Below are 71551 nucleotides of genomic sequence, written 5' to 3'. Positions count from 1 at the left end.
CAGCAACTCTGTAAATCTTTGGCTTCTGTGATGCCCTTTTAGAATGTGAGCCTTTGTGTATACTCACTTATAAAAGAGGTAAAAAATAGTGAGCCTCAATGCAGACACTGAACTGAACATGAATTTGGATACAGCATCAGTTTTGAAACTCTAGATTGCAGGTACATCACTGATAACACCAAGTTATCACCACAATTCTGGGGTGGGTTATTCCTGGGGGTGAACCCTGAATGAACACACGAGGTTTCCAATTGCCCTTTGCAACTGCCTCACATGTAAGGCTCACTTTCTAAAATGACAAATATAAAGACATAAAAATCAATTCAAGGGAAAACTAATTTTAAAATGTCAACAAGACCTTCTCTTAGCATTTACTCAGATCTCATATCAAGCTGTACAACTCCACAGTGGCTGTCTCTACCAGGGTGTTTTCCCTAAAAAGCCCCACATTTTAGCTGTAAAGGAAATCAAACACCTTTTTCTTCTTTTTCTTGTGACTGTCCCACGGAAAAGGACTTTTAGTTATTAACTCAAAATTTAGCCTTTAATCATATCTGCTGAGAGCAGGGCTGAAGCTGTGATGCAATGCGCAGCTTTCCTGCACAGCATATGGTATTTGAAAAGAGAGTAGAAGGGAAAAACGACAGACAGGAAAAGGTTCAGACTTCTGTAGCCTTGGTTTTGCACTGCGTGGTAATTATACTGAAGAATTCATGACTCACTTTGGTGCACTACTGTGTGCTGCTAAATTAGAAGTTTGGCAAGGACACCAGACAAATGATGAAATATATAATATTGGTTTCTCTAGCATAGCTCATCACTATAGTCTCATGGGGTTTCAAAGGGCTTTTTTTAGCACTCTGGGAAAACAAGGTCTTTTTTAAACATGAAAAACATATTGAATCAAAAATGCGCTGTATGGAAGTCAGCAGAAATAGATAAAATTCCTCTTTTAAAAAATCAGTCTTTCAGGTAGTTTGAGTAATTGCTCTCTAAGACTTCTTTCTGAGTCTTCACAGAGCATCTGACATGGAGACTACTAAAAGCTGTTGTGCATTAAAGCATAAGTGTGATATGGAGATGAAGCTCCTCCACTCTATAACATTCATAAGAAAATGTTTTCTTTACACCAGCTTACAAATGTGTATTATCAAAATGATTTACATAAAGGCTCTCCAGTCTTTTGACAACTGCAATGAGGCCAAGCACACTGGAAGATGTACATATTGGGACAGCACTTAGGCTAACTCTTAAAGGCAAATCCTTTTCTCCCAAGGACTGCAGTCAGTCTGGAGTTATGCAGCATGTTGGAATTAATCCAGTTTTGCCAGGTGCAGCCAATCCCCCATGTAATGCTGTTCTAGTTATTCTGATTTGTAATGAGAAAGAAGTGGCACCAGCCATAAGAAGGAGGCACCAGCATTAAAAATATTTTGCTGTGTGACCCAGAATTAACATCTCAATTTATCCAGATAGAAACCAAATAAAAATACCCAGCTCCCCAATAGGGCAGGGATGGGAACCAACTATTACTGGGCTTTCCCTATCTTTTCACAAATTTACTGCAACATACAAGTGACCATAAAGAGTTTCACAGGAGCCAGAGGGTTTGACCATGGAGAGAGTTAAGATGTTAGCAGAAATCCTGTCTGTGAAACTTGCCATTAACTTCAAGACCTCCCTGCACAAACCTGGCAAACTCTCAGACATATCGGATGTTAGAGCCTCCATATGCTAAACCACCACTGCTCTGTACCATGTACTTTGTTTAAAGGCAAGCACAGAGATTGCAAACAGCTATTTTTAACTCTTTTCAGTGTACAGTACATCTGTTGTGTTTCTGATTTCCATTAAAAATGAGAGTCATTTACTGATCTGGCCATCATCCAGATTTCAACATGAAACACATGGACTAAGCACAAAACAACACTGTTTTATGTGCATGGGTGCATGTATTGTATTTATTATCTGCTACAGTGATCAGAAGTACAGTTAAAAATGCTGTGGGGACTTTGAAGGAACAGACATCGCACTTATCTTATTTCCTCAAAGTCTCTGGACTCAAAACCAGCAAGAACAAGGCTGTGAAACCTTTCTTTATGTTTACATGCTGCTGCTGGGACAAAAAAAAAATCCCACTGGCTTTGGAGAGAGGATCCTGGGGCTGGGCACACAGCTCAGGGTGCAGCAGATACCCTCAGCACAGCTGCAGAGAACACCCAGCAAGAAAAGCCTCCAACAATAACGAGCTGCTGAAGGCTCTGCCAACGTGGACCCCAGCCAGTAAGTCAAGCAAATTAAAAGCTGCAATCACTTCTCTGACAATTCTCCAGCAAAACTTGTCCCAAGCTTTGCTTCCCTGGCGAAAAACAGAGGATGGTCAGCGTGCACCAGAGGTCAGTGGGTTCACACTATCTGAGACCAGTAAAGAGAGGGAATTAAACCACTGTGAGGGCATCACTGGCAGCAGCCTTTTAGGAGCTCACTCCAAAGGCTGCTGAAGTCAACTGGACTCTCTTTGTAGATGCCACCAGCTTTAGGTCGCATCTCATTGCAGGGCTCCACTGCCCTTCTCTCTGCTGATTTCAAAGGCAGCAATGCAGCATTAGAGAAAAGAGGGACTTTCAAAGAAACACCCAGTTAGGGCTAGAGAGGTCACACACCACAGCACTGCTCTTATTGAAACTTTCAGAGGAGAAAATGTAAAGAAATTCACTCAAATTTGAGAATTAATTCCAAGGTCACTGTCTGGGCAACCTTTCAGCATTTGTTTTCCATTCTTGCATGCACAGAAAACCTTCTTCTAACCAGGATCCCTATGAAATCAGCAGGCCCAAAACGTGAACAGCCAGATGTTCAGAAAAAGGTGAAATCCAAATTGTGTATTTGATTTCTGATGCGATTACATAACCTGTCCTGGAGGAGAGGAGCTGATACCCCGAGCTTACACAAGTGACCCAGATGGAGCTTTGCTCGTAGGGCAATTCCTGTTATTATTAGCAGAGGCACATCTGGCTGGCCAGGCCAGCCCAGCACAGGCAGCCCCCAGCACTCACAGGTCCCAGACCATCACCACCATGGAGCTGTCAGCAACTGGGGCAGCTGCAGGGCTCATCCACCTCCTGTGATCATCACCACAGAGATGCCACTGCCTCCCCTCACCTCAAGCAGGGCAAACATTCACCACGTGCCCACCAGGTCAAGTCACTTCAGAATTGCACATTCCCAAATCTCTCCTCTTTAAGGACAAAGCTTAGGATCTTCTCTCACTGTGATTTATTCCCCTAACCCTTATATGCTGGCTACATATGGTAATAATTTCACAGCCATTTTCAGATGATGCAATGAGATTAAATGACATGGCCATAGTAACAAAGAGATGGCAACATTAATGCAGACTCTGGGAAAAGCTCCTTGTTTTTTAGCTCTAAATACGGGTGTACCATTTCTTTCATATTGTGTTACTCCTCCATGGCTGCCAGACTTGCCAGACTGACAATAGCATCTTATGTTACAAAACCTACAGTTTAATTTAACTTCAGTGTCCTTCAGAGGTTAAATTTCCATGGGAAATTACTTCTAGAGAAATATGGCTTGCATATGGTTGTGCCAAAAAGCCACTTCTGCTGCTTTTCTTCACAACTGTGATCCGTGCATATTTTATTTTTTGAATCATGACTCAGACTAAATAAAAGTTCAGCTTGGGTTTCAAGAATGCAAATGTGAATATTCAGCATCCAGGGTATTTTCCCACTATTGGCATTAGCCTGCCCTAGCTGAAAGAATGGCACCTCTGGAGGATCCAGCTGGCAGCAGTCAGAGTTGCCCCTGCCCTCTGAACACTGGGGTCTGGAGAGCAAAGAAAAGGGGAAAATGATTTTCTATTAAAGGACTTCAGCAGTGACTGCCTCTCCTGTGTCTCTCACCTCTTTAAGGCTCAGTCCTTTTTTCTCTCCTCACTCCCCTGTACTGCAGTTTGGGGGGCTTTCCTCAGCCCTTCCTGGCTGTCAGGTGCCAGAAGTGAAGAACAGAATTCCTTCAGATGGCACGTCCTGTGGGGTACAGCCAGGAGCACATTTGCTGTCTCCCCCCATTTCCTGCTGCCACGGCAGGAACAGACAAGCAGCTGCACCAGAGCATGGCCTCAATAAATTTAATGGTGGAAAAAGAGGCTCCAGGGCATAGAAACTGCCAATATTTCCCTCTGGGGTAGGGTTATATATTCATTTTGCATGGCAAGGTTTGGGTAGACAGGGGTGGCTTCAGTGGGAAGCTGCCAGAAGCTTCCCCTGTGCCCAGTGGAACCAATGCCAGCTCCAAGAGTGACCTGCCACAGAGCCCATCAGCATCTCTGGGATCCCTGCTTAAGAACAGGAATAACCCCACAAAACCTGAGAACTGCAGCTAGGAGAGGAGAGGCCACACAAGAGCAACAGCCCTGCAGACACCCAGGTCAGTGAGGGAGGGGAAAGGGGTGCTCCAAATGTCAGAGCAGAGAGTTGCCTGCAGTCTGAGGGGAAGGACCATTCCCTGACCCCCTGTGCCCCTTTGGGGGCAGCAAGTAGAGACCACACAAATGAAGCTGATCCTGGGAAGAAAGGAACCAAAAGAAAACATTTTTAAGATTTTGTTTAATTTCTCATTATCCTCCTCTGATTTGACAGGCAAAAAATTAAATTTTTTACCCAAGTTGAGACTCCTTTGCCTGTAACAGTAATTGTTGATTAATCTATCCTTGCCTTTATCTCAGCCCTCAAGCCTTTTGTTATATTTTGCCTCCCCTGTCCAGCTGATAGAGCAGTTTTGGTGGGTACCTGGTGTCCATCTAGGGTCAATTCACCAGACTATTTGTATTTTAGTACAAATAAAACTGAACTCTGAACTGTTTTGCAGCAATGTCAACCTCTCCCTTCTGTGGATAAACCAAAATGCCAGATCAAGTGTGGAGGGGAAGGTTCTTTACAAGGGAAATGGTTTAGGTCTAGCTGGACCCATGAGATACAACAACCACTTCACCCCCATTTTGCCACAGTTTTGTAACACCAAACAGGTGGAAAATAGGGTGATTAAGGGATTTTTGTGCTGCCTCTGTAATGGGATCACCCTGGAGTGTGCTTGGGCATCTGCTACACCCCCAGAGCAGCCTCAGCCCTCACTGGGGCTGCTGTGCCATGAGCACCAGTGCAGGGGGGCACATGGGGACCTTCTGACCCTAATTCATGTGCTGACCTCCACATCGAGTTTCCAGCTAACAGCAACGTGACCAGATCTGGAAAATGGCATTTTCCTTGGTGCAGAAAGGACCCTGTGGACTGCAGAAGTGCTTCATGTTCCTCTGCACCACTCCACAGGCAGCAGATGGGACCAGTCACACATTGTCAGACCTCCATCAAAGACTCCTCCCCATCCATCACCCGACTGTCAGGAACACCCCCAAGTCCTGCCCAAACTCCAGCACTTTCCAGAGCTCTGCCCTTTGCCATCTGCAACCTCCACCCACCCACTTGTGCCAGGGGCACACAGCAAAGCCTCCCAGCAGGTCTGGGCTACCCACAGCGCTGCTTCTGAGAGATCCTAGAGGCAGGAAGCACAGCCTACCTGTAATTATTATTAGAAGGAACTTATAATTATCTTTTCTGGGTTGAGAAACAATAAAAGAAAAGAAAATGAAAATTATAAAGGAAGTGCTCGTATTGCACTACCAACACCTACGCAAATGATTCTCAAAGCTGCTCTCACCGTTCGTTATTCCCTTGTTTCATTATTTTTCTTTGTCCTTCATTTTCAGTCCTCCTGTATAAGACATTTTGCTCTCTTGCTTCATAATTTTGTTCTTTAATTTATTTGTCCTTATTTCCTTTTGCTCTTCCTTTGATCTTTATCCTTTTAACTTTTGGTTTTTTTCAAAAGCTTTTTTGTAAACTCTGCCAGTTTCAATGTGCTGTCTTTGATGCATTTTTGAATTTGCTGCTCCTTTGCTCTTCATGCCACTTTTATTTTTTCTTGCTGGTTTATTTGTTATCTGTAGGACAGAAGCAATCAGATGCCAGGAACCTTATTGCATCACTGCACACTGTACCTACTAAATTTAATTTTCACTTTTTTACCCCTAGAACTTGACTTTCCCACCCCAACTATATTTGTAGACTGGAATTCTAAAGTGGGCCCTTTGGATAACAAGAAAAACACATTTGCGGCCTTACATGGAGGTCTCCAATATCATTGATTTGAGTCTTGCAGAACTTATTCCAGCAAAGGGGTGATCATTAGTGAGTTGGGAAGGAAGTCTGCTCACATTTATGGTGTTATTTGCTATGAGCTGAGCAAGACCTCTGCTCCTGGTGATGGAATTATGTGCAAGGGCTTCACCAGCCTCTCACTTCATTCTGTTCAGTTTGAATATCAAATTTCTGTTGATTTCAGTGAACTAGCAAGGAGGTTTTGCTGGTTCACCTCAAGCTGAGGGAATCAGATCCAATTGAAAAAGGCTCTTCCCATCACATCGAGTCAAAAATCTTTGAGCCATGGCACTACCCCTTCAGGGATCTCAGGCATGAACCCTTTCTCAGAGCTACACCAGTGCTGAATGGAGTAACACCTATGAAAAATGCACAGAAAAGTCCCATCCCTGTGCCCTGGCTCACCTGCCAGAAGGACACAACCTATATTTGAAAGGAGCAAGGGAGCTGCACAACTTGGAACCACAAAATATGAGCACAGCAGAGCTTTGCAGCCACTGTCACTACAAAGCCCATTTGCCCTTGGAATTATCATCTCCAGTATCAATAGCAGATATGACTCCTGAAGGAGGATTCACAAATATGAGTCAACAAATTAGCATTTGTGTGTATGGCAGTCATGTCTGAAGGGTTCAGATGAGATCTGGGCCATCCTAGCCCTGCTCTAGCTGGCTGTGCTAGTGTCTTGTAAAATATTTCAGAAAACAGCCATTGCATTGGCTTTTACCTCTTCTGCTCGTTTTCCTATGAGAAAGGACAGAAATCAGAGCGGACAGCCATGTACAGAGCACTAATCCAAAAGATAATGGGAAGAAACTTTGCAAGGAGAGAATTCAATTCACTTTATAACAAGCAAATGTTCATTTCTCACAGTGACATCCAGAATGAGCAATGCTGGGTTCCTGCAGGCTCAGCTCTTTGTATAAAGGTTGTGATATTTTGTCAGCAAGGAAAACAAAGGTGCTGAGATGGGCTGGTCAATAATTGACTGAGCCTTGTTACTCACTGCAATCACTATCTTGTCACCATGTCTCTGTCTCAAAGTTTCAGTTAAAACTAGTGAATCACCACACTGAAAAAGACTTCTTACCTTGGAAAAAAAAAAGGAAATTACAATCACTGACAACAACAACAAAGACTTCCTATCTGGCTTTGTCAAAGGTCACTCAGCAGTTAAGTCCATTTACACTGTGACTTCTATCAGCTGTGAAGAACACAGAACAAAGGGAACACCAATATTCACTCCTCTGGCTTCAAAAAATTTCCATGGAAACCTTTTTTATCCCCCCCTTCTTTTTAAGTCACCTCAATCTTCAAAGAACCCAACAAGGACAAAGCCTGCACTGGAAGCCACTTTCACTTTGCATGTCTGACATTCGTGTTTCCAGCCCACCTGAGAGCCACAACCTTGACACATTTCTTGGCAACTGCCTGGAGTTTTATCTTCCAGCAGTGAAGGTAAGTGAGCAACTCCTTCTGCCCCTGGATTACGGGTGCTGGGTATGGATTTTATCCCCACCCTCCTTCCAGCCTGGATTTCACCTGGGGACACAGCTCTCTTGCTGTAGGCTCTGTGCAAACTCAGAACAGAGAAGACACCCTGCCCCAAAGCACCCCTCTCTGAAGAGACAGAGCAGATAAATCAAATCTTATTACTCCAACCTATATGTGGAAAACCATGTTGGTCTCTCAACTAAATGAAAGACCCAAAGGCAATTAGGTCTGATTTACAAGGGAGTCTATGGCAGCTATACCTCCAGCTCAGGCACCTAAATTGTCTCAATTGTCTCTGGTTTTTGGACCCACGCCTTGGAGAAGCCCAAGGCCTGACAAGAAAAAATGGGTACAGAAAACAAACTTGCCCCCAGCACCTTGACACATTCCCAAGCTCATAGATCATCCTTCCCCCATAACAGCCCAACAAGGGCTACACACCTCCAACCTCCAACAGCAAATGCAAAATAGCCACATCTAATTGCTAAAATTTACTGTTGCAACATATCAAAAATAACAATCCAGAAAGTGAGACAGTATTAAAAAAAGCCCTTAGGGAAACAAAAACAGATTAGCACAAGAAGAGCAGAAATCACTGACAGCAAAACAGTTCCAAGAAAACCCATCCTGCTGAAGGGAAGGGAGGGAGAGAGACCCCCAAGAAACACCAACTCCCTTGGCAAAATAACAGCAGACTCCCCACATCTCCAGCGAGGCTGAGCCAGCCCTGGGCCCACCCTAATTCGGGCTAGAATGGGTTAATTCTGAGCTCAGGGCTGTGCAGCAGGAGCTGCACACCTGGCACTGGAGCAGCTGCCTCAGCAGGGCTGCAGCAGCAGGGGGGTGCCCTGGCAGAGGGGGGCAAGGAGAGGCCAAACCACAGGGCAAGGAGCAATTCATCAGGAAGGATGCTCCCACCAAGCCAAGAAATAACAGCACTGCCAAGTTTAAGGGGTTTCATGACTCAAGGACTCACCCAAGTCCCAGTGTTTCAGACCTTCCTATAAAGGATATTTTTAGGATTCCGAATTTCTCGTGGGGTTAAAGTCAGGAGTATGAATTATTCTCCAAAGAAGCAAGACCTAAAACACCACCATTTCCCTGTTTTAGTGGCTTTTATTAATAGATCTCAGAGTGCTCCAGGGTATCCTTCCCATCAGAGAAGGAGACAGAACTGAAGCAACTTCTCAGAATCACATTGGCAAGGAGCACCCAAGCTGGGGAGAATCCTGGTGTCTCCCAGGGGCACAGTAATTCACAGCCTATCAGGATACACTGCCTAGTTGTAAGGTTCTCCCAAGAGGGTTTCTATTAGTATTTTAATTTCTATTTCAGGCTGTCACATGTTTAAAATGTCTTGTGGTTTGCTCTCAACTTCTCAGGTGGCTTTTTTTTAAATGATCTGATTGAAAAATTAGCCATCCAAGAGGAAAAAAAGCTCATGTTGAGGTGTCAAAACATCCATAACAAAACAAAATTAGACTAAAAAAATAAAAAAGAATTCCCAGAAGAGATTCTTCACTATACAATGAAGCTGTTCATAGTTCTGTATGCACTCAAATGGGTCTATGTGTGACTGCAGTAGGCAGAAGCATTCTGTGTGCCTGGGTAGCTTGTTTTAGCAGCAGGATGCATTTTTTCCTGGCATAAATCAGGTAGCTTCCTCAATTTCACTGAAACTGCAAAATTATTTTATGTGTAATTTAGCAAGCCATGTTTTCCATGCTTTACAAAGATTCATGCACTAACTCAGAAAGTCCACAAGGAGCACAGGCTATTTGATCACAATTATTTTTAGAGGAATTAGTTGCTGCAAGAAGATGAAATTATGATAACTCAAGCAGTGCATGCTCTTATGTCATGCACATCAAGATAATTTGTTTTGACTTGGTCTCAGGGATAATTTTTAGATAAGAACACAACCTCCTAGTAACTAATTTTCTTTATACCATCCTACCACTCAGGAAGGTAATTTCTCAGCCCCTCTGTAATGTAGATATATGCAGGATCATTACTCCACTTGAATGCCTGCAGCAAATGTGATCCCTCCACAGGCCCAACCCCATCACTCCAGCAACAACAAGAATTTTGTTCTTGCATGGCCAGGAAGCTCTTTGTTCCAAACAGTAGAAGAATTAAGCATTGTGGCCCAGATCCTCAGCTGATATAATTAGATGGCATTTCATTGAAACCAGGGCCAGCTGATACCAGCTGAGGAGCCAGCCCTTGATCTGCAGCAGCAACAGCTGAGGAGTAACAAACAGGCAGGGGAAAAAAACCCTCCTGTTCCACTGCCTTGATGGAATAACCAGCTCAGTGCTTCCAGCAGGTTGATCAAGAAATCCCTGGGGGTTTAGATCATCCAGAATATTGTATCCCAATTTAAAGAATGGGAACACTCAAAAGGAAAAGGCTGGAGCTGGAAGCTTTGACTTTCTGAAATCAGTTGAGGCTGGTGATGCATTTCCACACAGAGCCCCCCTTTGCCCCGAGGATCTGACAGGACCAGTTCCTCCTTTCAGCTCTTGGAGCTCCAGCTTGCAGCTCAGTGCCCCTTCAGGCAACCTCAGCAAAGCCACCATGGTGATCACACTGCCTCTATGATTTGGGAGTGGAGATTTATTCCAAAAAAATACCAAATACCTAACAAAACCCTGGGCCAGAAGGCAGCCAAAAGAACATTAGTATGCATTATTGAAAAAATACCAGCACACCACTTGAAACGTGTGCTGCTGATTCTTCATACACAGAAAAAGCTGACAGTGAAATCAAGCCTATGGAACCACCTCCTGTTCAGCACCAAGTGTATTCCTCAGCAATAAAAGTGATTTTGGCAGTGTGGGAGGTTAATATGCAGTACCCATCAGAGTGCCAGTGTAATCTGTGTTTATAAGGCAAAGCACCAATAAATTAGGTCAGCACATGAATCTTCAGAGGGAGGAAGGAGAGGGAGAGCAGGAAGAGCACCCTGGGCAGCAAGGCCACAGGGGCCAGGCAAGGCTTGTGATGCCCTCAGGACTTCCAGCATCACAGACAGAGGCTCTCAGGAAGGAAAATCCATTTTGCCATTACAAGTAACAATAAAAATATTACACTGATTCAAAATGTGCAATCAGGCCTGACTTACAGCTTGCCCTGCTGCATTCAGGCTTTACATCAGAAGGCTGTAAACCGTTATAGCAGAAAATAATAGCTGGGGATGTTTGCCCACCCCAAACCATGCTTCATTTATTCACCTGAACACACTGTCACGTACACTGACCATTGTCACTGCTCAGCCAGGCAGGCAGGCAAAAATGGGGAAAATAAACATCTACCCAGATTTCAGCAGCAGATAAGGTATTAATTCATGCGCAGAACAATGAAGAAATGCCAGGACGTACGACAGTAACGCCTCCTGAATTCTTGATTGTATTATCAAATAAAAGCAAGGGTAGAACATGCAAAGAAGTGCTGAATGCCAATCTGTAATACCAAATTAAGGAGCCTGTTAGATCCAAAGCAATCCTGGCTTGTGATTGTAGCAATTCAATGTGAAATTCCCAATAACATTCAAGTACTTCAATAAAAGAAAGATTTTAATTCAATGACCAAAAATAAAATAAAGAGCTGATGTGAATGACTTGATTTCATTTATATTATGGAAATGAGCTGTATGCAATGACTTATTGATGTCATAATATTCCATTAGGAACTTATTATTTTCTTGTTTACATAATGCCAGAAATTACAGGGGTAATGCTGGTCCAACACACAGCACAGCAGAAATAGAAAGCTCTTTGCCATATACTGGAATTCCATATGAAGGTGTAGAGTTTAGTGAAGGAGAAATATTTAAATATTCTTTACTAAGACCAAATCAACTTGGAAAACTAAATGATAAACAACTATCTTCTAACAGCTGTCCAAATCAGTCATGATTACAAAAACCCTGTGGCTCTATGCACACAAGTTTGGTACTTATAAGCTTGTTTGAACAATAATCAGCAGTTACCAAAAATTTTGGGTCTTGAAGGCAAGTCTTGAAGGCAAGTCTTGAAGGCAAATATTTGAAGCCAGAGGTGGTAACTTGCATGCAAATATTGCACTTGCACTGGAAGCGAAGGGGCCAGGGTCTCACAGTACCTGGGCAGGAATGTAGGGACACAAATCCCCATTTCTTCCTTGCAGCAGAAAAAGAGAAATCTTCCCTAGCAGGGGTGAATCACTGAAACCCCAGATCCCAGCACAAGCACAAAATCTTGTACCAAGCCCACATTTGCCCATGAGGTTGTCCTGGGAGGCTGCACCAGCCTTGGAAAACCTCAGACCTGGTCCCTGAGCCTGCCTGCTGCCCAATTTCCAGGCTATCCTGCCCTGCAGCCCACTCCTGACTTCTCCCAGTGGTTTCACACACCAACAATCCGTGGCTTCCTGACCACAGCCACCTCAGCCCTCCCAAGCCAGCAGATCCTTCTGTTCCCATCCCCCTGGCCAGAACCCCAGGCTCTCTGCCAGCCCCATGGAATGCAAATGTGACCTTGGCACTAATTCTGTGTCCCCAGACTGATGATTTAGAGAGGTGAGAGGGCACAGTGACTGCAGGACAGGAGCAGGGCTGTGCTCTTCACATAAGAAAACAGGTGTGTTGGCATCCTCCTTGTGAGATGGGATACAGGGGAGCCCACAGGGTTTGGGAAGAGCCAGCTGAGCTCTGGCTGCATCCCCTGGGCTGCACCAATCAGCACAGCTGAGAGGCACAGAGGGGCTGGAACACACTGCTGGTGCTAAGCATTACCAGCCTTCAGGACAGGGGAAGAAAGGCTCAGGGAACAAGGAAATATGCATTTCCCATTGTCCAAAGCAAAGCTACAGGCTCACTCTCTGCCAGAGTTCACCAACCTGCCAGTACATCTCATTTCACAGATGACCCATCAGTGGCTGAAGGCATTTGTAGATACTGAAGTCAAGAAAAAAATACAGAGACATAAGACAGCCCTTTCACTCTTTTATTCACATCTCTGAGGCACTTTGGTCCAAGCAAAACTTGTCCACAAAGGCCAGTTACAGAACAGAATACAGTACATCTATCAATCTCACATCCTGAGATAAAACTCAAATGTTGAAAAGGCTCAAGGAATAAACAGCTTGTGGGAGACAGGGAGATTCAGTTTACAGGCAGACACAATTTAGATGAAACCATACTTAACTAAATAGCCAATGTGCACTAAAGGTCACACTGATGAAAACAAAAACATGTTGTTTAGAGGAATTAGTTACTTTTTCACAGTATTGTCATTTTCACCTCTTGAAAGTCATGTAATTAACTACATCTAGTTGTTTGCATTATATTTCAAAGCCAGTCTCCCTTTCATTACAAAGCTCTTACACAAGGAGTTACAACATGTTTGACACAATGTTCTTTTACTGTAAAGTAAATTCAAACAACTTTAACTTAAAGAACTCATTTAAGTAATTTGCAACTTTCGCCTCAGAGCTGTTCAGTTTCACCCTCTTCTAACACCACAGGCCTTAGTTTTAGTAGAGCCAACACTAAGAAAATGTAGCCAAAATTTGCAACTTACAAATTCTACTGTGCCTTGCTAAAGGAGATAATGTGTTATTTTATCTATCCTCGCTTGAAGCGCTGCAAACAGCTCCCCCAGAACTCCTTAAAAAACCACAGCAGAGTGTAACTTAAGTGATACACAGGGAACCACTTACCCTGCACTCACCCCTCGCTGCCATCAGCCACGTAGTCAATGTCCAGACAGCCTTTATCCAAGCTGATCTTGGTGAAAAAAGGTGGAAAAAACCAGAAAGCCTTGCTTCTGGCTCTGTAGCAAAATGTGTTTCTGTGACTGAGTACACCCGTACTTGAAGGATCCAGTTGTACCTCTGAACCCTGCGACCACAAGGTCTCTCTAGGACAGCAAGTTTTGTCTCTCCACAAAGGTGCAGAGCAGTCTATAGGATCATAATCCTGTTAGGTGTTTTGGTTTTGGAGGGGTTTTTTTTGGTTTTTTGGGTTGGTTTTTTTTTTTTTTTTTTGGTTCATCAATCTGTTTTTTCCTGCTGGAAAGCCAGCGATTTCCCATGTGCAAAACAGGGTGACACTAACACTGCATGGATGTGCTCCAGAGGAGTGCAAAGCACGGGACTCTGCAGAAGTGCCAGTGAGGGAACAGTGCTGGATGGAGCCTGGTGGGTAAGGAAAGAGTTTTTAAGGAAAGGAAATACTCTGATGTGGTTTAATTCAGGGAAAAATGGACTGCCACATTCAGCATTGAGATGATTCTGTGGAAAGGTGGTGGTGGGTCGGGGTAAGCACTTCATCCTTCTCAGTCCTACAGCCCAACTCAGCAGCTGTTGGAGCCCTGCTATGGATCACAGAATGCAGGACAACGCTGGCCAAAGACAGAAATCCGAGTTCCTGCCTGATTCTGCCAGTTCTGAGCATCCATGCCTGATCACCTGAAGAACCAGGAACAGCTCGTTCCTTCCTCCTGAGTGCCCTCGCTGTCGGAGCGCTGCCAGCAGCGCTCTCGGGGCTGTGCTGGCCCCATGGCCACCCTTCCATCAGCCCGCTGTGCCACCAGGCACGGAGCCAGCAGGAGGGAGGGCAGCTCGCTGCCGGGTTATCACCCCCGCTTGGGGGATCTCGGGGTGGGCAGAGGGGCAGCGGAGCGGCTGCCCGGGCTGCCCTTGCCGGGCGGGGCAGAGCGCAGCGGGCAATGAATGCGCCACTGGCGATGCCAGCCTTGGCACACACACATACACACACACCGCGCTGCTGCTCCGCTGTGCTGCTCCTGCCGATCCCTCTCTCCTCTACCGCTTCTCTCCTTTTCCCCTTTATATATATATATATTTTTTCCCCCCAAACCTTTGTGGAACAGACGCCCTCTCCTTGCCCCAGTTGGAGCTGCAGTAGAATGAAAAGGAGGGGAGGGGGTGGGAAGGAGGGAGGAGAGGAGGGAAAAAAACTCTCTTTTGGTTGAGGTTTTCCTGTTACTATCACTGTAGCGTTTATTTAGCCAATCTCCTAACTATGACGTGAGGAAGGCAGGAATCATGGCTCGCTCATAATATTTAACACACCCACTGAAAGCTGGAGCTGCAGAGCTACTAGTCCAACCAGTCTCCAGAATTCAGTGTAGCTGAAAGAGGTTTTCACTCTGCACCTGCCAAAGATCTCTCCCCCTTTTCCTTCTCTCCCCCCCTTCTCTCTTCCATTCTCTCTCTCTTTAAAAGAAAGATCTGTAAGACCCAGCAGAGATCAAAGACCTCTTCGCTAAAAAGAACCTCTACTGATTTATATTAGTTTCTTTCCTCTAATCCTTCCTTCTCCCCCCTCTTTTTTTTTTTTTTTTCTGTGCCATATTTAACCTTTATGTTGCAGTTGTGCCATCAGACAGTTTTGCAGCCAAAAAAAACCAACCCAAGCCAAAGCACAAGCCCAGCTCGGATACAGCAGCCACCCAGACTCGATCTCAGTTGAACTTACTAATCTCTCCCAAGCACTGGACGCGATGGATGAAGAAACTGGAACCGCTCTAAGAAAATGATTTTCCAGCCAATGTTCTTAAAGAGTCTGAGAGAAGAGAGGGAGCGAGAGCGAGCGGGGAGCGCTTCTGCTGCATCACTGCTCAAATCCAAGGGAAAGGAGTCAGCGTTTCCAGCACAGCCAAATATTATGGATGATTTTTTTTCTTCTGTCGCCTTTCTGCACAGGTTTTCTTAATATTTTTCTTTTCCCCTTCCTCCTCTCCATTTTTTTAAAAATTTTATTTAATCGGCCACTGTGTCTGATGCCGGTTTCTCTCCGAGAGCCAGTTTTCTCTGTTTGTTGTGATCCCTGTAATAAAAAGAGGGAGAAATCGTGAACAGATGGCTTTCTATATTACCATGCCGCTGGCATTGTTTTCCTGTTGATTTTAAAGGCTCGGTCCGGAGCTCCTTTTTTTTTTTTTAATTTTTTTTTTTTCTCTTTTATATTTTTTTTCCCTCCCCCTTCCCAAGTTCTTGATGATACTGAGACATGAGGACCTATCGGGTTTAGCCTGTTTATTTCCCGGCGCCTATGGAGGTAACTTTATTGACTTGATCGCTCGCTTCCCGACCCGGGGGGGCTCTGTCCGCCGCCTCCCCTCCCTCCCCCTCCCCCGGTAATTCATCAGCCGCCCCGGCCATGAAAATGCTCCTGGTCCGCAAGTTCCGGGTGCTCATCCTGATGGTTTTCCTCGTCGCCTGCACCATGCACATCATGATCGACCTGCTGCCGCGCCTGGAGCGCCGCGGCCCCGAGAGCCGCCCGGGCTGCTCCTGCCCGCCGCCCGCCGCCGCGCCGCCCCGCGCCGCCGCGCCGCGCTGGCCCAGCAAGCACACGCTGCGGATCCTGCAGGACTTCAGCGCCGAGCCGGCCTCCAACCTCTCGTCGCAGTCGCGGGAGGCGGCGGCGGAGCGGGCGGCGGGCGGCGCGGGCGGCGGGGGCGCGGCGGCGGCGGCGGCGGCGGCGGGGAGGGCGCGGCGCTTGATCGGCCCCGGGGCGCCGCGCCCGCCGCCCCCCGCCGGCAACGCCGCCCCGCTGGCCGCGCTCTTCGAGCACCCGCTGTACCGCGCCGCCCTGCCCCCGCTGGCCGACGGCGACCTCCTCTTCAATGTCAACAGCGACATCAGGTTCAACCCGCGGGCGGCCGAGCAGCCCGAGTGGTGAGTGGGACCGCGGGTGGCGACGTGGCGCGTCCCCCTTCCGTGGGAATGCGGGATTTAGGGTGTCGTGGCTTTAGGGTGGAAGCGGGCAGAGGGGTTTGGGGGTCACCGGTAAAAAGAGCAACCGTTCACGTGCTCGCCCGGTTGTGTTCCTTCAGAAAATAAATGCCCTGAAATACAGAATAAACACAGAGCGTTTCGGGGTCACCAGGAAAAAGAGAAACCCTTCACATGCTCGCCCGGTTGTGTTCCTTGGGAAAATAAATGCCCCAAAATACAGAATAAGCACGGAGCGTTTCGGGGTCACCGGGAAAAAGAGCAGCCGTTCACAGGCTCGTCCAGTCGTGTTCCTTCGGAAAAGAAATGCCCCAAAATACAGAATAAACACGGGAGCGCGGCAGCGCTGGAGCGCTGAGGCCAAGGGGTCAGTCTGCCCCATCTGCAGCTGCAGCCGGGGAAGGTGCTGCCAGAACGGTGTGAGGAAGAGGGTGAGCTCTCAGCGAGCCTTCCTCTCCAGCACCCTCCCAGTCTCCCACCCAGAGGTGAAGGGGCTGAGCAGTGAGGCCAGACAGTAATACATTAACTTTTGTCCAAAGCAGGCTCGAGTGCCACAAAGGCATTCATCCTGGCAGGTATTTCCGCTTTCAGGATCTGATCTGGGCTACATTTTTCATCCTCAATTAATTCCCAGCGCCCTGCACCTCCACTGCTCTCCAGCCTTCAAAGCAGTCAGTTGCCTCTGTGAATCGTATGCCCTGTTGGCTCTTAAGAAATGCTGAGAAATTCAATGACTGAAAAATCAAAAGGGTTGTCTAATACAACAGCACCCTCTTCCAAACACACTGACATTGTAATGTTTAAACAGCTGCATTGTACCGTGCAAAAGCTCTGTCAAGCTGCAGAGCAGCCAGCATGATCTAAACCTTTAGAAAGAGAGGATAAATAATTCTGATTTCCGCCCTATGAGCATGTGAATTGTCCAGGCCCATTCCATCTAATAATCCTAACTGACTGTGAAGGGAAATAACCTGGAAAGTTTTGGGTTCTCTGAAAGAAAAAGAAAGAAAAAAAAAAAGTCACAAATGCCTGAACATCTGGAGATGACTGTAAACACAGAGAACTCTGGATCAAAATATGGGTTAGTCTGTTCAGTGGGCGAAGAGTGAAATCAACATGATATCCACAATGCAGCTGCCTGTTGTACATATTTTCCTTAGTGGCTGCAGCCAAGGTTCGCAGAACTAAAGTGAATTTCAGAAGGTAGTGAACATTTTAGTTAATTCTTTGCTGTAGTAGGTTCCTACTGCTCAGGGAGGGGCAAGATCAGCCAATTCTTCTTTAGCAGCCAGTTCAGAGTGATGCAGTTTCTCTCATTATCCTTCTTTAAGAAGGAGCAGGGGAGGGGTGCATTGGGTACCACAGCTCAGGTTCTGCTGAAATCTTGGTTTTCTGCCCCATGTCCCCTGTTAAATAAAGGTTCAGGATGATGCCGATATTTGAGTCAGACCTGTAAAAGCTGTGTGCAGCATAATGCAACGTAAACACAAGGTAAAACTTGAGCTCTGTGTTTCTGCTATAGAAGGGCCTCTGCCCTTCTCAGTGATGCCTCTCTGAGTCTTGCTCCTGACTTTCATGGGTATTTAAGTCAGTGAGCATGAGGGGAAGTGGGAATCCATCTCCCCACTGGTCCCAGGTGAGAGAAGGCTCCTGGTGCAGGGAGGAACCCAGGATCTCTCTCCCTTCTGCAGCTCTTTGCCTTTCCAAGTTGTCACATTTTGAAGCCCTGTTTCTTGATGAGTGCTACAAACTGTAATATTATTTCCTTCTCCTCAACTTTGGGTTTTTTTCTTGCTCTTTTTTCTTTTTTTTTTTTTGGTGTTAGGCAAAATGAAGATCATCATGAAGAATTTTTGCCAACTGGAGAGACCTCCATAGACTCCTACCCAAACTGGTTAAAATTCCACATTGGCATTAATCGGTACGAGCTGTATTCCAGACATAATCCTGCAATTGAGGCTTTACTGCAAGACCTTGTCTCCCAAAAGATAACCAGTGTTGGTATGTTTGGATATATGCTATTTTTTTATCATTATTTGCTCTTTGTTCAGGATGTCACTGCTGTTTGAGTATTGATATTTTGCATGGCTTCTCTCCAGCATCCCTGCAACTTTGCTTTCCGACTTCCCTGCTCATTTTCCCTGCTAAACACAAAGAGATAATTCCAGCTCTGTATTACCTGAATAATTGCCAAGTCTGCCAGCGAGGCAAACCCCATTTGTGTCAGAGATCCTTTAGTCACGACCAGGCTGAAAGTGCCCTCTTCAGTTATTTAAAATAAATGCGCTGACAGAAACAAAAAGAAGGGGGGATGGCAGGAAGCAGACAGCAGCTAGATTTGTATTTCTGGCTGATTATTGCTTACAAGGCTGTGCCTGGCAGCCCTGCCTTGCCAGGGGAGGAGAGGCTGCCCTGCAGTGGCTGCGGTGGCACCGCGGGCTCTGCGGCTGCAGGAGCTGCAGCTTCCCCAGGCATGGCAAGCAGCTCCAGGCAGGGCAGCCTCCTCATGAGCAGAGCTCAGATCTGTTTGCTCTGCCTCTAAATCCTCAACAGGGATGTGCCCATGTCAGCCTGTGGCTCTGGTTAAACAAGGTGACACCGTTCGGGGCTTTTCTGCAGGGTTGTTTAATGGCAACGTGTGTCTTCTTGAATTAACTGTGTAGCTGCACAGGGAAAGAAATGTCACAACCTCAGATGAAAGCCCTGGGATACTAAACAAGTGCACACCCCATGGTTTCCAGAGGCAGGGAGTTGCAGCACAGGCAGTGCTTTCCATCCAGCAGGCAGAAAATGGAGTTACTTGTGCTGACCACAAAGTTGTAAAGTCCCTTTCAGAGGGATGAAATAGCAGGAGCTCTGTGAAAGTGCTGATGGTATGCTGGCACCGTGGGATGAGGTCAGCAGGTCTTTAACCCTGCAAGGCAAAAATTCCCCTGGCTTCAGCAGGAAACGGTCTGGGCAAGAATAGCTCAAGCAGCCCGAAGGTTTACAGTTTCCATTGTGTGAATCACAGCAGCTGCTGAGCAGGAATAAAGGAGATCCTTGGTCATCAGCAGTGGGCTGATTTAGCTGGTTGGGATGGAGTAGGTGTAAAGTGCAGGATGCCACAGGAGACCTTCAGCCCAGTGAATCTTGGCTGTGCTCAGTGCACAGCTCTGCTGGAGCAGCACTTTGAATAAAGCATTTGTGGTACCCAGGTGCCATCCCACATGTTGGATTCAAGGGTCCAGTGGACTTGTAGCTCAGGAAAGAGGACAAACATGGGCTTGTTTATTAACCTGTGATGGGTTTTCTGTCCCCAAAAGTCTGGATCAGGTTCATTAGGGGGTCATGTTTGCCCATTAAGCCCATTATGTGTTTTCCCTTCCCCAGCTCAGAGGTGACACTGCGGGTAGCAGCAGACTGCCCATGCTCCTCTGTTCTGCACTGGAGGGTGATGAGGGCACTGTATGGACACAACCTGGGTGATTTTCCCCCAGACACAGCCCTCACCTTTCCTGACCTTACACCTCAATACCCACCAATTTTTGGAATATTGGTGGTACACGCAAATGGGGATTGAGCCAGCCCTTCGTAACATGTGAGTGAACATTGCTCCTTGGGCACATCCACAGATGCAGCCTGTGCCCATCCCTGTCCAGACACAGAGCAGTGCCCAGGCTGTCCCCAGAGGGCAGAGGTGATGCCAACAGAGCCATCCCTTGAGGTTTGCACAAAGAGCACTGTCTGCAGCAGTTTGTACCACATGGCTGCTGAGTATTGATCTTTGCTCACCTCCCCAGCAGTCCAGAGCTCAGCTGCACTGTCTGTGCAGGAGGAGAGGTCTGCAGCAAATCCAGCAGTGCTCGAGCCATGGAATCTGTCCATCCTGCAGAGCAGGGGGTGGCTGAGGTGGATTAGGGACATAAAAGCTGGAAAAAAGGGAGATAAGAGCAAAAATAGTAGTTTAGTGCTCACTCTTCACTTGATCTTCTGGACTCGGTGTTCACTTGTGTTTCTGGGCATGTGGCTTCACCTCTCCCTGCTTCAGCTGGCCCAGCAGCAAAGAATTGTTATCATAAAAAATGGGAGTGAGATCCTGACCCTGGTGACGACAGTGGAAGTTTCTGCCATTGGCTTCCCTGGGGCCATGATTTCACTAATGTGTCATACAGATGTACCATGGGCTTTCCATTAATTCTGATCTTGATGGAACTTTCTGATCAATGGGGGGAAAGGGCCATGGGAGCACAGGGGAAGATTTATGGTTGCTATTAGCAAGTCCCTTTGGGATTGTCTCTGTTAATGTTTGAACAAGGCTCTTAAGAGCATGGTAGGGCCTCTTATGCCTCTAACAAAAACACAGAGCCATGGTTTCTAGCAATGAATCAGGATAATTTCCATAAATTAAACCACGAGATGTATTTGGTGGTGTTGTTGGCCGCTATGGGAACTGACAGGGAATGATTCCTACACATAAATCCCAATCTAAAATCAAGTATATGGAAATGGGAGGGGACTTTTGCCAATATGGAGATGCCAGGATCTGAATTTTGGTGTTAGCATACACTGCCTGACCGTGTGGGGATCCAGGAGCTTTGTCAGCTTGCGAAGAAATAAAGAGCATATTGCTAATACACATTTTTTAATTACTTTTTGCACAATGCAACTTCTCTTATGTTGCAAATTCTTTGGATGTTTAAAAATACATGTTTTAAAGTAATTCCTGCCAGTTTTCAGATTTACTGCAGAACAGCAGAGGGATTCAAAAGCATGTAAGCTGATTAATAAAGAGTAATATTTTTGACCAAAGGACATTTATAGGGCTGTTACATTCTTTGCATATTCCTGCTTATCTTCTAATTAGCCTTGGTGGTTTTTTTCCTTATGGTCAATTTTTGCTGGGTTGTTTTTTTTCTTTTCAAGGCAGCTGGAAAGATGTCAAGTTAGGAGTATAAAATAAATTGAAACCTTGATAATGCCTGGTCTTCAGGCTCCTTTTAGCAAGCAGGACAATTAAATATACAGGGTTACATGCATTAGGTGAAATGGGATATGGCTTTATCCAGTTTCTTGCCAGTGTTCAGATTTACTCTGGCTCTAATAGAATTAGATGATTTGCCTGATACCTGCAGTAATTAGATCCAAGCTGCAGCAGAGCAGCATTCCTGGCCACGCTGTGATTTCTCTGCTCACCCTGCATTATTTATGGGTGGGAGTGGGGAGCAGGCTGAGCCCCCACATCTGCCAGCACCACTCACACCACTCTGCCGTGTGCAGTGGGGTTTCAAAATGAAAACGGTGACAGAAGCAATTCCCAGGAGCAGGGAGCACCAAGGTGACATTTTCTTGATGTTGAAGTTTAAATGGAACAAATCCCTGGGTGGGAGGGAGCATCCCATCCCTTCCCATCCCATCCCATCCCATCCCATCCCATCCCATCCCATCCCATCCCATCCCATCCCATCCCATCCCATCCCATCCCATCCCATCCCATCCCATCCCATCCCATCCCTTCCCATCCCATCCCATCCCATCCCATCCCATCCCATCCCATCGCATCGCATGCAGCTCCCACAGTGACACCTAGAGCTGGCCCGGGAAAGGACAGGGTTACCCCGGCCTGGGCTGGGATTGTTTCTGTGCCCTGCATCTATATATACACATATTTCCTATTCATTTCGTTCAGCATAAAGGGATAGCTCTTAATTTGATTTAATTCACCGAAAATTTCCTCTTGCCATAAATAGGAGCCTAGAGAGAATTGTTTTTCCACTGAGCACTGAAGCCTGGCTTTCAGAAGCACATGCACAGGCAATTGCACATTTCCTTTGCCTTTCATAGCTGCTTATTGCATGCATAAATAACCATATTTAGCTATTTTCTTGCATATTTACAAGATGTCTGTGCATAATTGTGGCAGCAGTATCAGCAGTTTAGCACCAGCTCTGGCATGGGGCATTGGAGGGGCACTGTGGGCTTGGTCTTGCTGTCCAGAGATTTTTATAGACTTTGTAATTCCTCTGAGGAGCTGGGACTTATTTTTTGATTCTTTTTTGATTCTTTAATTCTGTGGTTGTAAAGAGAGCTGACTACCTGGCTGAGGTAATTTGTGAATCTGTGATGCCTTCACTTTGTGCAGGCAGTAATTAGAAAGCAAGTGTGTGAGATTACTCACACTGGGAATAAAAGCTGCAATTACCTGAGGTGGACTCTGCTTCAAGGCAGGGAGAGAAAAGAGAAAAGGGAATGACAAGACTCTAAATATTGAACATAAATTCTGGCTCTAAAGAAAATCGTGAGCATCTCATCCAAAGGAAAGGAAGAAGGGCTTTCGAGAACTTGTAAGAAACAATGAAATGTAGCATCTTTGATTTACTGCTTAGGGAAACAATGAATCTGCCAAGAGTCAACAGATTGATTTAATGTACAATTCCAGATGAAAGGAGAGGACTTAAAATGTACAGCAAAGCCTTAGAATAATTTCACAGATCTCTTCCCCTGCAGAAATCTTTCACTTTCTCCACTAAAAGTCCAAAAAAGTCCTTTAAAAACAAGTTAGCAGAATTGGCCAAGCAAGGACAAACTAAGAGATGATGAGGGCTTGAATTTATTTTTAAATATGTTCCTTACAGCTTGTACAGGGCCATGTCTCCAGCCTGGGGCAGAGCATTACTTGTTAAAGCCAATCAACATGTTTATGTTAGATTTAAGCTTGATCTATAAATAGGAATCCAAAATGGATCTGAGCATCCTCTGTTTCAGATGTTAACTGCATCCCAGGCTGTGACTGCATCTCACCTCTCAGGCATTAGCCCTGCATAATTAAATACATTTTAAAATGTTTGTTGGCTGCTGACCAAAAGAATCAGGAAAAGTTCAGAGATCCTGTTGGGACTTTCTCTCTCTCTATCAGAAAACCATGTGGTTTGGACAGGCTGGTAGCATCAGGGCTGCCATGGAGCAAAGCATAGGAGGTGGAAAGCCAGAAATGGAAATGGAGGGGGATTTTTGCAGGCTTGATCCAAAGTCTGCCGGAGAAAACAGAAGGAATCCCACCTATTTCACTAATCTTTGGACAAGACTCTAATCCCAAACATTCAAGCAAAAAGATATCTCAGGGAATTTTTTGCAAAGCCTCCTGAAGTTAGGAAGATTTCTGATCACACCCTAGAGCCCTTACACTGGGTTAACAGGGAAGGTTAATGCTGCTTTCCATTTCCTTCTATTTGGAGGGCAAGGAGAGGCTTTGAATTGCCTGAAGATGAAAAGTAATGATGGCATTGGGATTTGTTTTTAGCAGTGTGCCAGTACATCCAGGAGCTGTGTGAGACTTGATTTGAAGTACCTGCTGTGAGCTAGCAGGTTTATAAAGCCTGTACAAAGCTGTTTGTGACCTATGGTGTTACAGTATATTAAAATACTTCAAAGAAATAAAAGGTGAATTTAGAGTGTGACTAGTGGTTCCTTTGGAGCCAGCACAGCCTTGTGTTGCAAGGCTTTTGTAAAAATCCCTGGGGCTGCTGATCACAGATGTGACAGACTGCAGTGCTGCAGCATCCTGCTCTCCTTGGAGCATGGGGTGTGCTGCTCCTGGGTGCTGTGCATTCCTCAGGAATGGCCTGTGGGCAGCAGATAAAGGCACCAAGATGAGCAAATGATGTTTGTTTGGGACAAACCTCCGGAAGATGACAGGCCACAATGGCCAGAGGGACATGAGGAGCACAGCTCAGAAAAGCATAGGAGAGCCAGTGTGCAGATGTGATGCTAAATTAGGACAGGGGAAGTGATCTGACATAGACTGGATCATCTCCAGTGACATCTGCACTTGTCTGGCATTGCCACCCCCTAAATTTGGGCACCCTGGGCTGCTCCAAGGCTGGAGTTTGCAGGTGCAGCAAGGTACAGCAAGGTTTGCAGGTACAGCAAGGGTCTGGTCAAGCTCAAAGGAACAGTCCAGGCTTAGGTGTTCCCCTCTCTGCAGGGATTACATGTTAAAATCCAGCTTGGATGTGGAGGGTGGCCTTGCCTCAGCCCCAGCCTGGCCAGCACAGATGTGACACTGGAAGAGCAGACAAAGTGGGAACAGCTGCAGAGTCTGGGCAATGGGGGAAGCCAAGATGCAACTCTGGCATTGAGGGGAAGTAAAGATGGAGCTCTGGCACTGGGGGGAAGCTAAGGGGCAGCTCTGGCATTGGGGAGAAGCCAAGGTGGAGCTCTGGCACTGGGAGGAAGCCAAGGTGGAGCTCTGGCACTGGGAGGAAGCCAAGGGGCAGTTCTGGCATTGGGGAGAAGCCAAGGTAGAGCTCTGGCATTGGGGCATTTTCCATGCTCCATGTGGGTTCCACCCTGCCCTGCCCTAAAGCACAATGGGACACAGTCCCCACCAGTGTCCCCCTCTGCTTTCAGAGTTCCAAAGCATCAGTGGAGGAGCCAGCAAAACTTGTGTTGGGGTGAAGCTACTGGTGCAGGCAATTAAGGCAATACAATAAGGTGGATCTAAAAAGATGAGGGAGATGCTTTTGTCTTACTTCAACTCAGTTCCTTCTGACAGGAAACCAGGCTTTTGTGTCTCATGGAAGAATTATTCTGAATTGTTAATCTTCTTCATGCTTCTCCCTGCTTGGTGATGACATCCTTGCTGTTGAGTTTGGCTGCTAACAAAATCATTATCTGTTGAGTGGCTTTAATTAGCTGAGAAACCAGTCCTTTGAGTATCTGAAGCTCTGTGCCTAGAGAAGGGTGTGCTGGAACTTCCTTTTTTTTCCCTCTTTGCATTGCTGTGGTGGCATGGGGGTTAGATTAGTGGATCTTTAGAGTCCTTTCCAACCCAGACCATTGTGTAATTCCATGTTTCCAGCTCCAGCTGCCCATACTAACCAGGGCTGTTTCCAGAGTGCACAGATGGCTCCAGGGCACCACAGGCAGGGTTTGGGCTGGAAAGTTTCTGCTTCTCATTGTCCTCAGGCCCTGAGCTGGGCATGAAAAATGCCTTGTGCTCCTCCTGCCCTCAGGTGCAGCTCAACTGACCTGTCCTGCACAGAGGGGGGAGTTTAATCCAGGAAATCCCTCTGCTTCTGCTTTACCCGCTCAGTGCAAATTGCTTAATGCCCTTTAATTTCTAATTATTTATTTGTTCCTCTGGGATAAAGTGGAAAGGCGAGAGAAGGCTGGGATCAGCAAAACAGCAGGAGAGGAGGGATTTTATTCTAGGAGAAGTGTAATTACACTGACCAGATTTGCATAGCATTTTGTTGCAAAAATATAGGTTACAAGTGCTGAAAGTGAGCTGATGAACTATCAGTGATAAGGCTCAGAGATGAGTAATTAAAAAGATGTGCAGCTAATGGCATTGGTTAGAGAAAAAACATGTACAGCTGCATAGGTGGAACAAGGGCAACCCTCAGCCAAAATTTACAGAGCAAGATAACTTGACATTTATGTAGTTCTCCAGTTGACACGGCTTTTGTCAGAACTGCAAAGAAAGGGATTGATTATCTGATGATTCCTAGACAGCATCTTTAAAAGACTGACTCATCCACACAGCCCTGCTGGCCTCCCCAGCACAAAGGTGCATTTAGGAGTCAGGCTATAGGTCATTTCATTTGTTAGGAAGCTTGTGATTGAGGCAGCAGAAAAGCAGCTGTTTTCTGAAGCTTATGTTTATCTTTTTTAAGTAGCCTTATCATCAAGTAAAATGCATTTTTATGAATTCTTATATATGTTATTTAAAAAAATCCTAATTTTAAAAACACTATAATCCAGCTGTTACAGTGACATTGTCCAAGTGTTTCAGAATGGTATGAATGACTATCAAATTCCCATTAGCTCCCAGCTGGGAGATGAGCAAAGTCACTGTCCTTGTCACCTTCATTGTCCTCCTGTGCCCTCCCAGCCAGGCCAGGCTCTCATGCATGAACCACCTTGGGATCCCTGGAAGGTGATGGCTGGGCTTGGCTACATTTCCATTGTGCACAGAGGAGGGGAATTTACATATATCTGCTGCTCAGGAACAGTTATTAAATCACAGCAGAGATCAGAGATTGCCACAGTATCTGCTCATACTTTTAATTAAGGAGCTGTCTGCTGTGCACTGGGCTGTACATCCCAGCTGCAGCTGCCTCTGAGAGCGCCCCATCTCCCTTCCCAGTGTGAGTCCCTTGTTAAAAGGGACTCCAAAAGCAAGAGATGGAGAAAACAAAACTCCAGTTCTCTGCTCCTATGGGTGCTGTTCATCTGGGGTGCTTATGGAGCCCATGATGGCCAGAAAAAGGCAAAAATTGTCAGTAAATACAATCCCTGTTTAGTCCTGGACAGCACACAAAGCCCTTCCAATTCTCTGCTCCTATGGGTACTGTTCATCTGGGGTGCTTATGGAGCCCATGATGGCCAGAAAAAGGCAAAAATTATCAGGAAATACAATCCATGTTTAGCCCTGGTCAACACTCAATGCCCTTCCCTCTACTCTGCTGAATAATCTGCTGCTCAACTGGGGTGACCCTGATCACTCTGATGCCACAGTGCTGAACTGATACAGAGAAAACCAGATATGGTTTGGTTTCCAGGAAAATGAGTGTCAGTAGATCCACATGTCTCATTTTAAAGCTGTTTTGTGTTTTTCCCCCACAGCAATGAAATCAGGAGGCACCCAGCTGAAGCTGATCATGACATTCCAGAACTATGGACAAGCATTGTTCAAACCAATGAAGTAAGTTTAAAAAGCCTGTGATTTAAAGTGGAATTGTGGTGGAGCAGCCATTTTCTCAGCTGTTAAATTTTGCTGTAGGATCTCCCAAGGTTAATGTGTCTGCTTCCTGAGCCTTGCTGCTGAGCCTGGAGCTCCAGGGTCTGTTGATCCCTTGTCCTGCTAGACTGGTCTTGGGAAAAGGTGCTGAGGAGGCTTCAGAGACATTACAGTCTTCTCAGGAATGTGATTCACTGTGATCTCTGTGAAATCTCCTGTCATAAATACAGGATGTTTTCAGCATTTCTATCTTTTGTGAACTTATTCCATAGGTCTGAGCTTTATCTAGTGTCAATGCTCCTCTGGAGCATGGCCAGACAAGAGGAATGATTCAGAACAGCTTTGGGAAGAGCTAAAGAGTATTTGTCTGATAAATTAGAATTTAATCAGTTGATTTATTGTTGTTTGCATTAAAGAGTTGTATTAGTCATTTCACTGGGTCTATGCTGAGTCTGTGAAAATGAGTTTATCCAAGAGTGGTACTGCAAGGTAATGACTCTGGAGAGAAAGGGAGGGACCAGGATTGTGCAGCCTTGATTTGTGCCTGCCTGGATCCCACTGAGATGAGAGAAATTATTCAGATATAAAACAGACTCCTGAATCCTGACCTGTGTGTTTGTGTTGTAAGGAAAATGACTCTGTGCTTGTTGTAGAGGGTTTAGCAAAGACCCCCAGGGCTGCAAAGTGTTTAATGGAGCTATTCAGGATCTGTGTCATGGGTACCACTGGAATCATCAATTCATTTCCTTTTTCTGTTCCCACTGTAGGGAAGTTCAGTTAATTTCCTCTAAGATGATCCATAGAAAACTAGAGTAGCTGAGAATGGGAGGCTTGGAATATGTGAGCTGTAGTGGGGAGCACAGCTCAGGGGGGAACTGCTGGTTAAAGACTGAGAAATTCCCTGTTCCACAACAGATTTTGCTGTAGATTGACTTCAGACAAGTACAGATTTGATTTGATTTTATTTGACTGCCAGAAGGGTCAAAAAATTGGCTTGATCTTCCTTCAACCCAAGTCTGAGCAGGAACCCTCCCTATGTGCCTCCATCCTGGGAATCACAAGAAAACCCTGTGACCTTCCAGAGAGCACAAGGCATTTCTGCAAAGGCCAAGTGCCTCTGTGTCATTTCCCAAATGGCACACAAATCTCTCCACGTTTCCAGGGGATTGCTGGCTGCCTGGGAGAGGCTGGAGGAAGCACAGATGATACTGGCAGCTCAGAGGGAAGGTGGTAGCAGAGAGCATCTGCTCCAGCACCTGCCCTTCCTCTCCTTGTGCTCTCCCTGAGGGTTTAGATCACCAGGGCATGAGCCCATCCCCTTTATCTGCAGGTTTGATGCATATAGGCACAATTCCAAATCATTTCTTGTCCCACATGCAAAATCAAGAGCTGGGGGGATTATTCAGGCTGCCTTTGAGTATTTGGCAGAGTTGTGGTTGCACTGTTGGCTTTTCACATTGTGTGCTATGCTCCTTGTGCATCTCCTCAGATGCAGATAATCTCAGCCTTTGTCATTGCTATGACATTGTGATTCTGGGAGTGCTAATGAGGTCAAATCAAAATACTGCACACTGCACAGCCCCAGCAAGATGATGGATGACAACAGAGGTGTAGCCACATTCCTGTGTAGAAGCAATTACTACCACCTACTAGAACAAAACCAGAAAATGATGATGTCTTAATCATTCCCTTGGCTTGATTTGAGGGGAAGCAACCCCCTCTTTTCTCACTGCTCTCTGCAGTGCATAAACCCCTGGAAGGAGCACTCAGCAGCTGCTTTCCAGGCAGAGCACCTTCCAGGAGCAGCACTGCTGCAATTGTGCTGAGTGGGGCTGAGCACATTAGTGGTTTGGAATGAGGGTGTTTGCAGGCATTTGTATTCACTCTGATAACAGGGAACAGGGAGCCAGATGCTCAGCTAGCATAAATCTTCCCAGCTCCTTTGGCATCTGGTCCCACTGGCCTCTTTCTCCACCTTATGGACTGTGGTTGATGAAGTTCTTGGAGAGGTTTGCAGCATCATTGCTTTATACAGAAATAAGCAGCCTAGAATGAAATAAAGAAAATATAAAAAATAAAAAAACAGGCTTTAAATCTATGAGACTTATGCTTGTAGGATCTTCTTAAGGTCCTTGAAGCTTCCATGATGTTTCTTGTGCTTTCTCTTTTCTATAGGGTACCCTTTTTATCCAGACTTCACAAAACTGGATGTTCCTTCCCAGGACAGAGGCTGTAGGTAGCTCAGAGACATTTTTGCTCATCAGGGCTGGCAGACAATTTTTTTCTAAGTAGTTTAGAGCCATGAAATGTCATCCTGGCTACTTCTGAGATGAGCTCATTGAAGGAAGCTATTGGTGGGTACTCAGTTTGTCTCCACCTGGTGCATCCTACCCATTTCACTTGTTTCTGTGTTATCAGCTCTGTGGCCTTTCAAAGCAGCAGAAATTACATTTTTTTTTCCTCATGACTTGATAAGCCTCTTCAGACAAGCAACCTTCTTCCTGAACCCCAGGTAACACAACTATTAGATAGGGCTGAGTGTGGGATTTGAAGCCTGATCCCAATGAATATTGATAATCCAGAGTTTCCCATCCTGTCTGAGATCTCAAGTACTGAAAGCTGCTGCTGTGAGGTATTCTGTAGACATGAGGCCAGTCCCATGCTCAGCTTTGATTTGTTTTGCTGGAATTGCCTGGAAAGCTGTTTTTGCCACACAAAGCTGTTCTCAGCGCCTTCCAACTGAATTAATACCTGTTGGGGTGGCAGTGCAGCAGATAGCACAGACCATGCCAGCCCTTCCCTGACACAGCTGGGCATCTGCTCATGGAAGAGGAGCTCTCCAGACCTTTGGCAGTGCCTTCCACAAGGCAGCCACAGCAAAATGTGCTCCCTGAAAAGCTGCTGAACACACTGCAGAGCTCCTCTGCCCTTTCCCAGCCTCCCAATTCCACTCTGAATTTATCCAGGGAGCAAGCCAGCTCCGGAAGAGCCCAGGCAGAATTTGGAAATGGGGAAATGAGAATCAGCCTTTGGCATCTTTTGTGCTCTGTGTCTGACATTAACTGACAGCTCTTCATCTGGTCATTGATTCAGGCTAGTGGAGCAAATGAGGGAAGTGTAGCAGTCAGGGAAATGTGATAGCAGTAAATAAAGCCTGATCAGCTGCAATTATTTTATTTATCCATGGCTCTGCATCTTCATTTCTGAAATAATTGCCCATAAAGTATTGCAGAAGAAGCCAAATCTATTTATAAATCCTATGGCCCAGTAATAATAATTCCAAATGCATGATAGAAAAAGCACGTACTTGCTAAAACTCCAGGGAAGATTTAATGTATTTGCAATGTATCTTACAGTTAATGTGTGCTTTTATTTAGCTCCTAACAGTTCAATCATACAAAATTATTACCATATGGGACAGCAAAAAAATAGCAACCTCCCCTCCTCCCATGATTAGTGTATCTAACTGTACTAGTACTGTACATACAGCATTATAAAATTTATTTCCATGACTGCTGATACCTGCAGTTGCAACTTTCTGTATGACTTATCAGGCAGGGATGGGTAAAGCCATAAATGTCAAAAGATTTTTGTCTCACTTGTCCAAAAGGAGCATTTGTAGCTTTGTAGTTTTATTTGGTTTCCCTTTGTTTCTGCTGGCTCGTGGAGTTAAATAGCTGGCTCAGTCACAAAACCAACACACCATTTTTTTCCTCCCAAGGCTTTATTCTTGAAGAGGGAAATTCTGCTCCAGCAGAGCCAATGTTAGGATTCCTATTGCACACACTGGTGCCAGGATTTTGAGAGAGGTTTTTACAGTTCCTTATGGAAAAGCCAAATAGGATCAGATAGAAAATTATACCTTGTTATTGGAGTTGAGAGAAAAGTGTCCTGTGGTCTGTGTTTAGGAATGACATCTCTCATTCCCATTTTTATAGACTGCATTGTACAAATGTGTGCAAGGGGTATTCATTATAAAATCTTTGAGGCTTATTTGTTCCATTCAAAGAAATACAACTGTATCTAGTGAACTCAGTTTTGACTGAACACATAAAAGCCAGTTCTGTTCCAACTTTAGATTTTACTTGATATTTTTAACATCTTCTTTCTTTTCTTCTGATTTTGCAAGTCACAGAACAGGATTAGAAAGAGACACGTGACTTTTCTTCCAGTAGATGAAGTTTGCAGTTGAAGTCTTTAATAAAGTAGAGCCAATTAGTATCAGGGGGATAACAGGCCAGAAGAGGATTTTGGGGTGGTGAAATGCAGTCCCCTTGAATCATGAGCATTCATTAACTGATCAAACACTGGTGACTGTGTTATTTGAAACTTTGACTCTCACTGTCCCTCCTGAAACTTGCTGCTGTGGAAATAATGCTGCCCATGGGAGCATCTCCATGCTCCTGCAGCCTTCAGAGCCCTGACCCATCCCACAAAACTGGCTGGTAGCCACAGATGGGGCAAACTGCTTCTCTGCTGACACAAGCACACTCACCTTCAGTGCTGTGATGTTCCTGTAGCTATCTCATGGCTCAAAGACACAGCTGGGCTGAGAACAAGCAGCCAAAGTCATGGAAAAGCTAATACTGTCCCTCAGGGGTGTGGATGTGACACCTGGGGATGTGCTTTAGTGCTCAGCACCGTGTGCTGGGTATTGATTTGGGAGCTGGGCTTGGCAGTGCTGTGTTGGTGGTTGGACTCAATGATCTTAGGGGTCTCTCCCAGTGTAAATGACAATATGATTCTGTGACTTTTTGTTTCAATTGGCAAAGCACAGCTTTTCACTGGCTTTTAGATGTCATCCTTAGAGTGGCAAAGGATTAGCAACATTCTTAAAGTTTCTCTTTGATTTGCTTTTAGGACTGTTCAACAAATAATGCATCCTTTGATAGGGATATTAAACAGTCCAAACAATCCCTGTAAAACAAACAACTGTTAATCACTTTCATTTCCCACAGTTCTATTCCCTGTCTGAAGTTGTGGCTGTTGTACCTGGGAAGTGCAGCCTTCAGGCTTGATTATCATATCAATTAGGGTGCTGTAATCCTTCTGCACTGGTGGCACTGCTTCCAAACCAGAGGAGTTGAAATGAACTCCAGGATGGAGGCTGCTGAAAGATTGCTTTCCTTATTACATTGCATCTCATGCTGTTTTGAGGAAATACGTTTTGCCAACCTGTTACATGTGAGCTGGCAGGCATCCAGTATAAACACACTGTTATAAGTCAACATAGCAATTAATTCAAATTGCAGTGTTTTCTCTGAGCTGCTGGAGAAGTGAGATGTGCATCCAGTGGCTGCCTTGCTAGGAGCCTTGCAGGATGAGCACTTTGGCACTCTGGAATGTGCTGTGTGACACCCAGCTGATGGTCACTGGTCAAGGCACAGCCCAGCCACTGGGGTCTGTCCCTGGGATGGGCAGTGCTGCTGTGCCAGTCACTGCCTCTGTGCAAGGTGAGTTATTGGAGATCTGAGGTTCAATGAACTGCTTGGAAGGGTTGAAAGTGGCAATCCCAGCCTTCAGTTCATGTAGGAGTATTTTAAAATTGCCAGGAATGCTCTCGTTATGTCACGAAGAGGAAGTGCTTTCATTGCTGCTGCAAGGAATAATCAGTAATCAGGTATTCTATGGACCTCATCCATGAGATTTGGGGCTTTTTAAGGGCATTCAAATCCTTGCCAGCCAAATCCCTGCTGAAATGTTTACCTGAATGAGACTGATAGGCACATTTGATTGTACTTATATCAGGAATAAATCTAGAGTTAACTGGATGAATTATATCCTTTGATATTTAAAGTGCATGAGATCTGAATGTGGTCCTAAATAAGGACAGTGGAGGATGCTGTGTAGTATTTTAGCTCTTTAACTTTTGATATATTATGCATGAATTGTTTTTCTCTTTTGTAACTAATCCTGTTCATCAGATCAGACTTCTTCAGTATTTCAGTGCCAATTGTGTTTCAGGACTCAGCAGTGCCTCTGGTCCAAATCTCATTTATGCAGATTGGAAAATTTGTGGTGACTTCAAGGGGAGCTCAGGATTGAGGCTGACTGATGGCCCTGGACAGTAGTGAAATGCAATCTCTGTCCACCACTGTGCTCTGCATTTCCCCTTGCCACAGCTCAGCAGCTGCTGGTTGGAATATTGATCAACCCCATCCAGCTCAGGAGCAATTTGTTCTTGAATTCTGCAAACAAGTTCATGGAATGACCCCAGAGTCAATGTCTGCAAGGCCAGGTAGCTCAAAGGTTGTCTGTTCAGATCAGGGTCTGCAGGGACCTGTGACAGCAGATTTCACTGTGCCAGCAGCCAGGAAGGGAAGATAAATCTCCTTCCCTCTTGTGGGCAGCAGCTCTGCTGTGCTGGCCCTGGATTATCCCCTCCTGGAGCAGGGCAGGATCTGCTCAGAGCCAGGGCTGGGCAATGTGGGTCCCAGGGCTGGGAGGGACCAGACCTTCTTCCAGCAGACCAGGACTGTGTGCTGGAAATCACCATCTCCATGGGGTTCAGCTCCATCCCAGCACTGGGAAGCTGCCATCCACCACTCCTGGTGAATTATCCCCAAAATCCTGCTCTCCTGTCTTCCCCATGGCATCTTCAGCTCCTGACGACAGAGAAGACTTTGCTCTGTAGCTCACAGAAATGCCAACAGCACAATCTCTGTCTGGGGCTTTTTGCACGGCCTTCCATTTTCCCTCATCTCATTTGTTGGGCTGTTTTTGGCAGATGATAACAGGATGCTCAGTATCTCTTTTTGTTCTTGTCTTGCACTGACACAAATGGGCACAGGTGCTGCCTGTACCTGCCCCTTAACACTGTTTGAAGGGAGACCTGAGTCTGCAGTCACATTTTACAGTACAGGATTGTCTCTGCTTGATTAGCTGCCTTCTAGGTACTCACAGACTCTTGCTAATTAGTCTTTGGGAACAAAGGTATGCTGGTGTTTATTTTTTCTTTAAAAGCCAGTTATTGCAGCAGCTAACTTTTCTTTTCTTTTTTTTTTTTTTTTTTACATTACCACAGTATATTAGGAAAGAAGCATCTTCAGTGTCTGATTTTAATCAAGCCACTTCTTCACTTTAATTTTCTGCATACCAAGAAGTGCAGTCCTGTGGCTTTGTCTTTTAATCAGAGAGGCACTTTAGCTCCTCAGTTCCTTACTTCACACAGTTTACCATGTATCAATGGTGCAGAAAAGCAGAGAGCTGGCATGAAATGCACAGTCTGTAATTTACTGCTGAGTAGCAGGGCTTGGCACACAGGGGACTGGTGGAGCACTGAGGTAAGATTTCCTAATAAATCTAGGCAAAAACAAAAAATGTGTCCACAATGTTTTCAGTGGGATATGCAGATACTGCTACCCTGAAACATTCCATGGGAATTTGTCTCTGTTTCTCTACAATTTATAATCCTTAAAGTAGTCTCTGGAGGCCGAAATTCAGGGAGGGGAAAATGATTTGTGCAAGACTTGTGGCATAAACCACAGGCTGTTTTCTCTCTGGAGCAGCACACATGGCTTTTTCCTGAGGATGAGTTGCACCATCCTCATCTTGCCCTTTGGGAGGAGTTATTTTTGGATGTTTTATGGAGCTAAATTGCTCTTTCTCTGCCCCTGGTCTTTATCTCACTCAGAGATAGCTCTGGGGATCACCAGCGCTTTGGAGGAGGCAATTGGGGATTTGGCCACTTGCTCCAAGATTTGTTTGAAGTTTGTCAGCTCATTTAAGCCTCAAAATTTCTACAGGTTTTTGAGTTAGGGCTGCTGGCCATCCAAAGGGGCAGGAGATAACAGCAGTGAAATGGATCTGATGAAACAGCAAGTGTTGGGCTGAGGACCCATGCTCAGCTTCTCAGAGGTCACCAGTTCAGGGAGCACAGTTCTGAGGTCTGTGACAGTGCAAAAATGCTGTGGCATTTAGGACAGACCCACAGCCTGTCCTGCAGGTTGGGACAGGAAGGGTTTGGCAAAACTTAGGAGAGAGGGCACAGCACAAATCCAAATTACACCCTTGCCATGGTGCTGTGGGTGACTCACTGCTGTAAAACAACAAAAAAAGTGTACTTCAAATAGCCATAATAGCTGTTAATAACACAGATTTAGGGCACATTGAAAGTTCCTGAGTTTTTATTTTTTCCTTTTCAATAGTCTTAGTACTTTTCTTCTTAATTTATAATTTGTCACCCTGCTGTAGTGTTCTGCATATGGGTAAATACAAGTGAGAAAGCCTGAAAGACTCATTTGCATGTGAAGAAGTAGCAGAAACACAGAGTAAGTAGCATCTGCAAACGTGTGGGAGCTGGAGAGTAGCAGGGGGACAGCAAAACTGTTGTAAATAGAAGCAGCTTAAAGTGCAGGATTATGTGCTGTGGATAATAAAACACCCCAAGCCAGCACATGAGCCAGATACTGTTCTCAGCAGCAGCATCCAAGTGATCCTGTTTGCACTTCAAGGCCCTTTTGGTAAACCTTGCTAATTAATTGTCCAAATTCTTCCTGCCAGGGTGTTCACCTGGCCAGAGGATACATAAGGCTGGCCATGGAGACCTGTGATAGCAGAAATATTGCACACAGACCTCAGCTACACACAGGCTGTATATGGATTTTAAACTGCTTTGATTAGCTGGCACCAGCATCAAAAGAAATTGAGATGTTAAATAAATCTGTAGGTTTAATGGGAAATCTGGCAATAATTGGTATAAATTTCTTTGGTTTCCAGTATGACTGACTTGTATTCAGTTTGAGTGTATCTCTTGATAAACAAAAAGGGAATTTTGACCCAGTATATTTGTGTTTTCCTGTATTCTGTGCCTGTTTGAATCACCACTCTAAGACAACCCAGCCAAAAATTTCAAACAAACCTCTTTTGCATCTGATCCTTTAGGGGGTTTATTAGGCAGAAAATCTGATTCCCAGGGCATAAAACGCAGAGATTTTTCAGCCTTTCATGTTGCAAACCCAGGTTTTGTGTCAGGGCCCTGAGTGAGCCCCAGCCAAGAGGATGGAGAGCAGTGCTGTAGTTCTGAGCCAGCTCTGCCTTGTGGGCTGGCAATGGCAGACAATTGACAGCAAAATCCTGGTTTTCTCCATAGGATTGAAGTGTGGGGCTAGGGGTTGTTGACAGTGCAAGGATGGGGTGCAGCAAGAAGCATTTCTGGAAAAGGTGGGGACAGCAGTTGTCCCTTCAGCTTGACCCAGTGCCACCACGAGGGCAGAGCCGGCTTTTCCCATTACCTAATTTTCCCATTCCCAGAGCCAGCTCCAATTTTTTTGCAGCCTCTCAGGTACAGGAGCTGGGTAACTGGGATTTTAGCCCAAAACTTGCCCTTTTATGCTCTGCCTGACCTACTTGTCACAGCCCGTGGGGAGCCGCAGGGGTTTCTGCTCCGCTCGTGCTTCTCTTCCAAGAGTCAGGCCTTTGTGCCCAGTGCTATCATGGTGCCTTGAAGTTATCTTGGCATGCTCTGGGTATTTTGGTTCAGAAGCTGGTTTTGCTGTGCTTCAGTAGCACACTGATTTGCCTGGAGCAATGCAAAGCTCTCACACTGCAGCATGGAGGGCAGTGCCAGTCCAGGGTGAGCCCACAGCCCCGGGCTCTGTGAGCACAGACAGGCCCTGCTCTGTTTGCAGCCACTGAGAGATGGATTCTGCAGCAGATCCAGGCCACCTATTCAAGTCCAGGTTCCTTTGGCACCCGTGAAATTGTCTGACAAGTTGTGAGCGGGCAGGGTGCCATGTGAGCAGATGGGCTGGCTGGCCTGGCAGCCAAGAGCCTGGGATGTTCAGCTGGCAGAGGGGAATGGGAGCTGAGCTCCTCGCTGCTCCTGTCCAAATGCCTGTCCCTGCTGAAGTTACCCTGGGAGGAGCGGGCCCAGGGGTGTCTGGCATGGGCACGGGGTGTTTCACAGCAGAGATGGTACCCCACATCCTGCCCTGGGCTCCTGCTTCTCCATCACTGAGGATGAGGCAGTTTCTGAGATGCTTTCAGCCTGAGCTCCCCTCTGGGGACAGCTGGCACCTGCCACCATCCTGTGTCCTCCAGAGACTCACCTTGAAGGCAACAGCATTGCAATTATTTCTTTAACTACCTCTGCTAGGTGGTTTCCTGTGAGAAGTGAATCCTGAGATAAAGGGATTAAAACATCCTCTTGGAGGCTTTGGAAATTGTCACAGGGACTTTCTCCAGGGAAGGCCTTAATGCTCATCACCCTGAGGGGCAGCTCTCCTCACACAGGCATGCACTGCATGATGATTGACACATCATTAATTAACTGTTATTAATTAACCCCATCATCTGAAGGGATGGGAAGGAATTCCTCGCAGGGCTGGATCCTGTCATTTCTTTGAACGCTGGAGTCCCCTGCTCTGCTGCATTCCCACACCCATCTGGCTTTGGGACTGAAGAAGCTCATAAAGAGGGCAGGACTAATGAACAGCCTTTTACAGGCCCCCATCAACTGCCTTCATTTCCTGGCAGCCACAGTTCAAACAAGTTTTGCAGGAGAGCAGCTCTTTGTATCTATTACTTGCAGTTTAGAGGAGAAGGAAAATGGAAAAAAAAATTGAAGAACTAGTTGTTGCCTTTCTGACTCCCCTTGTTCCCTGCTGTGTAGGCTGTGATGCTGTGAGGGATAAAGGATCTGTCCCTGATATAACATAGGTTCCAATGTCCCATCCCTCCTATTGGAATGGTTGTGCTGCATAAGCCCAAAATTAGGACAAGAAGCCAGTCCAGCCTCTCTTTTTTCACTCCATCATGATTCCCTCCCTCCCCACAGCTCTCCAGCCCCAAACTGTGCTGAAGGGCTGATCTGCAGACCAGCAGCACAAGGGACAGTTTTTCTCCTGCTGACTTCAGCTGGGCTTTGCTGGTGCCCTTGAAGGCTTTATTTTGCTCTCATCCTCTTGAGCCAGCCCATATCTTGTGCCAGTTCTGCCTAGTGGCCACCAACAATGTCCCTGTCAGGCAGCAGCATGATTATAGCTTTATTTCACTCATTTTGTCTGCATTTGCCTTTTCAAGGAGCAACAAAGCAGCGATTCTGAAGTCTAAATGTGGCCTAAGGGCAGAAATTGCCCTGTTTGCCCACAAACACCAGATTCCTGGGGTGATGCCAGCCTCAGGAAGACACCAGTGGTGCTGATAAGCCAATAACCATAACCACTGAGCAGTGCTTTGCTGATGTTCTGTTCTGCGTGCAATATTGCTCACCCTACACTTTTGCTGTTCTGTATCCTTTGGCAGGAGAAAAACCTTCTCAGTGGTCAGGATGGTACCTGGGCTGCAGGAGGTGCCCAGACCCTGTTATTCTTGGTGTGGCTGGCTCTTTTTTCAGGGCTATAAATCAGTGCTCATCCCTCAGTTCCAGGCCCAGCAGCATGAATCCTGCCATTTTGTGTCTCTGCAATTGGGAACAGCCTCCTGTTGCTGACATCTGAATCACATTTTTAACAACAATTTCCTTTGTTACACAAAATTATGCCAAAGCAAACAGTGGTGTTGGAGGCTCACTGTCTGGTTTGAATAACACAGACCTTTAAGTGGATGAGGACTATGAATAATTTTAATGTAGATCCTGGGTTTGTGTTGTTTACTTGCCTGTTTTTGAAGGATTTTTTTATTTTTTATAATTTTCCCTGACAATGTAAGCCTGTCACTCTTGCAGTAGGACAGTTTAGAAAAGCTCCCTGATCCCTCTTAGCTAATTGTACTCTTATTATCATATTGGATTCTCTCATCTTTCCCTTCTCCTAAAAAATGTATTGAATTGCCTGATATTGCACAGATTCTTTATTGCAATATCTTCTAGATTTAAAAACTACATGTATTGAAACTATTTTGGTGTTACCAAAGCTATTTAATATCTGTGAACTTAAGGAATGTATTTTCTGGCACTCAGCAGTGACTCCAAAGCCCCAAAGAATTACACTCAACAGCCCTGAATTTCAAAGCCTGACATCACTGCGAGCAAGGAATACAAATCCATCAACAGGAGCAGGATTTTAATTGCTTTTGAGTGATTCTATAGAAATCTAAAATTGCTTTATGGGATGAAAAAAATATCCCGATTTTTGTCCGTGAAGAGCTTTTAAATTCTGGCGAATAAAATAAGTGGTTGCTGGAATAATAGGGGACTTTTTTCCCCTCTGACTGTGTAGCTGTTCCTACAGCCCCCGCCTGCTGGGATTTTATCCTTGAGCAGTGAGACATCAGAGTTCATCAGATATTATACATGGCAATTGCCAAGCCAGGAGAGGCTGCTTGGTGGCTGGAAGATTTGTGCTTCTATTGCATTCACTGTTAAAAAATGAGACCAACTGCATCCTCTTGCAATGTGACCTTCTCTAGCTGCTCATATGCTGTGTGTTTCTTTGTGATCTGATCTGGTTTTAAGGGTAATCAAAAGACCAACAGTGCTTTAAAACCCAATAATACCTTAACTCTTCTTTTGCAGTTTTTCTTTCTTTTTTTTATCTCTCTTTTTTTTTTTTTTTTTTTTTTTTTTTTTTTTAAGAAAGGAATGAAAACCTTTGCAGACATTTCTACATCTGGCTTAGCTTCTACTTACATGCATCCTCAGGGAGTGCTGGAAAATATTACTTCTCCTGTTTAGAAGAGCAGTAAATGAGTCATCTTTTCCAAAATAGTTTTCAAGGAAAGGGATATCAGAAGTTGTTTGTATTTTCCTGTTTAATAGATTAGTGAACACTTAAAATCTGGTGTGCATCAGGAGAGGAGCAGCACCAGGGTGTGAGTGGTTCCTTTGCCTTGGAGGAAATAAAATCTGCTCTCTTGTCCCATCCCAGCATTTCTGTGTGTGAATCAGCTGAATGAATCCCCTTCCCCTCCCTAAAATATTTAGGATGTCCAAAGATGTCCAGGGCACCCAGACTGGAGACCACAGTGGAGGCTGAGACCCTGAACAAGGTCACAGAAAAGTTTACATATCCCCCATGTCCACCCAAAGCAAAAATCACTGATGAGCTAAACCTTGTCAAAGGTGTTCAAGGACATCAACAGACATGGCTCAAGTGGGGCCACAGCAGCATCTAACACAGAAATGACATTTCCTTGACTAGGGATGGAAAATGTTGCTGAACTTGTTTCAGGGAAGACAAAACAAAACAAGACAATCCAGTATTTTATATTTTATTTATCATTACACTTACAAAAAGAGGATTGGTTGCAGCATCTGACATTCCTCCCTGGTATTTTCATGGCATTTGAAGCTTCCTATTGAGGGCCTTTAAATACTTTTAATTATTTTCAGGAACAAAACTAGCCATTATTGTATTTTTGAAACACAGTAATTTTGTCCTTTCCTGCCTAACCGCCTATCTTAAAAATACTTTTTAAACAATTACTTTTAAATCATTTTGCCTTTAAATTGACCATAACAAACCAGACAGATCTCTTCAGGATTAATTTTCCACCTAGCTGAAGGAATTAGCTCTTGCTTTCTCCCTCCCACCTTGAAGCTGTGCTAGGATGGTTACCTGGATACCCTGCCTGTAAAGGATGTATGTGCTGAGGCAATTTAAATAGCCTGATTTGTCATCTAACTGCAGACATCATTAGCAAAGCATTATTTGGCTGGAACACTGTAGGCTGAACATGGATAACTCCCCTGTATTGAGGAAAGATTTAATTTAACCACCTTGTGACCAAATATTGTCTGTGTTTAATGGGGAGCTGCAGCAAGGCTGGTGTGAGGAGTGCAAGAGGTATCTGGGTGGGAAGTTATTTTCCTGTGGTGTGTAACTATTGGGAATTCATTCTGCAGCAGGAGGAGGACAGCTGCTTTTAAATTTGTTGATTTGGAATCTACTGGTTGGTTTATTTTGGGGCAAGGAAATAATTTTTGTGTCAAGGAGAGGAAGAAAATATGAGCCTGGCTTTTCCTCTTTGCTATGTAACTTTGCTCCTTGTCACAGTCCCCATTTCAATTTATTTCTCTGGTTATCATCTCTGGTTTTAAAATGGCAATTCCATCAGGATGGAAGGATCCTTATAAGCCAGTTTTAAAAAACAAGCTGGTGAAGTTACAGTGATGTTTTGAAATATGTGACAGAGTGTAAAGCAGAAAATAGTGGCCTCCTCTGATAAGACCTGCATGTCAAAAGGCAGAAATTGGCATTTCCTTAGAATCTGACTGCGGAGCGTGGTCAGGGATGTAGTCTGGGCATAACAATAAGGAACATGTAAAAACAAATCTGGGTTTTAGGAAAAGTGCTTTTTTAGTTCTCAGATCGCTTTTTAGTTTAGGATTGAACGTAACAGAACCATTTTAAGGCTCTAACTGCAATCAGATAATTTATTATTGAGTCCTGTATGATTTGAACAACTCAGCTGGAGTCTGGTGATCTGTCAGGCTCCACAGACCTGCAGCCTCCCATCGAAGGCAATTCTGCAGCTACAGCTGAACTGCAGAAGCACCACAGTTGCAGAGCTGCCAATTATATATTCCTGAACGTTCTTCTTGGCAAATCAACTCCCAAATCGTGTTCAGAAATCATAGTCTTAAATGAAGCACGGCTGCAAAATATTCTGCTGATCTGTGGTGCAAGTCCTTTTCCTTTAGTCATAATTGATGTTACAAAATATTTTATGGCTTCTGTCATTAGTATTCCCAATTGGCTCAATCTACAATTTATCTCATGCTGTAAAAATGCTAAGAATTTTCTACTGATTAGCAGCAACAGTAGGGCATGCTTCATCATTTATCAGCATTGGGTATTTTTGGGTGGGTAAGGAGTCTTTTGTCTTTGAATTATAATGTGTCTAGACATTCTATTTTTGTTACAAATCTAGCAAAATGAAGATGCTTTTCAGGTAGTAATTAAATTCTTTCAGTGACATGAAGTCTACTGTGCACAAAGCTTCAAGATAATGAATATATTTATTTCCAGGAAAACTGGAGTATTTTCCTTGCCATTTGTAGGACTCAGCATATAAATAATGCAGGCCATGCTGTGCTGATTTTCAGTTCATCCCGGGAAATTATGCCATTAAAAATGCCACAGTTCTTTCAGGCACACACAGACACAGCAGGTAAAGGGAATATTCATGTGATGAACAGTGACAGAAGCAGCATTAGCTAATGCATAACCTTGCAAAGCACCCCTCAGACAATGAAATTGTTTGCAGTAATTATTGTGTGGAATGAGACTGTTGTTTAACTTAACATCATGGCAGCCAAACTGTGATCCATCAAAGTGGCTCTGAATTTGTAACCCAGGGTTAGGACTTGGAAGTGCAAAATAAGTGAAGGGAAATTAAGAGCTCTGGAGCCACCCCAAACACACACAGTCGATGAGCATGGTGTAAATGGAATTTCTTTTAAGCAGTTCTGGAAATGTAAGGTCCCCATAAATTCCTCACAGCCTTGCTTTTGTCTGTGAGCATATGTTGCTTTTTGAAGTCTGCAATTCTGGTGTTAAAACCTCCCCTGTAGAAAACCAGCCGTGGCTCTTGCAGTGCTCAAAGATCACTCAGTGTGTGAAAGCAGCATCATGTCTGTGCTCACTAAGGTGAGAGTGGTTTGTGTGGTGGAAAAAGGAAAATTTGCCATCTCCCATCCGTGGGCATTACTTATGCACAAGCAGAGCTTTAGTACGTGTTGCAAATGGAAATCAAGTACATGATGTGCCTGGAAGGAGTTTATCCCACTATTTATGGGCTGATCACATTTGGAGCCAGAACTGGCTCGGTTATTTTTAGTTCAATAACGTTACAGTAGTAGTCACATTTATAAAGAAGTGAGAAAATTCTCCTGCAATTGACAGACCCTTCTCTCTGGATCTCATTTCCACCCTCAGTGTCCCCACACTCTGTGTCCCAGAGGAGAAGCTGAGTGCCACGTGCCTGTGTGATTGCAGGTCAAGGAGTGGCAGCTGAGACATGGATTTAAACTAAATAAAGCAGCTTTGTGGTCCTTGTGCCTTTCCTCCTTCCCTCCCAGCCTGCTTGAGCCACATGCTCTGCTCTGGAGGTGGACCATGGCTGTTCTTTAGCACTCCAGGACAGGTTTTTCCATCCCTCTGAGGTGATACCTGCATGGAGTGCAGGTGTTTGCCCAGTGGTGTTGGAGAAGATCAGTTTTCAGAGCTGGAGTTGGGTGGAATTGGCACAAAGGAGCTTTGTGCAGGAGGGAATTCAGCTGGGCACAAGGCTTGCTGTGAAAAGTTTTGGCTGGATCTCACAGAATAGTTCAGAAAGAAGAAAAATCTCACTTTTCAGAAAAAGGGCTCAATCTTAATTCTCATCTTTATTTTCATGATAAAAATCAACAATTTCAAGCTAATGGTCTGATATTTCTCAAGAAAGAAATTCCAATAATTTTAAAGATGCAGATATGGTACATAGGTACTTCATTAGCAGGATTGAGTCATTGTTCCTTCCTTCTTACAAATTGAAAACCATTAAAAATCATGAAATAATAAGGGAGAAGCATATAATTTCATATGGTCATCTATTAAAAATGCACACTGTGCATAAATAATCAGACATATCAGCAGGGAATCCACAGCCATCTAACAACTCAGTTGCTTTGCAATTGCCATCTGACCTGTAGATAAGTGGAAACAATGTCTTCATTAAGCTTACAGAGCTGAATATTAATCATTAGCAAAACCAGCACTGCAAGATGAAGGAGAACTCTTGTTATGTCCCTGGGAGCTGTGTGCATGTACCTAATGGCAGGGTTTAAACTATTAAGGTCATATCAAAAATAGATCTGCTATTTGTCCACGGGGCTTACTGGTCAGCTACAAAGGCAATCAGATTTAGGATGTCATTTAAAGACTTATTGAAAAGGTGTAGCTGGAAATATGCCCTAAAAGACTTCACTTGATTTGTCCTCTTATTTTCTCCTCTGGGTGAAAAAGATTAAGAACAACTGAGTGTTTAATTCTTATAAGATTTTATGCAAACATTGGGTTTTTAGGGTTTTTTTTGTGTTTTCAGTGTCCCCACTGCTCTGGCCTCTGCACCTGCTGGAGCAATAGGGACATTGAAAATACTGTGACGTTGTAGCACCAGCATTTGTGATGCTGGAAATCAAAGGCTAGAGCTAATATTTTTAAAGAGGTGACTAAAAAGATCTGTATATGTATAAAAAATGAAATGTCAAATTTAATCTTTACACCTTTTCCTCGTTTTCCTGGAGGTGAGCAAGGAACCCACTTTGTTTTGTTTCTTTTGGTTTCTTCTTCCACTTGTTTGAACCACTAAGCTGATTCAGTCCAGAGGTGCCCTGGCTGTCTGTAACTAATCCTGTAATACTTCCCTGACATTCATATTGATGTTGAGCAGTCCTGTCAATACAATCACTGCTTGTGAGCTGCATGGAAAACAGCACACAGGGAAAAAAAAAGAAAAAACCTCCAGGTTTAATTCTTGCCAATATTTGTGATAAAATGAAGATCTTCACTCAATTTTATTGGAATCTACTCAGGCATTTGGTAAGAGCAGACTATTGGAGATTGCTTAAGGAGGGAACTTGAGGGACACCTGTAATAAAACACAAAAAGATGGTTTGTGTATTCTTTGCTGTCTGAGATCTTAGGTCCTGAAAGTGTCAGACACTCACTGTGCTCTAGACAGAGTGGAAATTCCAATATTAATTTAATATTCTTCAGCTCCTGCTCTTGCTTAATCCTGCATTATCCTCCTTGATATTGGCAAGAGCTGTGGAGGATATCATGGGTGTATTCAAACTAAATGCTAAAACCAGAGGTTATGTCTTCTGTCCCCCTCATCCAGGCATGGATGAGAACAGGGTGTTTGCTGTCACAGGTGGCTCATTCAGTTATTTGGTTGAGTCTGCATCTGCTCCACAATCCTCTGGAGTCAACAGGGAGCTTTTCCCATGAATTCACTGTTCTTTATATTTGAGTACATCCAGGTCAGGTCCCAGTTTATGAACTGGCTCTGTCTTTCCTGATCTAATTCACCTTGAACTCATGGGAAACCTTTCACTGAGTGGAAGGAAAGTTGGATCAAACCCAGAGGAAAAGCAGTAAGTGCTGCAGGAATGGGACAATGAAGTCCAATGGTTAAAGCACACAACTGCTTTGCTCTGCCATTTACTTATCCACACAGTAGGAAAACTGAAATACAAGTGTCCTTGGCTTTGGGAAAAACATCATTCTGTCTTTGAAATCAAACTGCTGTGGGCTGTGCACACACACAGCTACCACACTGTACATACAGTAGATAAGTTTCACATTTTGTAGATATTTAAACACAGTTTAAAATGCAAGGAGAGGTAACCAGACATTCACTGTTAGAGAAAAGCAGCTGCATGTCATAAATCAGCTCCATTAAAAAAGAAAAAAATCTGGCAACAATATAATTTCACTAAAGCTTTTACTCCTCATCTTTTGCATAATTTTCCTCCCCTCTCTTGTCCTCTACTCTTGCCTGTTTTTTTCACGTGTTGTTTTTTCTGAGCTCTGCTTTTTTTTTATCGCCCCTCTCACACTTTATTAAAATCTCCCCTTATCTTACCAAACATCCTCAATGTAGATAAGACTTTAAAGTTTAAATCAGCTGAAATGAATGTCTAAGAGTGGGGCACACCTGTTTCACATTGAGCACTGGCTCAGCACAGCAGAGGGAAGTATTCCCTGTGTCTGCCTGCACACACACACACCCACACAGATCTCCACTCCAGCTCTGAGTGGGTGCATTTTTGCAACCCACCGAGCGTGAATATTGGTCTGCACCTCGAGCGTGGGAGTTCCCCGAGTGATTGCACTTGATGGGAGATGTTTATATAAAACAGTGATTGCCCTGAGCAGCCAAGCCAGCCACAGCCTTCCTTCCCTTGCAGGGCCACAGAGATCTTTCCCCTAACATCCTTTTGCTCTTTATCTTTTCATATGGAATATTTTTCAGAGGTTTCAATAGGTCTTTTTTTAAAAATTATTTTTTAAAAGGAGTTTAGGTCAATACTGAACCCTTTTGAAATCCTGCATCCTCTGCCATTTAAAGTGATTCTCCTCCAAAGCTGAACCTCCATTTTTCTCCTAAAATGCTGTGTCTGTAACTGGGATACAAGGAGGAGAAGGATGATGCTCTGTGGCAAGCAGGGACTATATTTGCAGCTCCCCAGCAGCAGGGCCCACATGGAGGCCAGGAGGTTGAAATCCTCCTTCTCAGTGGAGGTGGAGAAGAGGGAAGAGATGCTAATATGGTTTGATTTTCCCCTGGGAATAACCCAGTGACTCCCTGTGGGCTGCAGAGCATGAACCCACACTTCAGGCAGACATTTGTAAGCTTAAAGGACCCTGATGTGTAATTTCCAGAGTAATTTGTGACTCATGTGGTGCCCTTAATATAAAGTGTGGATTAGCAGGGAAGGTTTCCAGCCTGGAAAAGGAGAAGTTTAGAGAGAAAGAAAAGGGTTTTTTTTATAGGTCTGTAAAACAGTGTGATTATTCTGTGAAAAGGCTACTAAAAAAGCTTCCAACCCAGTATGCTCTTTCTCATGCAATAAATGAACAACCAAGGCTGAGGAAGATGGAGTTAACTACATCAAATTTAGCCAGGAAGTGAAACATTTGGGTTAATACCAAGATAATCCACTACTTCTACTGTGTTCTACTTGAGAAGCTAAGGCATCCTCTGACTGAGGCTGAGGAATGCTGTTCCCAAATTGTTGAGAGGTTTAGGAGCACCCAGGAATATTTGCACTTGTAAGTCACCTTGGCAGCCTGCAGGCAGTAAGTAACTCCCTTAGAAACGCACAAAGTGGTGATATCAGCACATTGCCAAACATGTAACCCTCTGCAGATGGAAATAATCCAGGTGGGAGGTGTGTGGGTGAGGGGAAATCAGCCTCAGAGGTGTACTGAGCACCTGCAGGGCTTTGCAGTGAGATGGGGCCAGTGCCAGAGCTCAGCCAGCAGCAAAGTGCTGCTCCATATTCCCTGTTTAGGCAAAATTCTGGTTGAGAAGAAAACACATGAGAAAATGAGGGGTTACCCACGAACTGCAGATGCAGCTGAGGGCAGAGAATAAGTTGGGCACTCTTCACAGAGATTGTGTTTGCTGGCAGGAGTGGTAATGAGGCAGGAGTTAAAATAAAATAAATGAGGAAACAGAGAGGTTGCATGGTTTGCTTTATTAGAGCAATGAAATAACCACACCATATCAAAGCAGCTCCCTTCTCTTTTGTAACCATGAAGCAGTCTGAGGCAGGCAATTACACCTCCTTTCCAGCTCAGAGAGGCACATCACCCTTTGCCACAGGTTAAGGAATGTTAACAGCAGCAGGAAGGCGAGTTCAGGGGTGTGTGTGCTTTGCTGGGAACTCACACCTCTGAGGAATTGGATACAGTCCTGTGGAGCAATTATCTCACAGGAACCACATGCCTGCCGTCCTCAGTGGCAGAATTATGGAAGAGTCTCGGGATCTGGGATTGGAGCAAGCTTGAAAAGCAAAACTGGGTGAAAGTCCCCTCTGATGGGCAGAAGGATGGGGCACCAGTGCATCCTCTGGCCCCTCTGTGGGGCATTCTCAAGGGAAATCAGAATGGGGCTGAGCTGTCTGCTGGCACTCACAAGGTCTGGGATTTGCAGCAGGAGGTTGCGCAAGATGCTCTGATCCCCTGTTTTCTCATTTTGTACTGAAACTTTGACTTGAGCCTCTTTTTTCACTTTTAAGGAGTCTTGATCCCACCAGGGAACTGCAGGCCTCAGGGCCAACCTCAAAGGTGACTTTGGGGCCTACCAAAGCCTGCGGCCAAACTGACTTGTGCTTTTGGCAGAAAGCTTTTTGGGGAATGATTTTTTCCTCAAAGGAGTTGTTGTTGTTGTCATGGGTGGGAAGAAGGAGAAGGAGAAGGAGAAGGAGAAGGAGAAGGAGAAGGAGAAGGAGAAGGAGAAGGAGAAGGAGAAGGAGAAGAAGGAGACGCAGTTCTGAGTGTGGCAGGGGCCAGGCTGAGTGGCCAGGGCTGCTGCAGGGGCCTGGTGCTGATCTCTGGCTCCTTCCTGCAAAGTGCTGAGCACAAACAGCTCCGAGGAAGGATTAATTCTGTGCTTGGCTGTCAAGGACACACACAGTTCACTGGCTAGATGTGTGCCCAAAGTTAAGCATGTGCTTAATGAGGCTCGAGTGCTTCGCTCAGGGCAGGGCTGAATCCTTAATAGCTCCTTGGTTTTGCAGCTTTTGCTGAAAAACGGGACTGAGATTTTCCTGGGAGATTTTGAGGACAAATTTACTAGTATTCATGGTTCTAGTAATGATAGCAAGGAAACTCATGAATAAAAAGGAAGAAATTATGTATCAATACATCAGACTCACAGTAATTACTTTTTCCAACCTATAAACCTATTGTGAACCCAGGAATTTCAATGGGCACATACATCACGTACAGTGAGAAGAAAAAATCCAAAAAGCTGAAAGAAACTTGAGCTCTGCTATGCTTCTAATATGTTTAATGTTATTGTTCCATTAAATCCCTACCCTTCATGACCCCAGACATATTAAATAACATTCTCAGGGCTGAAGAAATGCTTCAGACTTCTAATTTTGCACATATTTTTTTCCTCCTGTGCTCTCAGACCTCTAAATGTGTTATATATTGAAAAACCTCTGTAGAAAATACTCTGCAGTCTTTTTCCTGAAGGGAGGCTGCAGGTAACTGGGCTCACATGGAGCTCTGTTTGCTTTTGACAGTTTTTCAGAAATAGTTTTTGCAGCTGTATCGTTTTTCATGTTTGCAATTTGTGGTGAGCAGACAATGCACAGTGGAGCCTCAAAGGGATAAAACATGACAGATAGCATGGGCTTGGCATGGCAAAAATGCTCACACCACTTGCTTAAGAGCATAAAGGAATCTAGGCCATGCAGGGACAGAAAATATTCATGGTGGTATAATTTCTTTATGAAGATGTCTTTAAAAAGACACAAAATATCACTGCAACACCTCATTAATGACATCTCCTGCTTTTTTAATTGCTGTGAGGATTTTTTCTCCCTGCTGTGACAACAGCATTGACCATGTTAACATTGGCACTGGGAGGTCTTTTGTTGTGCTGTCAAGTACCTTTTAATCTTTCAATTCTTGTATGTCAAGTCAGGTTTCTACCTCAAGGATGAACCAAACCTTATTTCTGGGTCAAGAATTTTGTTTTATCTGCAGCATAAATTAGTGACAAGAGCTTCCCAGAGCTTGCCTTTCTTTTCACACCGTGACTCATTGGTTCTTCTGTGCAAGCCCTGCTTATTCTGGATGATGGAAAAACATTTCTGCCCAACAAGCACTGCCACTTAGCCACTGTGCATCAGTGGTCATCTGCTCTCTACATTCCCTATTCCCATCAGCATCTCAAGGAGGGAGACAAAGATGAATTTCAGCGAGTCCCACCTTTGCACCCCTGTAATTCCTGGGGGTGTGTGCTGCCTCCAGTGCAATTCACTCCAGTATGGATTGTAACCCTCCTGCTGAGCTCCCTGGGTTGGGGAAGGCTTCTCTAAACCAGGGTGGGAAGATCTGAGCTTCTGATTTTGGGAATACAGACTCCAGTCCCCACTGCTGGCCATGAAGCAGCTGTGTGTGCCAGCCCTGCAGTGGTTGTGAAAGCAGCTTTATTTCCTTTATCTCAGCATCCAGGGGGGCTGCTTTTCCATAATAGCTGAGACCAGCCCCATAATCGCTGCAAAAACTCATCTCACCTCAAATGTTTTTAAAACTTGTGGGCTTTCCAACACTATGCCTGCCTTTTAAATTTAAAGATCTCTTAAAGAAAGGCAAAAAAAACACCTCACTAGTGTTTGCAGGGTGCAGGGGAAATAGTGGCAAATGTTACAAAGCATGATCCTACTTGTCTGGTCACATCATGTCCAAACCACAGCAGGCAGAGTTAGATATTGCTGTATGTGCTGGATTATACATAAAATGCATCTGGAACTGGGTAGCACTGGAGCTCTTCTCTCTGGTTTTGTAGGGCTTCCCTGCTCTGTAACAGCATTTCATTAATGTGGCTTTATTTACAGCCACCTCCTAAACAATAACAACAACAAGTAAAAGAATAAAAGAATAAGAATTAGAATAAATAAGAATCACAACATCCTGTAAATCTGAGCTCTGACCAGGCTGAGCTCAGCACCCATCTCACCCCATCTGCTCAGCCACATTCCCAGGGGACAGAGAGGGGACCAGTGGCTGTCACACCAAAAAGCACAGGTGGGGAACACATCCTGATAAATGTGCTTCCACTAATAGATTTTTTTTCCATTTGCTTTTCCCATGCAGACAGTCAGCTACTTACTGGGCAGAGCTGGAAGTGATATTCTGAATTGCTGAGGGAAATTTTCGCAGTTGATCAAACTCTTATGTATTTTGTGCTGATCAAAGATTCTCTTCATGTCTCATGCATTTGAAAGCACAAAAGAATGAATGGGAAAAGAGCTATTCTTCTGAGCTGGTAGACAATGAAATGATGATTGGTGAGATTATGCCTTGACTTTACTGTGAGCACAATGTCAGTAAAGGCAGCAGTATAGAGAAGGTGCATTTTGAGATATTAATGCCACTAAAAGAAACAGAAAAGCCCCCAAAAAGAGGAAAATGTCTGGGTGTGTTATTATTTTTATACTTTAGTGGAGAATAAAATCAATTTGTCATATTCTTGGATCATATTATTTGCCCAGATTATTCATCCCTTCATATCGTGTCTGCTTGTGTAGCCAGGAGTGGTAACTCAATGTTTTGCTCAGGTGAAAATCTGTTTTTTTTTATATTTTAATATTTATTTTTAATATTTTAATTTTAAAATTAAATATTTTAATAGTTATAATATTAATAAAAATATTTTATTTATTTATTTATTTATTTATTTATTTATTTATTTATTTATTTATTTATTTTTATATGTAGACATCTAGTGCAGGGAATGGCAGGAACCTTCCACTGGTGCTGCTCCTAGCAAGGGACAGATTTTTCACAGCATTTTCACAAATGCACTGACCTGTGCAGAGGAATTAGAGATTGCTTCTTTATCTTTTAGCAACAGTGCAGGTTTCAATGGCAAAACCTAAAATAGGCTTCCAGGGCTCTGGGTTAGTTGGAATTTTAATGAGTTAAAAATGAATTAATTGTGCTTAGTAAAGAAGAGGGTTCTAATCTGAGGCATCTGCAGGGTGTTCATTCCCAGGTCTTGGCTTGGGGATGCTCTTTTCAGGAATGGAGCCAATTGCTTTGGTGTGTTTGTCACATGTGTCTCCCCTCAGAAAGGCACTCACATCAGCTGCAGCAGGTGTCTCTGGGGTGGTTTTGCCTTGATCATGGAATGAGGGGAAAGAGCAAGGCTGGGAACAAGCAGGGGAAGGAGGCCAGCACGCAGGAGGGCTGTGGCTGTGTGATCACAAAAGTGCATTTTGAATATCATGTTAAAGCAATGTCTGTCAAGAATGGTTTAGCTCTAGCTGATCTCACCCTGGGGCCAGGGGATGGCCTAGGTGACCTCCTGAGCCTCCTTTTGCTTTTCCACTGGAAACAGAAAGAAAACCCACCTCAATACACTGTGTCCCTGTGGATTATCATACCCTCTTCTCCCCACTGTCCTTCTGTGCCAGGTAACAAGATATTTATACATACAAATGTGCTTTCAGAAGCTTATTGTTATTCTCTGCATAACTTTATGGTTTATATTAAGCTAACTGGTCCTTGAGCATGTGCTGTTGTCAAGCTCTCTCCGTCTGCTCAGGAGAAAAGTGCTCTGGGGCTGGCACAAAAGAGCATGATCTGGGTATTTATCCTTTTGGCAGTTTGCTAATTATTCCTATTGCTATCACATCCCTGCTTGGATTTCTGTCTCTCTGCCACAGTAAATATTCTCTCATTTTTCCAAGCTGCAGAGCTGCTACTTAAACTGGAGAAGCCTGAATATCCTGCAGGGGCCCATATTGTCATTTGGTTGATAGCGGTGAAAGGGGCCAAACATCCTTTCTGTACCACTCAAATTGCATGTCTTTGCATTCCTGCATTGGCCACTCATTTTCTGGCCCATATTCTGCTCTTGTAAACAGCTCCTATGGTCCCTGGGAGTGCTCTTTGTAGCACAATGCTTTGATAAAGCCAGAGCCATCAGCTGCCAAGGCTCCATAAGGAAGCAGAAATAGGCACCAGACATCTCTGCTGCTGTAGATGTAGCTGCATTAGCTGTATCATTTCTCGTCGTAAGGACTTTCTAAGCCATTAAAATGTATTATAAAATTAAATGGTGTTTTTCCCACCTGTTCTAACTGGTGCCAAGTGCACTGAAAACCCTCCCAGAGGATACAACTCTGCATGCAAAATCTCAGTGCCCTCCTAAGGACTGCAGCTGCCTCAGAGACACCTTTTCTTTTTTTCTTTTTTTTTTTTTTTTTCCCCATGGGCTGCCTCCTTTACTTAGAATAATAAGCTTTAGATGATCTCAGGGCACTCTAGATCCCCCTGCTGCACAATTCAATTTGACATAAGTGTTGCATGGAGGGGAGGGAGGGAGAAAATCTTGCAAGCAGACACCGGACTTTCAGTCTGAGTTTCCCATTAGTACAAAGAAGAAGTTCATCAGCGGGGGCTTGGGGGATTTCATGCCTGTCTGTGCTGGAAGAAAGGCTCTCTGGAATTGATGGAGCATCTGTGCTGGATCAAGGGGCTGCTTGTGACTTCCCAAGTCCATTCCAGGCCATAAAATCATTGAAACTGCAGCAAACTGCTGAGTGGCCACCTTTGAGTCTTGCAGTAACTATCCTTTTAGTCTGGTATTAGCTATGTTTTATCATTTAGGTAACACCGTGTATGAACTGTTAAGCCTGCAACTGGGCTTCAGGACAGGTATTTAAGTGCTCCACAGGAAGAGAGGAAAGCTGCTTTCCAAAGGAGAAGAATAGCAACCTATAGCTGTGGGACCCAGTTAATCTCCTGTTATCTGTTCCCATAGCCAAATTATGCTCCTATCAGTGTTAGTCCTGTCCCTGCCAATGCAATTACAAAGCCTCACTGGTTTATATCTCTTAGTGAGTTTGCTGCTGCCCAGTTCCCCTGGCTGCGTCAGGCAGGGGCTCTGCCTGCAAAATGGCCTGACCCAAGCAAACCTGTTCCCTGCTGCTGCAAAGCTCCTTGTCGTGCTCCCTAATCACCCCTAATCCCAGCAGCTGATTCCCCTGATTATGTGTCAGAACACGAGGGCAGCCTGTTTAAAAGGAGCTGTTTTCCAAGCAGCAGCACTTCCTCTCCTCAGCTCAGGGATGTGGGTTTGACACAAGAGGTGTCTCAGAGATGGCTCTGGGCTGCAGCATGGGAGGACAGCATGTGTCTGTCAGGATAGCACTTAGCTCACTTTGGGCTCTTTGCCCTATTTTCTGGCTTTCTGGCTGCTGTAAGATAATAGAACCCCTCCAGAGCAGAGGAAGTCTGGCACTGAGCAGGATTCTTTCGAGTAATGCACAGCCCTGGTGGGTATTAATCCTGGTAGTTTAGGCAGATGTATGTTAGTGATCCTAGAAAATAAATACAGATTTCCATGGCAGAGGTTTGGTTTTTATAATGCTATTTTCTGAAATACCAGAGTGTCTGCAGTGCCTGCAGTTGCCCTGTGGTGATTTGGTTCATGAACAGCAAAAAGAAGACTCCTGAGAAGTTATTAATGTTGAGGCTGGGGGACCAAGTAATTGGCAAAAAAAGAAAAAAAATGTTTACAGAAACATTGAAGAGAAGCTTGAAATATAAATTTGAATAATTATTTTTCAAGCTTGAGAAATAATTTTCAATTATTTCTGAATACAAATCACTATGTTGATTTATCCAAATACTACTGAACACCCAACCAGGTCCCAGCCATAGCTAGAAAGGAGCTGACTCACCAGATTTATTCATGACTGTTCATTTATCAGAGCAGCTTTCTCTCTTCTGTTTGTAAGCACGACTCACTTCTATAGCCACCAGATCAGATCACAGTTGCATCTTGTCTTGTGTCAACACAAACGTATCCCTGTCCTGTTTAAAATCATTCTTTGCTTCCTATGTGTTCTTTGAGTTGTGCCATGGTGGGAAAATCTTCATGGGCTTTGATTCCCCTTAGTTCTTCCTTCTTCCCTACACGTGTTCCCGTGCTGATTTGTCTTTTCCTCATGCTGTAATTGGGCTGGTGCCACCGTGTAATTTTTAACTGTGTGCAGTATCAACAGACCTCCATCTGTCTCTCCTCCAGAGCTTTCCAGCCTGCCGTTATAAATATCTGCCAAATCCTTCTCCAAAGAGAGGATCACCAGATTCCAACTGTTTGCAAAATAAGAGCTGCTGCCAGAAATCCTCTCCCACCGTCTGCAACCTGTGCAGAACCTGTCCCTGTTCGGGGTGGGATGGCACTGCTGGCACTGGGGGGCTCAGAATGGAATTCATTGTCCCTCAGAAGCTATGGTGGTCTCTTGGCTCAAGTATCTCATCATATGTGTCATTTTATTAGACAACAACCTTCAATAACCATCAGATAAAATCAAACTAACTTGTATGTAGGGGTGGGGTTTTTTCCCTTTTAAAATGCAATTCTTATTTAAAACATGCATTGGTGTAGATCAGTTCCAGTGTTGTTTTAAAAGATGTTTTACTTGACCTGGAAGGGTCTGGGAGCTCATTCCCCTTTCCCAGCCTGTCACTTAGGGGCTGAAGACTAGTTACCATGATCTAACTGGATGGACTTGCTGAGAGAAGTTTAATCTTCCACCTCTCTATATTTTTCCATCAGAATAAATCATTAGAATAGGCAAAAACCAGACTTGATTAGATTGTGCACAATCTAAAAAAAAAAGGTAATTTTTAACATGGATAAAATAAAATTATATATCAATGCAGTTGGATAAAGTAAACATTCTAGATTATGATGTAGGTGCCCTTTGACACTTGAAGCCATTCTCATATTCTCTGTTAATGGCATTGGTTCAGAGCTCTGTCAGACTGATGTGGCTTTGTGAGCTCAGTTGTGTTTCTTGGGCTCCAACCCACACACATGTTAGTGTTTGCTGGTGGTGTGGCAGCTTGCTCTGCCTGGGGGATTCCCAAGGAACCTCTTCAGGTACTGCTGCACACATCAAATTAAAAATAAATGTCTGCTTGAGTAAAAACCTGCCTAGTTAATATTAGATCCAAGAAACCAGGTTTCTGTTATATCCATGGAAGACTGGAGTAAGTCAGCACAAAGGATATTTCAAGGTTGGTTCAGGAGAGGGTTTCATGTTTGGTTCTGCTACGTCTTAGTTCTGGAGAGCTCTGCAGAGGAATATAAGGAATGTAAAGCATCTTGAGGGGTTGGCAAATCCTCCTTACAGTCTACTTTCTGTATAACATGGTATTTTCAAGAGGCAGAGAAGTGAGTACCATGTGTTGGACATGGGCATGAACCAAGTGAAAAGTGGCTTTTTGTAGAGGGAAGCACCTTAAGCACTGCAGAAACTTGGGAGCTGTTTTATGATGTGTCATCAGGCTCAAAAAGACTGGTATTTCCATTGTCTGTATTGCAATGTGGATTCCGTGCCCGTTTTTGAAGGTTTAAAGGCAATCATTTTCATTATTTCCTTAGGAGGGTGTGCAACCACTTGATAATACATTATGACAGCAGGAAAATATGTACACACAAGCCTGAGCCTGCAGGACAGCTGTACTTATTCTCAAATGAAAAATATCCTCAGCCCTTGCAGGGGTGGCAGGGAGCACAGGGAGCAGGGCTGGGCTGGGGCAGGGCTGTGCTTGCCAGGCTGAGATCCAGCCCCCAGCTCAGTCTGATTTTCTGCAGCAAGATTTTCTCCTAAAGGAACAGCCATGGTTTCTTCTAAAGTGTCCAGGAGATAAAAAACAGATGGCATTGATTAGCTAATTAGTAATATTTTCTGCACCTTATCTGTTGTTCTTGATGTGCGCAAAGTTTGCAAAATCTTGGGGTGAGAATTTGTTGAAGAAATCAAATCTTTTAAAACCTGGAGAGGAAGGAAGGTTACATACAAATATATAATTTTATGGCCAGCAGAAATAGGTTAATCTTTTTTCTTTGAATTAATATTCAGGGCTCATTTCCTTCATTTTTTAAGGAAATATATACAATGAACTTGCAGCTCTCCTAACTCTTGTCTTGACTGCTTAGTGAGAGGTTCTGCTCTCCCCTATTCCTCTTTGTGGATGTGCTCCTTTCCCTTTTGCATTTCTTATGGAGACAAAGCAAAATACTATTTTTTATTTTATGCCAGGCTCTCTTTTAGCTTGTGTTGTTGTGAACTCTTTGTGTCCTTGGCAGGACTTCTGCCAGGTGTTGGCCACCTCCATGACCATGCTGTGACAATGGTCAGTGCCATTTTGCCAGAGCATCACTGGGGTGTTTAAGGTCACTCTGACCTTGGGTTCTGTTGGACGCAAGTAGCTTGATGTTGTTCATCATTTAGGGCAAGGTAGAGTACCTTGCTAAGATGTTAATGTCTGAGAAAGGATATCAGGCTTTCAGACCCTGCTGGGTGCACAGCAAAATCTTCATACAGCCAAAAACTGCAGCACTTATCTGGTTTCTCCAGCAGCTAGGAGAGCCCCAGGTGGGTTTGTGGGCAGACAGCAGCTCTGGTAGTCACAGTGGTGGGTAGACACAGCTTCAGGTCCCCAACAACCCCAAAATTAGGACTTCAGGGGAGGTTTGAGCTCTGCACCAGCATGATCCCAAAGCCTCCCATGCACCAAGGTCCCATGCAGGAGCTGTATTTTATTTGCCAGCAAGCAGCATGAGTGACACATGAGCTGTCAGCTGGGCCACCTGTGGCAGCAGGGAAAGAGAAAGAGCTTTATTTTCCTCTTCTGGAGAGTGTCCTCCCTTGCAGATGCTCTGCAGGCAGCTTTGCTGTGCTTATCTCCTTCTGAGGATTTCAGAACAGGTAGAGGTGGAACCCAGATGTTGCATTGGTCAGCTGCTTGAGCTGTGCTCCATCCAAAAGGACTGGAAGGTGTTTGAAGTGAGACAGAGATTTGATCCTCTCTTACACAGAGATTTATACTTTTCATGTTCTGTGGTGTGGAAGCTTTAGCCTTCCTATTTCCAACCTTCCTATCAGAATGACATTTTTTATTTGCTCCTAAACTGAAGAAACACCAAACTCTGCATCCTTTCTCAAGCACAGTCTTGTTAATGTTCTTTGAAACATGACAAGTGTTGTGGCCATCAAACTGCAATGATCCTGTTCCTTCTGAAATGAGAAAAACATGTCACTTTTGGCTCTAAGTAATACAAAGGGAGAGGCACATTCTAGATGGGAGCTGCATGGCTGCCAAAGATGAAAGAAAAATGTTATTACTTTTGGAAATTTCATAATTACAGTTAATGATAATTTAATGAAATGACATTGTCTTCACTGCTATCGCTAATGAAATGTTTGAGAGTGATAAAACAGATCTTGTTAAATAGAGCGAGAGTTTTGAGTGGAACAGCTTTGTGACAGCACACTGCCTGCACAAGTCTTGAATTCCTATTTTTTTGTTAGAGTAGCTCAAAAAAGAAGATTAAATGAAGGCTGCATGGCAAATAATGCACAAATGAGGTATTTAAAGGTCTTCCATTAAGCAAACAATACTGAACTCCTGAACAGCATATTGATGATTGAGCACTGCTCCTTAGGAATGCTAACCCTTCATTAAAACACTTCACTTGTTTTCCTTTGCAGGCAAACCAGAGAACAAGAAACCCCGCCTGACTTTTTTTACTTCTCAGACTATGAGAGACATAATGCAGAAATAGCAGCATTTCATCTCGACAGGCAAGTGGAACAGATTTACATTAAAAGGGGAAATATTGTGATAAGTTCCTGCATTTGGCCATTCCTGAAACTGAATTACTTTTTAAAAGGGGAAAGTGGAACAAAGGTGGGCAAGTGCCATGAATAAATGAAATGGCAGATGATGAAAGAGTAAGTTAATAATTAGGAAATGCGACTTACTCTGGGAATGAGAAACCTGGCAATAAGTAATTCTCAAAAAGAAAGAGTAGTTATATTGAAGAGAAGCTGAGAAATTAATTTCCCTTGTGATCTTGCAGTAGATGTGGAGAGGACCCATCTCCCAGGGAATGTGTCACGTTGGTGTGACAGGAGCCTGGCTCACCCCAATTAGCCCCAGGGCACAGAGATCCAAAGGAGCCAAGGGGAGTGGTGCATTCAGAGAGGAGTCCTTGAGATGGAAGGGAGTTCTGGATTCACAGCAAAAGGCTGGGACTGTCCCACGTCAGGAGCATATTTATGCCACAAGTTGGTGGGAAGGAGAGGGCAGTCGTGGCCATCTCATGCTCCTGTTGCTGAAGATGTCCCCCCTCCAGAGTTAGTGCAGGGCATGGTGGACACCCCAAGGCTGCAGCCCTCCCTGCCTGCCCAGATTAAGGGTGGAATTAGTGATTTATTTACTAATTAGTGATTAACAGTATGTCTGAAAACTGTGGCATTTCACTGAAGCATCTTTCACACTGTGAAAGGCCAAGAAACATCGTTTCAAAAGCACAAAGCTTTGGGGCCACAAATTATTTGGGGTTTTGTGTAGCATTGCTGCCTTCTGGAATGATGGCTGGGGTATGGGAACGTGTCAGTGGGTGGCACAGGGTAGGTTTGCCAGTAAAACCCAACCCTGGTCAGATCCTTCAAGGATCTTCTCTATTTCATTGTTGTTGACCTTGGGGTTGATCCCTTCTGCTTTATATTTTATATTGCCATTTTAAGCAGATGGTGCTGTAGAAAAAAACATCAGTGGAGTTCCTACGGGGGGTGTGTTAAATATCCACACACTAAGCAGGAAAAGCAGTTGCTACCCAGTGAAGGAAATCTGAACAGCAGACAGTGGATATAAAAATCCTGCCTATGGGGAGACTTTGTATGGGGTCTTTGCTCTTTTCCTGTATCTCATAGCAGTGCTTCACAGGGAGGTTTTATCATCTATGAAGGCGGGAGGGTTTGGGGTGGGGAGAGGCTCTTCTCCCAGCCTTTGCCTGTGGGAAGATTTTTGGTCTCAGGGAGATTGTTTAGGTTGGTATAAGGGTATTAAAGCAGAGAGGAGCAGAAGGAAATAAATCAAACACATACTAAGGCTGTCAGAAAAAGAATTACATGGTGTTTATGGAGGAAAGAGGCTGAAATCCCATTCCCCAACTCACTTAAAAACTGGTGAGCAAAATGCATGTCATAACAACCATGAAGTAGCACAAAGTGAAAAAATAAATTTTTGCTGTCTCTGGTCTTTGGAATCATATGTATCTTCATTTTTATCATGGAACAATGCCCTCCATACTTTTCTTGTGTTTTACTCCACACTACATAGGCAATGCAGAGCTCATCATAATCAGGACATATTTTGTAATACACTACATGAGGAATTATCCAGTTTAAAGTGATGGGCTTTATACTCTTTAAAACCCACAGATAAATGTGCCTTCAGAGTGTAATGAAGCTTCCTAAAAGCTGTAACTCTCATTACACTTTAATCCCTTCCATAACCCGCGTCTCCTGTGCCTCCTGCAGGATCCTGGATTTCCGGCGCGTGCCCCCGGTGGCAGGCAGGCTGGTGAACATGACCAGGGAAATTCGAGATGTTACTCGTGACAAGAAGCTGTGGAGAACATTTTTCATCTCACCAGGTAGCCCTGGAAATAACTCTCTCTTCTCTCTATCCCGCTGAACACATACTTAAGGAAACGATGTGTAGATTGCTTAATTGCTCAGATATTTCTAATAAAACTGTCTTCTGGAGCTTTGAATAAAAAGAAATGTGGAGACATAGCTTACAAAGAAGACTTTATTGTTTTGAGTTGAGTGCCTTCTCCCCTTGGCAAATTATCTGCAGAGAGAGGCTTTTATGTTCACCAAAGTGTATTCAAAAATGTTTTATGTAGAACAGTTTCTAATACAATCTTTTCTGGTGTTCTCAGTTTATCCAAACCCTTATTACCCAGCCCATTAGTTATTCAGGTTGGTTTTTCTTTTTTTTCCCACTGCAATGTGATCTGTCACTTCTGTTGGTCAGATGCATTTATTTGTGGGTTTGACTGGAGTAGCAAACCTAATTTCTCAGAGCCATTCAGGTTTTATTACAACAGGAGTTTGGACAAAAAAATCAGGAAATAGATCTGCAATATATCCTGCCTGCAGCTCAAATTCTCTGTTGGGCTAGAGGTGACCTGAATTGTTCCCAGTCCTCACTCTTGCTTCGAGGGCTGACCCAGAAGCTGATACCACTCACTCCTCAGCCTTTCACAACATTTTGTGGACCTGGTCAAGGATGGAGCTCCACAGGGTGGGAATTTTACAGGCACAGGATAAAACCCTATCCTGCTCACCAGAATATACAACTGGAATAGGGAAAAATGGACAAAAGTGGTAGCATCTCTTATTTAACATCTGGGATGCTGAGATGGAGAAATTAAGGCTCTGAGTTAAGGCACAGAAATGTTTAAGTTTGTTCTTACATATAGAATTTATAGGTTGTATGTTCAATTTAAAGCACAGTGCCATGTTCCAGTAGGTGAATTCATATTTTTTCAGCTGTGTGCAAGTATGCTTTGCTGATCTGAGGCTGTGACTTGTGTAAGAGGCAATCTGGAACAGAAACCTCTGGAGATCTCTCCCTTGCTCTGTGTGTGATTGGCCAGGAGCTGTTTATCCCAGATCCCTAAAGTCAAGATCCAAAGACTTAATTACAGTTTCTCCCAATGTAACTGTAATTTATTGCTGTTAGCTAGAAACCAGGGCCCTGTCATTGCCGAGCTTTTGCTCTTAACAGGTTTATCACACTTTTCTGATCCCCAATAAAGTCATTATTACGGCTGCTATTTTTAGCTATTTATGTTCAGCTCTGCAGGACACAGTTGAGCAGACAGTTATTTATTCCAGGAACTTCACTTGTAAATTACATTACATAATTGCAGAAGGTTTCATTCTACCCCGCATTATGAGCACTCCAGTTTCACATGCACAGTTACAGTGGCAATAGATGTTCACCAAACCTGGGGGACACAACATTTCTGCATTTGCTTACTTGCTTTCCCTCCTTCTTTGTTTCTCTATACTCTTTTTTTTTGTTTTGGCTTGATTTTTGTAGGTAAATACGTGCAAAAAATGGCAAAAAATATTTTGTCTGTGCACAAGGTGCTTTGGCTCACTTTGAACATAAGCCATTTTATTCCTATTTTGGCAAGTAAGATGTGGATTAATGGGTTTGCTTGATTTTTGGTGTTCCTAGGTTAAATTTCAAGACTTAGGGATGAACTTGAATTGTTTCTGAGAATTACAAACTGTTCTCAAGTACTGAGCAGTGTACAGCAGCCAGAGCAGGGCAACACAGAGTTAAGGCTGCCAGTTTGGATGAAGATCTTTATCTTGCCATTATGAAATTCCAGACATCCAAGCATAATCCTTTATTCAAATTTATTTGGAGGCCTCAGATAAATTCAATTAAAATATTTGATTAACTATGAATCAGGCTTTTCTGGAGAATAAAATGCTCAGGCAATTAATTTTTCTGTCCATTTTACATTTCCTGAATCAATATACTTTGGTTAAATCATGTTGGTTACTTGTCAGAACTCTTCCCTACAAGTCCCCAGCTTAATTAGTCAGATTCTCATTAACATATGCCCAACCTCTGTCTTGTATTTCACACTGACCTTAAAAGGCAGGCATTAATTAATGCTTAATGAAAAAATAACAAAGAACCTAAATTAAGCTTTTAGGCACAGCTTCCACAAGGCCAGCAGGCAGCTCAGGCAGCAGATTGAGGGCAGGGAAGGAAGAGAAGAGGGAGGAGCTGGGGTGAGACTCATGGTCTGGGAGGTGAGGATGAAGAGGGAATAGGGAGCCTGAGGAAGGCTCAGGGGCTGACTTGCCCCTCTGGCAGATGGAGGGCAGCTGAGGCTGTTGGTTTTGAGGGAGAGGTGCCTCAAAATGTGAGAAATTGAGGTGTGACCCTCCAAACCCCTGCTGGTTTTGAGGGAGAGCTGCCTCCAAAGGTGAGGAATGGAGGTGAGACCTCTGGATACTTGCACAAACCAGGCTGTGCACCAGCATTAGCCTGTGGAGGACCCTCTGGGACCCCCTTTCAGGTGGCTCTGTGACTGCATCTCCATCCCCAGCAGTGACAGTCAATGGCCATGGGGACACTTGGTGCCTGCTGGCAGAATATCCCTCTCCATGCACAGCTCTAAAAATAAACGAGCACTAGGTGAAACTGATTTTATAGGAAGATGTTCCCCTTGAGCTGGGAGCCCATGGTTTGCACACTCAGGGGATGATTATTGGTAATATTAATCAATCACAGGACCATGGAATTCACTGAATTGGAGGGGGCCCATCAGGGTCATCAAGTCCACTCCTAGCCCAAGCATCCCACCAGGAACACTTTGTTGTTCCCCAGACCTGTGTGGGGATGTGTTGGAAGAAACCTCCCTGCATTTCCACTCCTGGGCCTCCTCCCTTGTCCCATCAGGCGTGGAAATCAGGGCCAGGGAGCCACAGGCAGCTTCAGAGCACAGCAGCATCCCTGCTCCCATGGAAAAGTGACAATGGCTGTGAGCAGGCAGGCCGGGGGATGCATTAGGCTGCACTCAGAGGGAAAGCAGATTGCAGAAAAGTGCACTTTCAGGCAGTTTGGACTTAAACATGAGAAATGGAATTAGGTCGGTAATTATTTAAATTAATTTTCCGTTCTTTGCAGCAAGGCAGACTGCAGTACCCCTGCTACTTTTACAAATGAATGGTAATTTGCTAGGAAAAAAGAGACATATTAATGATGTCAGCCTTCATTTTGGAAGTAATTGAGGCAGCAGCTTAAAGAAATCAATGTTACACAGCTAGTAAGCACTATGTTTTTGTTCATATTAACCAATTCCAAGAGATTATGGATTTTTTTCCCTCTCAGCATACAATAGAGTTCAGAATTACCTATTATTTTGAGCAGGTAAATGAAAGATCTTTTCATGCATTGCTGTAGTAAATATTCAGGATTCTTCCCAGTACTCCAATTGCATATGCTTGCTAAATGTCCTCTATTAACAGTCATGCAAAGCTGAATAAAAGAATTGCTCTGCTGAGCAATTTGCTTCAAGGTATCCCCCCCTTGTTCCTTTTCTTCCTGAGAAGAGTTATTGTTCAGCTATCAGGAAGATGCACAGAGAATTTGCAGATGAGTACACAGACACTCTGGTTCTTAATTGTTGTAATTAGTTGGAGTTTCGATCACCAGACCATGATTTTTGCCTGCATTTCATTACAAACCACATCCATTCCTCCCCAGATAATGAAAATCAGACACTGCAACAGGGGGCTCTCTTGTCTTTCTGGTGCTTTGGTGAAACAATTTTGGTTTGTAGTGAAGAAGTGTTTTGCGTGTTGGAAATGCTCAGCACTTGGACATCCCAGCATGTATAAACATCCCTCCCTGTCTGGTTTGCCAGCAGTGCTGCTGTTGCCATTCCTGCCCACCCTGCAGGAGCACAAATTCCTGGCTGTTGCTCCTTTTGCAGGTGTACTTATGCAAGAAACACCTTTATCTGTGAGAGGAAGATATGGTTTGGGCAATTTTAGTGAGAGGAGAAGGGCTGTGCCCCAGTGGGGAGCTCAGCTCCCCTTTCTCTCTGGTTTTTGCTTCGGGAAGCCAAACCCTGCTCTCAGCGTGGGCTTGCCATCAAGCGCTGGGCTTGTGTCTCTAGCTGGAATTTCACCCTCAGCCTGCTGTGCAGAATGTGGGTCACCTACTTAGGTTTCAAAGAGCCTTGCTGGAGCACCTTGAAGTCTTAAATGAGATCTGTGCTTTTCTATATTTGGTGCCCCTTTTTATTTTTTTTTCCTTACATTTTTAAAAAGCCTTAAAAATGAATGTTTCCCCTGATAATTCAGGCTGCTTCATCTTACTGCTGGTATGTAAGGACTAGGGCAGACATAATAAGATGTCTGTTCTGTATCAATCAAGGCTGTTAATTTCTCTAGCTTGAGATCCAGCATCCTTGCACCTCTGCTATCCCCAGAAATTGAGCAGGAGCTGCAGGGAGTGGGTACCACAGGTCTGAGGCCATGGGGGGAATAACTGCTGGCAGAAAAGGATTTACCATTAAATGTAACTTGTCAGTGAGAAATACACTTGTGGTTTTACTGCAAGTTCACTCTCTTAGTGGCAGGACACATCTTGCCATTGCTCAGGGCCCTGGATGCTGGAGCAGGCAGTGGGGCTCTGTGGAGGATCAATAGCTGGAAGATGCTGGCAGGGATGAGTGGCAGGCAGCACATGTGCTCACTGCACAGCCCTGTTTGCAGAGCAGCAAACAGCAGAGCCCCCAGCTCTCCTCAAGATTTACCTGGGTACCTGTGTGATTACTGATTAGCCCCAGTTGCTTTCGTTGACAATACAGAGCAGGGTTTCATTGTTCCCCAAGCTGAATGCAGAAACAAACTGTTAAACAGAGTATTTATCTTCCCACTGAGCAAAATGCTGTGTTTAATACAACTCCTTTTTCTTGAAAGGTCAGATTTACATAGTGAGCAGCAGAGGCTGTGATGGTGTGGGGGGTGTTTGCTGGGACTTTTGCTCTTTACAGAACTGGTCCTGGAGGAGATAAATGAGCACTGGCTTCCTGCTGCCAGGTGGAAGTCAGGTCATAGACACCCTGGACGATAAGTTATCTCAGGCAGTCAAGATAAATCTGCATGGTTCCCTCTCTCCAATGATGAGGGGGTGATGCTGACGCAGCTGAATTGAAGCCCAAGCCCCACTGCAGCTTCAAATCAGCAGAAACACAATTTTTGAGAGGATATTCCACTTAGTAAAACACTTTAATTGTAAACTCAGAAGTACAGACATGTTTGAGTGATCCCTTCCTCCCTTTTGTAATTTCTGTTCTTCTTTTCTCTTCCCTGAAGTACTTTTCCTTGAGTAATTGTCAACAAGATTTTTGGCCACAGAGTAAATATTTGTGGACTTAGCCAGGATACATTTAACTGCTATGATCCATCCCTGTAAATATAAATATACAGTTTGGGCAAGTTGTTCTGAGCATGGATGGATGGGTGGCCCTCATGAGTCAGCCACAGCAGGGTGATGCAAAAGGGCTGTCTTAGGGTAAAGGAATCACAACTTCATGGGCAAATCAGGTGGCCATCGACAGAGAAAGCTGGGACATCAGTGGGAAGCTGGGACAGGTTGTCAAGTAGCAACACATCAGCCTTGTAGTGTGGTTATTCAGAATAATTCCATGGTTTAACAGCCAGCCCCAGATAATGCAGCTGATTAATAAAAGCATCAGGAGACCTTTTGCTGTTCCATGTTCCCCTACCTCTCCTTCCTCAACCACAGCTCCTTGCTGTGTTCCTCCCTCCCTCCTGTCATCCCCAGAGTTGTCCCTGTCCTCCTGACTCACCATCTCCCCCTGGCAGTGCCCATCTGCCCTGGGCACTGGGCTGGATGTGGGATGTCACAGTGCCATGCAGGGCTGTGTGCTGCAGGGCACCACTGCTGTGCAAACCCACACTCACCTTCCCGTGGCAGGCACAAAATCACCTCCTGCTACTCCCAGCCCTTCCTGCCTCATTTGCACCAAGCCTGCCCAGAGGGAGAGGAGCTCAGAAACAATATTTGAATTTAGAGGCCTTGTGGGGAATCAGGAAGCAATGTGACTTCTCAGCTTCATGCATTAGCATGAGGAAAAGGCACAGCCTTCCTCTAATGACATTTTATGTGCATAAAGCAATGTCACAAGAGTTGTAGCACACTGGCAAGAGCAGCAGTGTGCTCCTATTCCTGTGCACAGTCTGGTGTTGGTGGGCTTTGGGGATGAGCTGCTCTCTCTCACCTTCAGTGAATTCCTGTGGGCAGGATGTTCTTGTAAAGATGTGGGTGTTCCTGTTGGTACAGAAATATGTGGTGGCAGTTTTGGGGAGGTTTTAAGGTAACACACGGTCCAAAACCTGCTGCAGATTCTTTTTCTGTGGTTGTTGGAGTAATGTGAGGTGTGGAGGAAGGAATTAGTGTTTGAGATGTGTGCTGACAGCGTTACGTCCGTGCTATTTCCACCTTCCATGCACACCCCCACAGGACTCTGGATGGTAAATAATTCTCCTTGCAAAAACTGCCAGTTCTTCTCATACCAGCAAGGAGATGAATGAAATGTTCTCTGGTCTTAAAGAAACAAGCCAAGATTTTGAGAAGTGACTTAATCTTGGGCACATGCCACTTGTTCAGCTGTGGGATTTGGGGTTCCAGCCTAGGGTAGCAAATAGTTCTCAAGGAATGTATCAGTCTGGGAAAACAAAAGAGAAAGGACAGGATTAAAAAAATAAAAACGGTTTGGGGAATATAAATAGGCTGGAAATAGTCACAAAGAGCTTTGCACAGCTCTTTGTGATCCCAGCCACTGAAATAATGTCTTTCTAGTGTTTTCAGTGGAGGAAAACTATGTGTGGTAACAGGGGTTTGGATTTATTTCTGCTCCTACATACATCAGTGCTTTTATGAATTCTCAATACTAATTTAAGGGTAGGCTTTAAAGCTCTTTTCCTTTCTTTGCCAGCCAACAACATCTGCTTCTACGGGGAGTGCTCCTACTACTGCTCAACAGAGCATGCCCTGTGTGGGAAACCAGACCAGATCGAGGGGTCCCTGGCTGCTTTCCTGCCTGACTTGTCCTTAGCAAAAAGGAAAACCTGGAGAAACCCCTGGAGGCGTTCCTACCACAAGCGCAAGAAAGCAGAGTGAGTAGTGGGGAGCAGAGCTGCACAGGGTGGCAGGGAAATAACCCAGTCCTTGCCCCTGGGAAGGGACAGAGCATTTCACATGCCAGGAGCTGCAGTTTGTGCTCCTGAACACAAATTCAGTGGCACAGTTCCCTCATGGGACAGGTACCTCCAGTGGCATGGACAGGATGCAATGGGACCTGTCCAAGTCCTGTCAGAGGGATAAAGATGCACTGATCTCAGCAGCCCTGAGCTGTTTGCACCCTATCACTAAGGGTGCAGCTAGTCTCCTAAATCCTGAAGCAGATAGCTTTCAGTCTTGTGATTTTCTTCCTTTTTCATCAGCCACAATCTTCCTTGCTTGCCTGCATTGCTGGAATTTGCTGCCTCTACCTGACCCTGCCCTTAATCGAACATGATAAAAGTAGATCTTTGCAAAATAACAATTTTTTTGTCCTTTTCAGTAAGCTTTGTATGTCTCATAAAATATCAAAATATTGCCTTTTCCAGATGGGAAGTTGATCCAGATTATTGTGAAGAGGTTAAACAAACACCCCCATATGACAGTGGGACCAGAATTCTGGATATAATGGATATGACAGTTTTTGATTTCCTAATGGGTATGTTTCATCTCTTTCAAAAATTAAATGCAACATTTAATTAGAATAAGAACCATTTCTTTCTGCACTGCTCTGCATAGCTCAGCAGTTTGTTAAAGCGTGGCTGAAGCTGCATTTACTGTATGTGCTTTTCTAGATGATTATGGGAAAATGCAGATTTACATGGTTATGTATTCCCATCAGTGCAGATTAAAGGAACAAAGATGTTCAGAAATGCAGAGTGGTGATGAATGCAGGTCAGGCCAGTCTCCTTCACAACAGTGAAGGGCTTCACAGTTTGCTTTAGTGAGTGCTTTGCCCCTCTAATATATGGCTCCTGGATGCACATGCAAGGACTGCTCATTATGGTGCTTTGTTTTCATCCTGCAGGAGTGTTCTGTATAAAATGTCAGTGTTGGGGGGGAAGAGGCATTGCTTTGTCACAAAGGCAGCTGTGGATTGTATCAGGAATTTTTCTGTTAATGTAACCTGATCTCAATAAAATAATTATTTACAGCCAGGTACTAGTGATCCATTCCAAGCCTAATTCTCATTCTCATATGAAACCTTTGCTGCTGCAGCAAATACACCTCTAAGTTACTAACCTACATCCTTGGGCACATGCCAGCATGGACACATCCTGTGCCATTGCCCCCACTGAGATTGCTGCACTGGGCTGCAGCAGGAGAGGCCAGGTGACAGCTCAGGAGCCATATGTGGCATCTATAAGTAGCTCAAGACCCCTGCCAGGGAGACAAAATTCATAGCTTGGCAGCAGTGCTCTGCACATTGGCCTTAAAAAGCAGCTCACACAGGGAGAGCTGTGCAGCTGTGCAGATCAGCACCATCCTGGTCCATATTTCACTGACATGAAGCTGTTCTGGCTTCCCAGGCAGCCAGCAACTGGGGCAAACTTCTTACCAGGGGAAAACCAGGATGCTTGGTTGGGGTTCAGGAAGCTGAATGCAGTATTAACAAAGTGATCAGGATTAACACCCCTGCTCAGTGCAGGGCATGTTCTCCTACCCTTGCACTTGTGAAATGTTCCATGTCTGCCTCACACACCCTGCTGAGCCCAGGCTGCAGCAGCAGGAACACAGCTGCCCTGCAGGTGCCCAGGCTCCCCAGGCTGCTGAGATCCCTTGGGATGGAGAGGGGGTTCCTTGGTGTACCCCAGGAGGGGTTCATGGAGGGGGGAAAGGTTTCTTTGCCTCCTGATGGGCCTTTTAGAGCTTAAGTACAAAAGGCGCAGAGAACTTGAAAAGCTGCCAGAGGTTTGTCAATCCTTCCAGTATTACACACTTTGGGGTGTCTGCTGTAGGAGCAAATGAGCTCTGCAGATTTGATGTTTTCTCTGCTACATTTTTGGGGAGCACTAGCTTTTTGCATTGCAGGCTCAAGCCAGAGTGAAAATGTTCTTTTTCTTCTCTTTGTCCCATAGGTAACATGGATCGACATCACTACGAAACCTTTGAGAAGTTTGGAAATGAAACTTTTATTATCCACTTAGATAATGGAAGAGGGTAAATATCTTTAATAATATTTTTGGGGTTAAAGGAAAAAAAAAAGTCAGTCTTTAAAACAGCCTTTGTTACATTCTTGCTCTTATCTTTAAATAGGTTTGGAAAATATTCCCATGATGAACTTTCCATTTTGGTGCCTTTAAACCAGTGCTGCAGGTATGTTTTCCCTCTGGAGGTGTTTCTTGGTTTGTACCATGGTTTCCACTAACAGGACTGAAAATTTTTGATTGAATCTTTCATTGCACACTGTGGAGAGGAGGAGGTGGTGTGATCCTGCCCAGCTAGCCCTGAGCATTGGCACTGCCACATTGGCACTGCCACAACGGCTGTGAGATGTTGGGAGAGAAGCTTTAAGACAAAATACAGATGCCATGGAAGTCAAGTGACAAAACCCTAGCTTGTTCACGTGCTTCTCAACAGCTTTCCTTGGTGCCCATGTTCAGGGTTTTCAGAGAGTGACATTTAGAGTTTCAGCTTTGCAGGGTGAGCCTGAGGAGCCCCTGCTGCTGTCACACATGTCCCTGCTCAGTGCCATGTGTGTCACACGTGCCATTCCAAGGTGGACACGGCCCTGTGAATGCTGCACCAGCTCCACTTGGTGCTTTTCCAGGTGAGGGATGTGAGGGCTGCCTGCTCTGCCCCTTGGATCTGTGCTCCAAAACCTCTGCACCTCTGAGGGCCCCAAAGATCAGTGACAGGTGACAACGCCAGCTGCTCGCTAGGACTGTGACAGTGTCTGGCTCTCCTCATTTCAGATCACAGAATAATTACACTATTACTGCAATTCTGGCCTTTTAGCACTGTCGAGATCAACAGTGGTGGAAATAACTGATTTGCATTTTTTTTTCCCCTCCTTTTCTTAGAATCAGGAAATCTACCTATCTGCGATTACAGCTGCTAGCCAAGGAGGAGTACAAACTCAGTCTCCTGATGAAAGAATCTTTGCTAAAAGACAAAATAGCTCCAATCCTGTACCAGCCTCACTTGGAGGCCATGGACAGGCGGCTGCGGATTGTGCTCAAGGCTGTCAGTGACTGCATAGAGAAGGATGGCTATGACAACGTGGTGGAAAATGACTTTAACACTGATGTTAACACTGTTGCCACTGAGAGGTAGTGAAATGGCAAGACTACGTTTTTACCAGCCGAGTCAAGAAGATTCAAAGAAGGAAAAGAAGCAAAATAACAGCAACAAAATAAAAATAAAGTCTTGCAAAAGACTGTGTATGCTACTTTGTGAATTCAGTGAATTCAGAAATGAGATATAATTGTTCCCAAAGTAGGTAAAGTGTAGACTCTGCAAAGGATTAGTTCATTAAGAAAATAAGTCTAATGTGATGCTTTTCATTAGTTCCTGAAGAGAGATTATGAAAAGATTCAGAAAATACTCAATCATGGACAGACAGCAGTCTGATAGCAAAACACCTCCTGTCCTTTTTGTATAGAAAGGAGGCCTTTACTTAATATTTTGTATTTATATATGGTATATCTATGAAACCCCAGACCTACCTTCCAAATTTAACTAAGAGGGACAGCATAGTTTTGTGATTCACACTTTATTTGTGGTGACAGTCCACTTAGTATTTTGTGTTAACCCTTTAAGTGCTCTAATCCACTGTATCTTATTTAAATTGAATGCTTATTTTCCCCCCAGCTACTCAGCATTTAAAGGGTTAAGGCATTATGAACTTTTAAAGGCAAAAAATAATAATAATAATGATAATAATGATAATAAATACAGGGGTTACCAGAAGGGAATTTCACTAATTGTGCTTTGACAGGAATACTTGAATGTTGGTTTTACAAAGTGATGTAAAATGACAAGTTGTACTATTTGTCCATAAGGAGGTGGCAGCTCTTATCTTTCTAGACTATCATAGCTGAGCTGCTACTTTTCAATTTTGCTTTTGATAGTTTTGTGTAAATATATACATATATGGGTAAAAAGCTGCTTTCGGCAGCTCTAGGCTTACTTTTGCAGCATTTTTGTGGAATTGTTTGCAACGTGGTAAAAGTGCAATAAAGATATGCAAAATGTGTAGCCATCTTGTCTAAATGGATTCATTCATCTTGTTCAGAGCAAAGCTCTGTGCACCAGCCAAGTGGTTGTTGAAATTGCCATCCCCTTTTGTAGAATAGCAAATGGAGCTGGAGCAGGGAACTGGTGATTAATTGGTGATTAATGCACACTGCAGTGCCAGTAAGGGCCGGGGTGTTGAAAAGGGTTAAATCTTTACTATGAAAGCATTGTTTTGACTGTCATTTCAGCATCCCTTCCTCTTGCAGTTATGGCTGTAGAAACAAGCTGTGGAGCAACACCTCTCAAAGATTATGCCTTGACACGCTGCCCAGAGGATTTAGAAACACCACTGCCTCTGACTTGGGCTGCAAAAACCTTTGCACAGCCTAGAAAATCCCAGCCTAAATTAGCTGGAAACATGGTGTTCTTATCCAAATAGCCTTGAATTATGCTTAGTTGCATCCATTTAAGATTTGTGGAGACTCTCAGCC

At 44.4% G+C, this 71551-nt stretch overlaps 1 protein-coding gene across 2 annotated transcripts; it reads left to right on the top strand.

The window, feature by feature from the left end:
• Positions 1–14865: 14865 nt before the first annotated feature.
• FAM20C (FAM20C golgi associated secretory pathway kinase) lies at positions 14866–71081 on the top strand. 2 transcript variants are annotated; one of them, XM_059484513.1, is made up of 11 exons: positions 14866–15446; positions 15735–16424; positions 18307–18482; positions 27090–27168; positions 57890–57982; positions 59726–59841; positions 66757–66937; positions 67430–67539; positions 68960–69041; positions 69138–69197; positions 69905–71081. In XM_059484513.1, exons 2-11 carry the CDS (start codon positions 15904–15906, stop codon positions 70155–70157), a joined length of 1671 nt encoding a protein of 556 aa, XP_059340496.1. In that variant the 5' UTR covers positions 14866–15446; positions 15735–15903; the 3' UTR covers positions 70158–71081. The 2 variants fall into 2 exon arrangements, with proteins under 2 accessions (XP_059340496.1, XP_059340495.1); XM_059484512.1 differs by having other exon boundaries at positions 14866–16424.
• Positions 71082–71551: the final 470 nt, after the last annotated feature.

The sequence above is a fragment of the Ammospiza nelsoni genome, chromosome 17 (genome assembly GCF_027579445.1).
Source record: "Ammospiza nelsoni isolate bAmmNel1 chromosome 17, bAmmNel1.pri, whole genome shotgun sequence".
NCBI classification, from domain to species: Eukaryota; Metazoa; Chordata; class Aves; order Passeriformes; family Passerellidae; genus Ammospiza; species Ammospiza nelsoni.
This window is presented reverse-complemented; position numbering and strand designations above follow the sequence as displayed.

Excerpts from the sequence above, each read along its gene's own strand:
- FAM20C (XM_059484513.1), top strand. The coding sequence starts at position 15,904 with ATGAAAATGCTCCTGGTCCGCAAGTTCCGGGTGCTCATCCTGATGGTT. Across the intron at positions 66,938-67,429 it reads CACAAGCGCAAGAAAGCAGA|ATGGGAAGTTGATCCAGATT; the intron begins GTGAGTAGTGGG and ends TGCCTTTTCCAG. Across the intron at positions 69,042-69,137 it reads CACTTAGATAATGGAAGAGG|GTTTGGAAAATATTCCCATG; the intron begins GTAAATATCTTT and ends ATCTTTAAATAG.